General features: G+C 45.0%; 1 pseudogene; it reads right to left on the bottom strand.

Annotated features, from left to right (window-relative positions):
• Positions 1–13,980: 13,980 nt before the first annotated feature.
• Positions 13,981–43,463, bottom strand: LOC119975633 (annotated as a pseudogene).
• Positions 43,464–72,089: the final 28,626 nt, after the last annotated feature.

Raw genomic sequence — 72,089 nt, 5'->3', positions numbered from 1 at the left:
TGGTCTTCTTTCAGGTCAAACAGCCAGAGTATTCTCTGTAATAAGGATCCTTGGAAACTAGATGTAAATTTTGCACCGTGTACATTGCAAAGTGGCTCATGATTTAAAATATTCCTCAGTTGAATATTATAACACTTGTGCTTACTTGAAATTCCATCTGCATTGGCAGGAGAGCAATGTGCAGATGGTGTGCTGCCTTAATCCTTTTCAGATTGTAATTTATTGTGTTGAACTCTTAACAAGTGAGGAAGAGTGACAGAGATATAACCATAGACAGCACCGGACTGTAGTTTAACTGACTGCCTACTTTAATATTTCCATTTTGACATTTTCTTTTAATTATAAATTTATTGTGATGGTGAAAATGTCAGTATTTTTTTTGTACCTTTACAACTGTTCATCTTTTGTCTTGTTATAATGCATTGCGATTTGAAACATGAATACTTTCAGGTAAAACTGCAGCCTCTTTATTTATAGAATAGCAGCAGCATTTCAAACATAAACACCATCCAATTAATTGTGAGGTAAAGCATCCAAGATACTTGTGTTATTCAACAATGTGTTTGTCACTTTAAACATATAATCTGTTGCAGTGCAGTGGCAGACAAGTTGGTTGTGTACAATCATTATTCCGAGGAACCTTAGATCTTCCATTCTTCAAGGAGTGATGTATGACACAATACTTTCAGATTATGCCCAAATTTAGTTTTTAGCTGCGTGTAATACTTATGCATATGAAGTGAATAATTCTCTCAGTATCTAACTTATAATTGAACTGATCTTGGATTTCATTTGGGATAGTTAATGGATTACCCTCATATAAATGTGTATCAACCTTGCAGTCTGGGTTCATACAGAACAATACACAATACCATGATACCATGGCCCTCGGAGGGAATAGAATGTAGATGTTCCAAACGCAAATAAATTTCACACTTAAGGGGCCGTTTCTTCAAGTTGGGGATCAGAAATAAGGGGTCAGTAATATAAAATTGTCAATAAGAGTGTGTGGACAGCAGTTAGTAGAAATGTCTTCACATGAACAGTTGCTGGGGCATAGAATGCTTTGCTATAGAAAATAGTTGAGTCAATTGCATCTTTTAAGAGAATAACAGATAAATATTTGAAACAGATATGCAAAGGCTATAGATAGAGAGCAAGACAGTACAATTGGTTTTGAATTACTGTAATCTAAAAAAATAGTGGACCGAGACATGACTTGCTGAATGGTTCTGCTTTGATGCTGTCAACTCTATGGTTAGTAGAAATGTGAATGTAGCTTTAAATTTTAGTTAAACGGAACTAGCTTTGATCACCTCGGGGATTCAAAAAGGAATTTTCAGATATTTTTTCCCCTCATTGGCCTTTTTTCCCCATTTTACTTTTGTCTTTCCCAGGAGATCACATGACTTTCTGCTGGGGAGGAAGTGTAGATCCTGTGGTGCATGAGGCATCACAGCTCTCGGGACTGGGCTCAATGGGCCAGAGTGCCTTTGGAAACAGGAGCAAGAAATTTTTTGTCCATCATTGATCTTGTGTTAATAAAGAGCTCTTTAGCGGCAGAATATTCAACAATACATAAACACTTCTGATGGAGTTATTTTTGTTTAAACAAAAACATTTTGCAAATTTGCAACATTTGGTGATTTAAGGGGAAGTATTTTAGCAAAACATCAAATGACACAGAGTCAACATTGTAACGTATTGAGAGACTAAGATAATGAGCCATGAGACATGCTGCTATTTTTGAAGACAGTCCTGATTTATTCTGCACAGTACAGTGAACAGACACAGTTATTTGCTATTGTTTTCTATTTCACGTTTTTGCCAATGGGAGAGCAGTGACTGAAAGTATCGTCTATTGTTGACATATGATTTGACAAGCAATAATTATGTCTAATGAAATTTGACAAGCTGCGTTATGGGAGTTGATTTTACTGACTCCAAGATAATATAGATTCTATACTTTAATAAGGCATCTTGTCAAGTCTGAGTTAATTTACCTTTGCTCATTGGTTAAGTCTGTATTTTTCACATTTTTAATGATTTGTTTTCTAGCTTTCTTATTAAAGAATGATTTTACATAGAAGTTTTCTCCCCAACACAATCCAAAAAAAAAATTACATTTCAGTAAATAAAAGTCAGCTTCCTATATCATGGCAGTTCCCTATCCATCTCATCATGGACACTGACAAATACACATGCAAACCTCCCTACCCACCCTACAAACAGCACATGTTCTTCCATGCCTTTGAGCACTTTGCACTTTAGACTTTGATACGCTCTACTCTCCTACACTTTGTAATTCCTAATGGGTTATCTCATTTCCTGGCCCTAAAACTCCACAGAGGTCCCCCAGCCAAATTGGATGGAAGACCAGGGTCACTCCAGAAAAGTGTGCAAATGGCTGCTCTCAGCCATTTATATAATTCCCCATGGTTTCCATGGGAGAATGCTCTCATTAGTAATGGATATTTGGTTGTTCCCAATGTTGTCGCTCTTATTTTCTGTCAGATCGTGAATTTTGGAGCTGTCAAAATGCTACCCAAAACATTACAACTGGAAGGCAAGTTGTACAGCTATGATTTTTGTTTCATTACAGTTAGGAAATAGAGACCTGCAGACAGAAATTAATGAGCACATTCCAATCATCGAACATCCTTCTTAAAAAGTATTTGTGTGGGTTGTGCATAAGCTGGAGTTTTCAGTTTCAATTTTAAATTTAAGTTTCAGCTTAATTTATATTTCTATATTTGAGTGCTGAGGGAACTTGGGTTTTGGTGTCACTTTTTTAAAAGTTGCCTCGAAGCCTGAGGGTGAGTTTAGATGCCTGCACTGTAATGAGGTTTATGGCTGTAAAGCAAACACAGGGTATTAAAAGAATGGGCTGTTGGCTTGTAATAGAAAGGCCAAGGGTTACAGAAATCACTTTTCGCTCAGTTGAAAGATTGTAACCCAGAAGTAAGGAGCTTGTCACAGAATCGGCTGGAACAGGTATGAAGAGATAATGCAGAGACCAGGCCTAAAAACTAAAGCAAACAAAGTTCCCAAAACCAGGGAAGAGGGCTAGAAGGAAGTTCCAAGATGACCTTCTAGCCTGAGGAACAAGGAACAGGAATCTGGAAAACAGGTCCTGTTCAATGAAGTTACGAGTGAGGAGCAGCAGGAGTCTACAAAAAGATAAAGCTGCAGGAAACAGACGTAAAGCAAAGTGAGCTTGCAAAAAGTCAGAGATCCAAGGTGACCATAACGCTGGTGACACCTTATCACAGTCCTGTGAAACAGTAGTGTTGTGTTGGCACAGTTGGGTATATGAGTGAATGTGTGGAAGGCGAAGCTTGAATGCACATAGCTAACCTGGGAAGAGAGATTGAAACCCTGGAGGTGGATCCTTGGTGAGAACACTTGAGAGAAACCTGCAGAAAGGGTGGTGCTATTGTTGCCTGGCCTACTGACCTTTATCTCGCAGATGCTGAGCACCAACACTCAGACACTTCCTCCTACCTTCCCCTGGACCTCAACCCCACCACCGAACATCAATTCATTGTTTCCAGGACTGTCATTAACCACATCGCCTCTGGTCATCTTCCCCGCACAGCTTTCAATCTCATAGTTCCCCAACCCTATACAGTCCACTTCTATCTCCTTCCCAAAATCGACAATAAGGACTGCCTTGTAAAACCATCGTTCCAGCCTGTCCGTGCCCTATTGAACATATTTCCTCCTATCTTGACTCCATTCTCACTCCCCTTGTCCAGACCTTTCCAACTGACATTTGTGATTTCTCTGATGCCCTAAGTCACATCAACATTCTTTAGGACCACTACCTCCTTCACAACTGCCATCTACTCCTCCATCACCGCCAACCCTTCATCCCCTTCTCATGGTACCTTCCCATGCAATCGCAGAAGTTGCAGCACCTGCACCTTCACCTCCTCCCTCCTCACAATCCAAGGGCCCAAACACTTGTTTCAGGTGAAGCACCATTTCACTTGTATCTCATTCAATTTGGTATCTACTGTTTTCACTGCTTCCAATGCAGTCACCCCCACACTGGGGAAACTATCTGCTGACTGGGTGACTGCTTTGCGGAACACCATTGCTCCATCTGCAAGCATCAGCCCAACCTTCCTGTCACTTGCCATTTTAACTCAGCACCTTGCTTTTGTGCCCACATGTCCATCATTGGCTTGCTGTAATGTTCCAGTGAAACCCAACACAGACTTGAGGAACAACACCTCATCTTCCGATTAGGCATGTTACAACTTTCTGGACTCAACAGTGCAGACACCACCAGCTCTCCCAGAGGGCCACCTATCACTTGTTCTTCACTGTTGCTTTCACTCAGTACTGACCTTTGTCTCCTATTAACACATTCTGCTACCTTATCTTTATGACACTATCGGCACTTCTTTAGTCCTTAATGCTACCATTACCACCCCCTTTGCCTTGACATCTTTGCCAATCTCACTTTAGCTCCAACCCATCCCTGAACTTCTATTCTACCCCACCTCCTTCACGTCCCTTTCCAACTATACAACCCATTACGTTCCTATAACTCTCCAGTTCGGAGGAAGAGTCAGATGGACTTGAAATGTTAACTCTGTTTCTCTCTCCACAGATGCTGCCAGACCTGCTGTGTTTATCCAGAATTTTCTCTTTTTATTTCAGATTTCCAGCATTCACAGAATTTTGCATTTATTAGTGTGTGATGAAGTGTTGTTTGGGAGAAGGTTCCATTGTGTGTTCTTTGCAAGTGAAGATTGGAAACCCTTGTGTGAAAGTCAGAGTTCCAGTGAGACCAGCTGGGTGACAGCGTGACAAGCGCCATAAAACCCTGACCAGGAATATACATCCTTTGTCCAGACCAAGGGGAAGAAATCAGAGTTATGTCACATGATCCAGCCCCCATCACCCCACCTTCGCCCAACCATCTAGAACCTGCCTTGTTAAGGTAAAGGAGGCAATCTGCCATCTTCCACCAACAAAACAGCAGAACCCGAGCGCTGTCCAGCATTAATGTGCCTGGCCCTGATCTACATTTTTCTTTTTCTATTGGACCATCTGCCTATTGCAAGACTAATTCACCCCTTTGTGCTTCTCCCATCGTGGATGTCAGCATTACTGGAAACGTGGATCACTCTACACCAGCCTCAGCCTGCTAACCTCTCTGGTGGACTGTACCATTGGGTGTTTGATTCTGGACTTTGGACTCAATGTGAAATAATAGTTCTTAATTTGTTTCTGGTCTCTGCCTTGTACCTCTTTCTTTCCCGTATCCCTCTTTTATTGTATGAATGCAAAAAGGGGTGATGGGGTGGCGAGAGGTTTGCAAACCCTCTTCCTGCATTTTGAGTGTGTGTAAAATAAATGAAGCCTCTGATTTTATCTTGAGCTTATTACTAGAGGATTGGCTCACTCCCAAACTGACAGGTTGGGGAAAATATGCCACCATTTATAAAGTGGGAACTCAAAAATCTAAAATACCGTTCTTTTAAATTAAGTACCTTCCTGTCTGTAACAGTTTAATGTAGTTAAAACAATGCAGATTCTTTTCTGAACTCTGACCATTTCTGAACACCATTTTGCTTGCATAGTGACCTCATCAGCAACTTCATCCGCTTTGTAGATCAACTTCAATTTGAAGTGTGCCTCTCTGCAAAGCAGAGATCATTCTTGATTTTGAATGACGCAAAGGGGTTCCAAGATTTCCCTATCTTTATACTTTGTATACTTTATACTTTGGCCTTTCCCTTTCAAATGTAGTCCCAATTGGACCCTGCAATCTGATAAATGAGGGTTGCAATGTAATCTGCTTGGGCCATTTTACTTTGTCTGATAAAAAGACATTCCTCCCCCTGTGTCTAATTCAAAATCTGTGGGGTGCCCATTCATTTTGAGTTGAATACTCCAGTATTTGTTTACAGTATCATTGACATCTCTAAAAAAGTTACTTCCTTTTTCTGTGATTCTTCCACTTCTTGTATGTAGCTCTGTTTCAACCCTAACCCTCTTTTTACAGGTTGTCAGTGTTTTCGAGAGACAAACAGTTTCGAAGTGGCCTATTTTTCCCACAGTTCTGGCACTCTGTTCCTGCTTTTCACTTGTGCAGTTTGTTCCGACCACACCTGAGACATTTCACGATGGCGGTTGGTGTGCTTCACCACATTACGACGGGCTTTACCCTGTTTGGCAGGCCTAGGCTTTTGCACGCTTCCTGTCAAACTGAGTGGTCTTACTTGATCTTCTCCATGGGACCTCACCTTCTTGAACAAATGCTCAATTTTGTTTCCTCAGCTCAGTTTGCCTCATAACTTTTACAGCCTTGTTAAATCCTCTCTTGTCTTTAAGAGATTCTGACATGAATAAATTCATCCCTTAAGATTCCACAATTGCAGTTCCCTGCCTCCCTCTATAAATTGTTGATAAACCAGGGGCTGGTTTAGCACAGTGGGCTAAATAGCTGGCTTGCAATGCAGAACAATGCCAGCAGCGTGGGTTCAATTCCCGTACCAGCCTCCCCAAACAGCCGCCGGAGTGTGGCAACTTTTCACAGTAACTTCATTGAAGCCTACTTGTGACAATAAGCGACTATTATTATTGTTATTATTATGAAGAAACCCATTCTTTCACCCCGTGTTTGCTTTCCCTTGTTAAATATTGCCTTTTCTATAATTAAATTTTTGCGGATGCTGAAATATGAATTATAGTAATCACGAGGAGTCCCAAAAAGGTAATCCCATGAAGTTTATTTCTGGAAACAAAGTAAAGCTCCACAGCGGCGGAGAGCATAACTGGTCCCCGCCGGGACTGGTTCCCTTCTGGGCCAGCTATTATCGGGTGAAATTGATGAGCCCCGGTTTGGGCCTCCACCCTCAGCAGGGGAGTTCGTATTCCACGGGACCCACGGGGAAATTGCTTGGGTCTCATGGGAGTTACAACATGAATTGAATGCTTACACAACTTCTTCATAAGAGGTTGAAGTCTGAACAATGACCTGCCTTACCATTGTGGTGATATGCCTATGGGCTTTATCATAGATGGATGGTGTGCGACCTCCAACCAGCAGGTGGCGGTGCATACCCACCATGCGGTCCCTGGACCAAGGTCACGTGACCAGTGACTCCCATGTAAGGGGAGACAGATCTGGCCATCTTCAGAAGAAGATTGAGAGAGTAATAAGATATACAAGTGAATGGTCAGTGCTAGGTGCCGATTGCAGGTGGGCAACATTTGAAGGCCTGGCCACCTACATCCACATCATGCAAACAAATTTTAAAAGACTCTCATAGTGGGTATCACAAATGTTCAAATGCTTGTGAAAGGTGGATAAGATTAGGAGAATTGTCAAGCTGTAAAGGATTGGCTATCTTTGATGAGAAATTATAAAAAAAAATTCAAAAATCAAAATTCAAAAATTCTTTTCCCCTGGGATGGACTCCAAACAATCCAAACATCCATTTTCAGTGGGGACCACCCGATGTGCACTGCTCGCCCTCTACATGATCATGGCTCGGCACAACATTGAGGGCCGAAGGGCCTGTTCTGTGCTGTACTGTTCTATGTTCTACATTCATCCTGGATTCAGGCCTCGTCTCAGGCCAAGCTCCTCCTCCACTGCTCACTTCGGGCTTGATGCCCCCTGCTCCTCCGGCCATGGGGCTCCCCATCGGCTCCAAACTGGCCCGTACCGGCCACCGTCCCTCAGGCCCCAAAGGCCGAAGAAATCCCAACCGGCAAAACAACGGAGAAACCCCCGGAAAACATGATGTGAAATTATTAATAAAATAAGTTTGTTTTCATTAGCGGTTAGGTACTTGATGGGATTTATAAAACTTTGAATGGACTTTCATGAATGGTTGTCTTTTCATTTACTCAAGTAAAGGCTATAACATTTACTTTATTTCATCACAACATTGCCCTTGAGATGTGCCTCAGGTGGATACTGGCTGAGTTGGCAGTGAGGGTGCCAGGATCAAGATGGTGACATGGGTTGGAATGAGTTGGCATTAAGTTGGCATGGAGCTATTGGAGCTTCTGGGAGGGTATGGCTTGGCAAAGAATTTGCATGGGACATGGAGGTGGAATGGGAAGTAGATCTGATGGGGGGTGAGAGGGTTGAGAGTCTAAACTCCAAGAAGACAACTGGGACAAATTCCCAGAGAATCAAGATGGGCCTTTTAATCATTCCACCTCATCAATCAGCAGCCATGATGGCCACTTCTAATACACGAGAGCTGTGGCCCATAGTCCCAAGGAAATTACCTGACTCATGCTACCTATCTCAGGAGCAGACATTCTGCCCGTGGTGTTCAGTTCTGGACACTGCACCTTAACCAGAATGTGAAGGTTGAAGAGGATACAGAAAAAACATTAGGAGATGGTTTTAGGGATGAAGCAGTTGAGTTACTTGGATAGATCAAAAAAGCTATGGTAGTCCTCTTTTGAGTGGAGAGGTTTGAGAGCAGATTAACAGAGTACATAGGGAGAAACTGTTCCTGTTGGTGGCAACATTGAGAAACAGAGGGCACAAATTAGAGGTGAATGCCAATGGAAGCAAAAGGGACATGAGGAAGAACCTTATTATCACAGCCAGTGGTTTGGATCTGGAAGGCATTATCCAAGAGTATGGTAAAGGCAGATTCAATTGTGATCAAAGGGGAATAGCCAGATTATCTGAGAAAGTCTTTGCAGGACTACAGGGAAAAGGTGGGTAAGTGGGGCTAGCTTTATTGCTTTTGCAGAGAGCTAACATTGACACAAAAGGCAGATTTGTCTCCTTCTGTGTTATACCATTCTATAAACAATGGTTCAATGCAATAGGAGAGTCACTAAAATCATAACACAATGTTTGACAGGAAAATCATAACACTTGGACATCAGCTCAAAAATAGGAAACAGTGCTGTACTCGAGGGTAGGCATCAGAAATATCACTGCTAGAGGAGTATAACGGATGTGATGCATCCGGTAACCACATGGTCAAACAGAATATTCCACCTTTTTCTATTAAAGAAGGTTTGAATGGCAAGTTTGATTCTTTTGAGGTTGTTCATATGCTGTATTTCAATATTACATTTTCAAAACAATGATGCCGAATGTATAAATTGTGTAACAGATTGGGGGCTGAAAATATGCTGTAAATGTACTGCTGAGTCTTTTTATAGGCTTATTTTAATTAATAAAGTGTACATTTCATCAAGCTTCCTATTTTTCCTATTTATTTGTGTTATTCTGCTTGGTAGAGATGTACTTCAAGTTCAACAAGCAGATATTAAAAGTATAATAGATAATTGGGGAAAAAAAAATAATCAAAGCTGGGGCAGCACGATGGCACAGTGGTTAGCACTGTCGCCTCACAGCACTGAGGACCCAGGTTCGATCCCAATCCCGGAACACTGTCCGTGTGGAGTTTGCACATTCTCCCTGTATCTCTGTGGGTCTCATGCTCACAATCCAAAGATGTGCAGGGTAGGTGGATTGGCCATGCTAAATTGCCCCTTAATTGGAAGCGCTTTAAAAAAATCATAGCTTTAATATTATTCCAACAAAATCTGTATTGAAACTATCATTCTTTTATAGGGGCTGTTTAGCACAGGGGTAAATTGCTGGCTTTTAAAGCAGACCAAGGCAGGCCAGCAGCACGGTTCAATTCCCGTAACAGCCCCCCAGAACAGGTGCCGGAATGTGGTGACTAGGGGCTTTTCACAGTAACTTCATTTGAAGCCTACTTGTGACAATAAGCAAATTTTCATTTCATTTCATTTTCATTTTAAAGTAAGTTATCTGTAACTTCCATTACTTTATGTCACCATTCTCATCATCATTATTATTATTATTAAATATAGTTGTGACATGATGATCAAATTTGATTGATGTTAGTTTTGACATTATTTGCATGGAATTATTTGAATACCTGGCTCCAGATAATTGTGCCCTGGTAGGTAGAGTAAGGGATTTCAAGGACAAACTTCAGCGAGAGCAGAGCTGTATATTATTTGAGTTCTCTCTTTGCCTTACCAGATGGATACCAAAATAATAGAAATTTTGCTATGAAGACATTCTGGCAATAGCAGCAAGTGGTAGACTCTCTTATTGTGAAGCAACTGTCTATTAAATAATCAATTCTTTCTGTTAAGCTAGTCAATTTCCGCACTTTGCTGTCATTTGTTCGAAGTGGAATTGTGGTGATCATGAGCTTGGGTATTAAGTGAAAGGTGATGAGTTTCTACTTAGCCTGGATAATGACCTTGTTGGACTGTCAGAATAAATAAACACGAAGAATGGGAGAGCTGAGTGCACTCTCGTTCAAAATGCTCAACGCTAAATTAAAATGTGGCTTTATCGTCTTTTGTTTAGTTTTGCAAGAGCAGCTGAATGAAAAAGGGAAATATTGTCTCTATTATTTTATTTTTCTTGAAGGTAACAAATGTTTGAGGTTTGGAAACTGGAGCCCTGATTTTATCTACAGTTGGAAATTGAGTGGCAGCCAAGGCATGTGGAAAACATTTGTGATCTCGATAATCTAAGGCCCATTTTAGTTCCTGGGCCTCACCGTTAAGTAGCAGGAAGCAGCAGCTAGTCGGTAGGTGGGTGGCAGTGCAATGTTGGTCAGCAGAAGCTGCTGCCATGCAGAGCAACAATGGCCACAGACTTTTGGGTAAGTTCAGGGAAGCCTGTGGAGATGATGTCTAAGTTACCTCGTGGGGCTCATTGGAGTACTACTGATCCTCCTGACACTACAAGGTAAGTAAGAAAACAAGCAGAAAGACTGATTTTTGCATTTCTTCCTCTTCGCATTATATGCATTTGGTGACAAAGCAACAACTACTGACCCACTGTTAAAATCGTTGCTGGGCCCCAATGATATAATCACTAGTTTCCTGCAGGTGTTCTTCAGACATTGTAGCCACCTGGGGTGACCACTGCCCAAACACAAAATGGAAGATTGCAAGGAATGCAGGGAAAATTGGACATGTTGTAAAAAGCAAGCAGCTTGCAGAGTGCTTGTATATTTGGACTGCTGCAGAAACCAGTTTGGCTGTTGCTGAAACCAGACAACGCTGTGAAAAGAAACAGTTAGCATATTAATGAGGCGATACCGGGCGATCCCCAGGCACAAAAGACACAAATTAGCACTAACCGATACATTGAATGGAAGGCCAGACTTTTCGGCGCCAAAGAAACCCAAAACAATGAGTCCCAAGAACCACCCCAGTGATCGAGATACTGTCCCGTTATTGGGGAATTCAAATCAATCGATTAGGAAGAGACCCAATCGATTACAAGGGTATAGAGGGTCCGCCCAGGTGGGCACAAGACCCTGAGAGGAGTATAAAGCAGAGACCCCGACCCCAGTTCACACTCTCTGTCAGCCTCTCCTTGACCAACTAGCCCTCCCAGCAGAACGCCGTTGCAGCAGAAGAACCTTGTGCAGGAGAGGTCTGGACAGAAGCCGTTAGCATGTAAGTGTCACAACGCACGCTACGGGAATAGACATTCCTGACCCCTTTAGACCATAACCACTGGAAGCCTGCGGACCCAGGACAAAGCTAGAGGCCGTTGTTCCCTGATCCGGCAGTCCCATTATCCAGATAAGTATTTGGCCTAGTAGTGGTGGGATTAGCCTAGTCTTATAGTTTATATGCATGATTAGTAGATTACTGTAATATAATAAACATGTCTTGTTTGAACTTACTAATTGGTGTATGGTTTTATTGCTTTGAACTTGACCTTGAAACTTGTGGCGGTATCTTAACGATACTTGGCGACTCCAAAGCTAAGTAACGAAACAGAGCCAAATTGAGTGTTCAGCACACTCACCCAGAACGAGCAACAACATGCTCAGAAGAGTAGGTTGGAATCCTAACTTGAAGGATCAGTGAGGTTCTCAGGAGGTGTGACTTAATATCAACTGCTTGTCTGACCTACTTTCACCAGGCAGGTCTGGTTACAATTACCTCTTGTGTATTTTTTGAAGAATCCAAAAGTCAACCATCTGAAACAAAAACTCTTTTTCCTTTTACTTATAGTTTACACCCCCTCTACTCCCCTCTGTGTTTGTCTATCTTGTGTATAGAGAGTGGGGGCAAGTTAAAGTGGGGGATTTAGGAATTTGATATTTAACCAGTTTAATTTGCTACATATTTCATTATAGTTCTTATTATAAAGAAAATGTAATTGTGTTTAAATTTACAAACCTGGTGACTGTAATCATTGGGCAGCCAAGGGTCAAAGACTTTGGGTATTTTTCCAAGAATTATTGGTTCATTCAATTGTGTTGCGATTCTGGATCAAGTGGGACTGGAATTGACCTCGCACTAGCTCAGGGGGCCGTAACAATACCTAATAGTACATATGTGCCCACTACAATTCCAACTGAAATGTCTAACTGGAATAGGATTGCTCTGCTAAATACAAATAACAACTAACTAGAATTATAACATTTTGTCTTGTTTTTAATTTTAAAGTAGGAAGGGGATGCCCTTTAATACATATAACATCTCATTATTTCCTTGCAAAAAGCAAATGAAACTGGCAGAGGTGAACTAATGGTATTGATCTCATGATTTGTTTTGTGGTGGAAACTTGTTCCGAGAGCTGCCTTCGGCACATGTTTGTTCTGCTAAATGCAAATATAGTGTAACTGTGCAATTGTTTCTCATGATATATCTAAAGAATCGATGCAAATTATTTCAAAATTCTTTTCCCTTCAAAGTAGTCTTCTGAAAACAATTCATAAATGTTTGAAGAGTGCAGAGATTTATACAATGATTTGTTTCCTTGCTCACTGATTTGGAAATTATCTTTAAATACATCTTATAAATGTGAATTTAATGCTCTGCTTGACTTGAATTTGCTAAATATTCAGAGATTTATAACGCTGAAGTGTTTCACTGTGCTGCCTATATTAATGTACTTCAGTGTCAATAAAACATAATGGTCGCAAAATCCAGCATTTGAACCATTGGTGGTTTTGGTGCTTCAGCAGCTATTTGATAAAACTGATGGGGTCAGGTGCCGCTCCTGCCATACCGGTGGGGTGGTTGCCATGTTGTTGAGGGTGATAGCACAGGCACCTCCATCCATCCATCGGAAGCATGTAGCGTGGGTTGATCGTGATGTCAGCAACCTGCCAATTTTGGACCTTGCCATTCCTGTTAACGCCCTGTTGTAAACACTCACAGCTGAACATATGTTTAACAACATAAGGAGCCCACCCACCAGTGCTATTTAAAGGCATTGCCATCAAACTTGTGGGTGAGGTGCTTTAATTATCTACTTACTGTTACAGAGTCAATGGAAATAGTGTGTCATTGGGGGAGCTGTGAGAAGTTGTTTAAGTCAGAAGGGAGTGGCGCTGGACGTTTTGAAGGAGCTGTGTGTTTTTGAAACGTACCGGAGTACACCGGCCATGAGGGTTATGGTTGAAATTCTCCTTTGGCTGAAGTGTCAGAGGGAAATGAAGCAGAAATAGGAGGGAAAAAAGGTGTGGAATGGTGGACATGTGACAGATGGAATTTAATGCAAGGAAATGTTAAGTGCTTCATTTGGTCGAAAAAAATGGGAGAAGTAATATAAAATATATAATTCATAGCGGGATGTAGGGGCAGAGGTATCTTGGGGTATATGTACATAAACCATTAAAGATGGCAGGATAGGTTGCACAAGCGATTAATAACTAATATGGATCCTGGGTGTTATAAATAGGGGCAGAGAGTTAAAAAGCAAGGAAGTTATAACAAACCTGTATAAAGCACTAGTTCTGATTCAACTGGAGTATTGTGTTCAATTCTGGGCATCACACTTTAGGAAGGATGTGAAGGTATTAGAGCAGGAGCAGAAAAGGTTCACAAGAACGGTTCCAGAGATGAGAAACAATAGACATGATGCTTTCATCCTGTACCAGTCATATTTCCAGCTATGTTCAAGGCAGCAGACGGCAGCTGCTTGTAAATGCGGGTTATCAACTGTACATTCGGTTAATGACTCCTTTCCACAATCCCAACGTACACGGTCAGCATTCCTACAGTGACAGACAGGATGTCGTCATTCTCCTGGGGGAAGAGATGATTCGGAGATTTTAGTGAGATGCGTTCAGATTGATGATGGGTCTGAACAGAATAGTTAGGGAGAAACTATTCCCATTGGAGGAAGGATCGAGAACCAAAGGACACAGATTTATTATGACTAGCAAGACAAATAAAGAGAATAAAGAGCGACATGTGGAAAAACATTATTACACAGCTAGTGGTTAGGATCTGGCATGCACTGCCTGAAAGTGGTCCAGGCAGATTAATCAAGGTTTTCAAAAAGTTTTGGATAATTATCTGAATTGAAAATATTTTCAGGGCTACGGGAAAAAGGGAAAGGAATGGGACTAGTTGAGTTGATTTTCCAGAGAGCTGACAAAGGTGTATCAGGTTGAATAGCCTCCTTCTGTGCTGTAATCATTATATGATTCTATATTGCAGTTTGCCATCCAACGCTGCATCCAAGATGTCACAGAGTTCCTGTCCTGGAGAGAGGTATTCATTGCCGATGTAGAAACAGGTACTATGCTTTGCCAGGATATTGGGCTTCCCCATTACACAAAAAATCCTCCTCTGCACATAGGTGGCACTGCACTTCATCCATTGCCAAACTGCAAAGGATACCACTCACTCAAGGGTGGAGGGTGACCAAGCTGAGACCATCATGTTGGTGAAGACCTGCTATTCTGACATGATGCTTTCGTCCTGTGCCAGTCCACTGTTCCAGATATATTCATGACAACAGACGTTAGCTGCTTGGTGATGCTGGCTTTCAGCTGTACGTGTAGTTAATGCCTCCCCTCCACAGTCCTACCATACATGGTCAGCATGCTCATAATGAAAGACAAGTTGTCATCAGGAAACTTATTATGCTGGCCATTGGCATCATAGAACTGCTGCCTGGTGTGTCCTGGGTGACTTACCAATGCACACTGGAGTGTCCCTTCTGATCATGGTGATATGCTGCATCTTTTTAAAAATTAATTTACGGGATGTGGGTGTCGTTGGCTGGACCAGCATTTATTGCCTATCCCTAGTTACCCTGGAGAGGGTGGTGGTGAGCTGCTTTCTTGAACCACTGTAGTCCCTGAGGTGCAAGTGCTGTTAGGGAGGGAATTCCAGGATTTTCACCCAGTGATAGTGAAGGAACAGTGATATATTTCCAAGTCAGGATGGTGGGTGACTCCAGGTGGTGGTGTTCCCAGGTATCTGCTGCCCTTGTCCTTCGAGATAGTAGCGGCCATGGGTTTGGAAGGAGCCTTGGCGAGTTCCTGCAGTGCATCTTGTAGATGGTACACATGGCTGCCACTGTTCACTGGCAGTCGAATTATTGAATGTTTGTAGAAGGGGTATCGATCAAGTGGGCTGCTTTGTCCTGGATGGTGTTGAGATTCTTGAATGTTGTTGGAGCCGCACTCATCCAGAAATGTGGAGAGTATTCCATCATACTTCTGCCTTGGAGATGGTGGACAGTCTTTGGAGTGTCAGAGGGTGAACCAAGGTAATGAGGTCAGGAGCTGAGTGACCCTGGAGGAACCTAAACTGTGCGACAATGATCAGGTTATTGCTGCGTAAGTGCCGTTTGATAGCGCTATTTATGACCCCTTCTGTCACTTTACTGATGGTGGAGAGTGGACTCATGAGTAGTAATTAACTGGGTTGGATTTGTCCTGTTTCTTGTGTGCAGGACACACCTGGGCAATTTTCCACATTGCTGAGTAGATGCCAGTGTTGTAGCTGTACTGGAACAACTTGGCTAAGGGTGCAGCAACTTCTGAAGCACAGGTTTTAAGTACTATTGCTGGAATATTGTCAAGGCCTTTGCAATATCCAGTGCCTTCAGCCATTTCTTGATATCACGTGGAGTGAATCAAATTGGATAAAGCCTGACATCTGTGATGCTGGAGACCTCCGGAGGAGGCTGAGATGGATCACGCTCTTCTAGTTGAATATGATTGCGAATTTCAGCCTTTTCTTTTGCACTGATGTGTTGGGCTTCTGGACCCTCTAAATTGGTACATTAGAGCATTGGAGGGGGAGGGGGGGTCTGGAGGCTGTGGTGTGGGGGGCAAGAGATTAGGGCGGCATTTAAAAATGGCACCCAAATCTGTTCCTGCACTGATGAGCTGAGTTTGTCAGTGCAGAAAGTGAGGTAGGTGCGACCTCAGTGGGGTGTTCCTCAACTGTGGCCCCCCCAAAAATACAAAGTTCCGTTTGATAGCGGATTTGTTCATGGTGCTACAGGTTCTGAGAAACACCCTGCTATTCATGCCCAAAACAATACTTTTCTTTTTGTTAACTCGCTCCCTAGATATCTGTTGCTGGACACTTAACCGGCTTCTAATTCCTCTGTTGTAACTGAAATAAAAGATATCACAAGACAACCTTCCCTCATCAACTTTACCCAACAACATATCCAACTCAATGCAATATTAAAAAAAAATCACTCTTCGGCATTGATTTAGTGGGTCTGTCTTGTGGATAGCCTTGCCTGGCCTAGTGCTCCCCAGTAGTGCTACTCCCGAAACTGCAGCTTGACTGGTGGAAGTTGCTGTTGTTCACTGGGGGAGACTGCACATAGCCTTGCAGGATGTCCTCGAGCTGCTCTGGGCCATGAGGACCTGCCGCCTTATAGTATCACCTCAGCATGGCAGCACCTCTAGGCTGGCCAGCTGACTGGCCACAGCGAGGGAATCAAAGCAGTGGGAGATTGAATGCTGCAATTCTGAGAGAGGATAGCAGGTCTTGCTCCAAGAAGCCACTGTTATTTCCCCGGGGTGCCGCCTTAACAGTCGTAATAATGTGTTGGAGGACAGATTGCTAGACTGATGTGAAGCAGTGCTAATGCCTTTGAACACTGTTATCTATAGCCATAATGACAACAGACTGAACCTGCTGGGCAACAAGCTGGGTTTTCATTGCAACAGACAGAGTTCTCATGATGTCAGTCTGAGCTTGCACTTAAGAACTCAGATGATGGATGTCTTCTTCATGTGCTCTAATGGAAACTGAGACATCGATCAGCAGACGCTGCCGCATGGTTCAGTCCTCAAATGTTCCCCTGGAGTTGGCCACCATTTCCACACAGGAGAATAAGGACTTCAAACACTGCAAAGTTCTGTGCCAAGCCGGAAGAATACTCCTCCATGCTTTTTTAGAGTGACAACAGGTTCCCCACATTGCTTCCAGCAATGAGTATACCTACATCAAGAAGCTGGCTCACCATAACCTCCTCAAGGCAACTAACGATTGGTCATAATTGCTGGCCTAGCCAGTGATGCTTATAGCCCATGGGATAAAGAAAAAAAGGTCTGCCAGTGTAACAAACATTTCACTATTCATGCCAATCAGCCTTTATTTATATACCGCCTCATTGAGTACCCTCAGCGCCGCTCATCTCGACCGCACCCTCCAGGATCTGGCACGGTGCTATCCTTTCTAGGGCTGGTTCGACAGACTATGTGACTGGCTTGGGGCCAATTGTGCAGGAGCGCATGAACCTTGGCCAATAGGGTGTTTGCACGGGATCCTGGGGCCAGGACCCCAAGCAGTGTGGACTCTGGAGCCAAAATGATCAGACCCGTTGGCTGGGATTCTCTGATCAAGTTTGCCCCACCACCACTGCCAATGAGAACAGAGAATTTGGGCCTCATCCAAAACTCCACTCACTGCAGCCGGACTGGAGTATCGTGCTGGTGTGAACGGACAAAAAATTCTGGCCTTAATACTGAATTTGTTGCCTGTTATTTATCTGCTTTTGCCTTTCTTCAATAAACCCTTTCTTAACTACCAGAGGGCTCCAAGTATATGTCTCGAGCCACCATATTGGTGACGAGGTCAAGTGTTTGATCGCAGCCGACTGTCATTGTGAATTGAAGGAGGAAAGAAGGAACAGTTGGAAAAGAAAAGAAGCACCAATGAGAGTGAGAATGCCTATCATCATTAATTAGTGGGGTCATGTGGCCCCTTTAAGGGTGATCACATCGCTCCTTTAAGGGGAGGGGTCCATTGACCATGTGACCAGCTCAAGACCAATTCCACGAGAGTGCGCGAATCCCGGCATATCAGGGGCGGGATTCTCCGACCCCCCGCCGGGCCGGAGAATCGCTGGGGGAGGGGGGGGGGGGGCGTGAATCCTACCCCGGCGTCCCGCGGCGCTGGTTTTCCGGCGGGGGCAGGAATCGCATCGCGCCGGTCGGAGGCCGTTGGCAGTGGCCCCCCCGGCGATCCTCCCTCCGCGATGGGGCAATTGGCCACCCGTTTTTGGCCAGTCGCACTGGCGTAAATGAAACAAGGTCCGTACCGGGGGGACCTGGCTCTGCGGGTGGCCTGCGGAGTCCTCGGCGGGGCATGGGGGGATCTGGCACCATGGGGGTGCCCCCACGGTGGCCTGGCCCGCTATCAGGGCCCACCGATCTGCGGGCGGGTCTGTGCCGTGGGGGCACTTGTTTGCTCTGCGCCGGCCACTGTAAACATCCACCATAGCCGGTGCGGAGAAGAACCCCCCTGCGCATCACGCCAGCACATGCTGGCACTCCCACATGCGCGCCAACTCACGCCGGACGGCGGAGGCCCTTCGCCGCCGGTTGGCGCGGCGCCAACCCTGCCGGAGCTGGCCTAGCCCCTGAAGGTCCAGAGGATTCTACACCTTCTGGCCGGCCTGACGCCGGAGTGAGTGATTCACGCCACTGCTTGGTGCCGGTACAGCCCCCCCCCAGCTGGTTAGGAGAGAATCCCGCCCAGGGAGTATGTGTGGAGCCTTGGGAGCAGGATGACGGGCAGTGTGGATCCTGGAGCTGAAGTGTAAACATCCTGTATTGTGTTCTGTCCCTGTTACTTAACTTTCATCAATAAACACCTTTGTTAACTACTAGAAGCCTCCAGTGTATGTCTTAAACTACCACAAATAGATTTGTTTCACCAAGGGACTGAGTATTGGAGTTTGTACAACGAATGGATCTGCTATTTTTTTTACCGGAAATGAGATCACACGCAAGGACAAACCGAAGGTGATACTTCTCACAGTTGCAGGCCCCAAACATGTAATTTGATTAGGAACCTCATGTCCCTGGAGACACCCAGATAGTTAAGTTGGTCAAAGAACATGTCAACCTGAGGCCCTCGCGTAACCTCGACTAGGGCGCAACGTTGGGCCTTTCTGCTTGCGGCCTACAATCACGCTTTCCAGCACCGGCCTAGCATGCAGATTGCCAATGCAGATGTGTTGAGATGACTGCTCCTTTCAAAGATCATTCTGCTGCCATCAATACCGCAGGAATTGAATTGGCTTTGAACTTCCTAGTCCAGTGTCGGCTGGACACATTTGTAACTGGACCTAAGAGACCCCATGCCATCAAAGGTGAAGATAATGATGCAGACCAGGTGGCACCATGATAAATCTGAGCAACTGAGGCCATATTTTACCCATCAGGATGAGTTGACTTGCAAGGATGAGGTGATTCTATGGGGATCACGAGTAGTTGTCACCTCCAGCCAGGGAACCTTTCCTGCAGGAGCTGCATAGCGCCTATCCAGGGCAAACAAAGATGGAGATGCTGGCATGCAGCTACACCTGGTGGCCAGGTATAGATAAAGCCATTGAAGAATTGGTGTAACAGTGCCACCCTTGTCAAGCACAGCAGTCCCTGCCTCCATTCTCCACCCTTGGGAATGGACAGTTTGTCCGTGGACTGTGGTCCACATTGACTACACAGGCCCTTTTATGGGCAATATGTTTTTAGTTCTGGTGGATGTCCACTTGAAGTGGCTGCCTATCAGGACGATGGGGACTATAACCTCAGCTACCACGATGGATGCCTCACGATGATCATTCACTATTCATCGACTTTCGAAGTCCATTGTATAGGACAATGGTACCCCTTTCCCAGGGGGTGACTTCCAGGTTTTTGTACGAGCCAATGGCATATGTCATACGTGGACAGCCCGATACCATCCAACATCTCACGGTTTGACTGAGAGTGCCATTCAGACTTTAATGTGGAAACAATCAGACAAACCACTTTGTCAGTGTTTGGCCAATTCAACCCCCACACTATCACTGGGTCCCCTCAGCTGCTTATGGGCCTTCACCTGAAAACCCAGTTGGATCTCATGTTTCTTAATTTGGTGGGGAGTGTGGAGGCACGTGTGCAGAGGTGGGGGGGATTTCTACAGATGTCTGAGCAGGTTTCACACCTGAGTTTATTTTTTCGTGACTGACTGTAGACCAGACTGGCTGCAGTGGCACAATCATTTCACATTTCACTAGAAATGTGGATCCTGCATTCATTATAATTCTTACATCTGAAAAGCAAGTCCTGTATCATCGTTCATTGTCAAAGGTTGCAAGCTGAATGACTACATCTTTGCCCGACTGTGCAATCTTCATATATTTTTATTCCAAAGTCATTCATGTTGGCGTGCTTGGATTTGTTATTTACTGCAATGGATTCTGCCATGTTTGTTTATTGCAGTGACTGTTTTTCAACTTGAAAGCAGTACTCTTTAGTTGTGCTCAGTGTTGTACATTCTAGGTTTATTCTGGAGTCACTTGAAACTATAATGATGGTTTAGAAGAGATGAAGATCAGACAACATTGAATAAAAATGTCTGAAGATGTTTTCGTAGCACACATACTTGAATTCTTTTCATAAGCCCTCACAGTTATCATGGAATTAGTGCATTCTGCATCTTTTGTTTAATAAAGCAGAATATCTTTCATTTATTTCCTTGGCATCAGTGCATCCACAATCCAATTGAAGTCAAGTTTCAAGTCCTTTTCAAGAAGGAATTTTCCATTTTGATGTTGAAACATTTTGTAACTCGCATTTTTATTAATGCATGAGGAAAACCGAGTAAAGTTTGGATTGATTAATTGTTTGGGGGTGAATAAAATGAGAACCAAATTAATTTCACCACCATGGCCTGAGGCTTCACTCGTTTCTGTGAATTAATCAAGAAGTACAAATATGACTGATGCGACCATAATTTCACACGAGATGGAGAGTTGAAGTGAACAGTGGTTTTAATCATCTAGAACTGTGCCTGCCTGCGACTGCTGTGTACTGAGTGTCGCCAACAGGGTGCAGATCTATATACCCCTCCCCCGAAGGGGGCTGAGCCATAGGCAGAGCTCACAAGGGCACCAGCATAATACGATGTAATGTTATGCAGGCGCTGTCTGACGTAGTTGGTCCGGACTCCAGCCACATAGGTGTCCCAGATGGTGGGTTCATATGCTGTGAGGCCATGACATCTTTGTAGTTGCAGTTTCGCGTGAGTACTTTCATGTCACGTAGGTATTCCTCCAATGATTCACCGGGGCATCAACGATGAGAGGTGAGGAGATACCGCGCGAACACTTTGTTCACCGGCCTCACGATCTGCCTTTTCAGGATCGCGACCGCATCTGCGTACGTGGTCGCTTCCTCGATCTGCACGGAGATTCTGTAGCTCACCCGGGCGTCGAGGAGACTCAGTTTCTGTTCCTCGGTGATGGTGGGCAAGGAGGAGGCGGCGCAGTAGGCCTCAAAACAGCGGAGACAGTGCAAAAAAATTCCTTTGGCTTCAGCGGCCTGTGGGTCGGGTTCCAGTCGATCAGGTTTGAGGGCTCCTTCCATAGCGATGTTGTAGCTGATTAAGTTGATGCGACCATCAATTCACACGAGACGGAGAGTTGAAGTGAACAGTGGTTTTAATCAGCTGGAACTATGCCTGCCTGCAACTGCTCTGTACTGAGTGCCGCCTACGGGCTGCAGATCTATATAACTCCCCTGAGGGGGCGGAGCCATAGGCAGAGCCCACAAGGGCACCAGCATAATACAATGTAATGTAATGTAATACAATGGTGAATGGTCGCAGTAATACACTCACCACAATGACTAATAGATCTGACTCGGCTATTTAGTTGAGTCAATTCTCCTGTGTCGGACTTTAGACCAAAGAAACACATCTTGACCAATGTGTTGATATGTCTTTTGAAGCACCTTTTGTGGCCCTTTTATTATTAAAGTAACATTTGATGCAATATCAGAATGTGGATTGCCATCACACCTTATCACTTCCCACTTGTTGCTATTTTGTTCAGTTAAGCGGGGTTTGCTGTTTTATGCAGAAGGTTTCTCAGTTTGCAGCTGAGAGACCCTGTGGATTATTCATTAGTCTTAAAAATATGAGCTGAGAGATGTGAATGAACACTCAGAATTCAAGGATGCTGAGACATTTTGCAAGATTTTCAGGAAGGTCAGTATTTTGAAACTAGCGTTAAAATTCATTTTAGATTAAATATATTGTGGTAGGATATGAAAAATTTCCAAAAACTAGACATGTTGGGGTGAAATTTGTGTGAAATGGTAGAGTAAGACCATAGTCAATCAGCAACACGTTTTTCAACCTTATAGAACAGTACAGCACAGAACAGGCCCTTCGGCCCTCAATGTTGTGCCGAGCAATGATCACCCTACTCAAACCCACGTATCCACCCTATACCCGTAACCCAACAACCCCTCCCCCCCCAACCTTACTTTTTAGAACACTACGGGCAATTTAACATGGCCAATCCACCTAACCCGCACATCTTTGGACTGTGGGAGGAAACCGGAGCACCCGGAGGAAACCCACGCACACACGGGGAGGACGTGCAGACTCCGCACAGACAGTGACCCAGCCGGCAACCGAACCTGGGACCCTGGAGCTGTGAAGCATTTATGCTAACCACCATGCTACCGTGCTGCCCACTTTCATTTTCATGAACAGTAAGAAGTCTTACCACACCAGGTTGAAGTCCAACAGGTTGGTTTCAAACACGAGCTTTCGGAGCACAGCTCCTTCCTCAGGTGAATGGTAAGGAGTTGCGCTCCGAAAGCTCGTGTTTGAAACAAACCTGTTGGACTTTAACCATATGTTGTAAGACTTCTTACTGTGCTCACACCAGTCCAACGCCGGCATCTCCACATCATTTTCATGAAGGTTAATATAAATAAATCAGACAATGCGTAACATTGGTTGCTAATTCTCTTTTACCTGTTTTACCCATCACCCTCAACCAATTTCATCCTTTAATGTATAATGGTTGCATTCAACAAAGTTTAAAAGCAATTACAATAGTGCCTTGTTTATTAATCATTCATTAAAACATCCTGATGACCTGAAGGATACTTTAGACAACAGTTCCATACTTTTACTGCACTGATTACACTGAATGTTTGGCCATATTCTGGATTGAAGTGAATGATGATGGTCAGGTGGAAAAGCAGGGATAAGCTACTTCTGAACTCCATCCAATATCCAATAAAGATGGTGCAGCTAAAGAAGAGGAAGCCTGCTGTGCGAGCTTTTAGCTATTGGATCTTATACAGGGTCTGCTGGCCAGTCAGTTGCATAGTGGTACTGTCACTGGACTAGCAAATCAGATACCCAGGGTAATGCTCTGGGGACCCAGATTCAAATCCTGCCACTGCAGATGGTGAAATTTGAATACAATATAAATCTGGAAATAACTCTAATGATGACCATGAAACAATTGCCAAGTGTCGTAAAAGCCCATCTGGTTCACTAATGTCCTTTAGGGAAGGAAATCTGCCATCCTTACCTGGTCTGGCCTACATGTGACTCCAGACCCACAGCAAGTGGGTGACTCTTAACTGACCCTTCAAGGGCTATTAGGGGTGGGCAATAAATGCTGGCCCAGCCAGTCCCATGAAAGAATAACAAAAAGCTCACAAACTGTTCAGAGCCTTTACACTTGAATCTGGGGGAACAGAATGAAGCGATATATTAGTCATCTACCACAGTTGGGGAAGGTTCAGGCCATAGAAAACATACTTGATACACTGAAGATTGGTTTCTCACAGCTGGATGGTGACAGTAAATCCATACAGTAAAGTATGAAAATGGTCCTGTGCAGCTGGATGAGAACATCAGCACTCCGTCAAAACAGAACACTGAAAAGTTTACAACAAGCAGTCTTCCTCCTTGTTGACCAGCAATGACATTGAATGCAATCTACAAATTAGGACTCCAATGATATCAATTCCAGATGTATCCCTCTCTCTCCCACACATTTCATGAATGATGTTTCTCTAAATGCTGTTTGATGTTCCTCCCTGCTCTTTCTTGGAGGGTTATATTTGTCGATCTAATTATTTTCTCTGCACCTTCCTTTACCTAGCACAATTTATGATGACTCTTTTTCTTTCTCATTTGTTTAGATCCAAAATTTCCACTACCGTAGCTACGTCTTAGGTTGAGACTGGCAATTAACCAACCTGTGTGAGCCCTCAATTGCCCCCCTCCCTCCCTTTCATGCCATGTGCTGTCACCAGTCAGCAATCTTTCATTTCAAGAAACTTTGGTACAGTCTGCCACTTGAAAAACCACCAGGTAATTTTGATGTTCAGGTTAAATGAGAAAACATGGTATACGTTATAGCTCAAAGAAATTAATAAAATGATGTGACTAAGCACATTTTCACTGTAAATATTGAATTACATTCAATGTAAGGAGTGCCCTTGCTTTGAAACCACCTAGTACTTTAAATTACTTTCAAAAGTTACTTTCTTCTTGGCCTTTCCAACTAAATGTACTTTAATGTTATTTTCTTGTTACATCAAGTAGCTGAGAAGGTATTCGGGCAACATCAAAACCCATCAGATACCACAAGTGACACTTGACTTGTAGTAATTTTATTTGAAAATGGCATTGCAAATGTGCTTCTGAGGTAAACGACATTTACTCGAATGTAAAGCACTGTTACTGTCACTTCACTTTGTTGTCACGATGTTCTGTCAAATGGTTAATGGACAACATTTCCATTAAGTGACCTCTTGACATTTTGAAATGACTACTGAGGGTTTTGATTTCATGTGGTTTGTAACTGGCCATCATATCCATGGTCTGGAAACTGTGGAAGTAAGGATTCAAACTCCACCTCAGTATTTACAAAATCAGCAATTTTATCTTTAAAATGCAAGCTTTGGTGTCAACAAAAATTGAAGAGGATTCTGCTGTAATCGGCGGGGCGGGCAACTCCGGCGGGAAGGAGTGGCGTGAACCACTCTGGCGTTGGGCCGCCCCAAAGGAAGGAATCAGGATTCAGGAATCCTCCGCACCTTCAGGGGCTAGGCCGGCCCCGGAGTGGTTTGCACCGCGCTGGCAGGCGGGGAAGGGGCTTGGCGCCATGCCAACCGGCGCCGAAGGGCCTCCGCTGGCCGGCGCGAGTTGGCGCATATGCGGGGCACTAACGTGTGTTGCCGCGTCCCGGGGCCAGATCCCCTGCGCGCCCCCCCCCCCCGGGAACCCCGGAGGCCGCCCGCGCCGCCAGGTCCCGCCAGTAAGGACTTACTCGAATTTACGCCGGCGGGACTAGCAAAAAACCGGCACCCACTTGACCCAACGCGGGCTGGAGAATCGCCGGGGAAGGCACTGCCAGCGACCACCAACCGGCGCAAATCCCGCCCCGCCAAATCTCCAGCACCGAAGAATTCGGCAGCCGGCAGGGGCGGGATTCACACTGCCCCCCCCCCCCCCGCCGATTCTCCGACCCGGTGGGAGGTCAGAGAATCCCGCTCATGATGACCTCAGCCACTCTTACTCTTCGTTAAAATATACTAACTACCCACATTGATGCTCAGACAATTTATGCTCCTGCTATTGTATGCAGACGTTAGCTCGCTTTCCAATATTTTGGTACAATCCTGAATCATTAAATGCCTCAAGTCGTTCCCAACCAATTACATTGCGCACATTCCACCACAATGCTGTAAACAGTGTACTCTCTGATAGATCACTTTATTTTGAACAATAACAGCTTATATTAAGGTCTTTCATTAGAACATTAATAAAAAAACTTAACATTCAACCACAAAGATTGAATATTTTGGTACAATCCTGAATCATTAAATGCCTCAAGTCGTTCCCAACCAATTACATTGCGCACATTCCACCACAATGCTGTAAACAGTGTACTCTCTGATAGATCACTTTATTTTGAACAATAACAGCTTATATTAAGGTCTTTCATAAGAACATTAATAAAAAAACTTAACATTCAACCACAAAGATTGAATACATGGTTGAAGTAAGTGAGATGACCAAAATCCTGTCTGAAGAGGTAGATTTTAAGCAGCATCTTAATAGAGAAAGAGAGATAGTGAAATAGAAAGTTTTGAGGGGCGAATTCCAGAGCTTAAGGCATAGGTGGTGGAAGGCACAGTCACCAATAGTATATGGATTAATATCAGGCATTCTCAATAGACTTGAATTAAAGAAGTACTGTTGTCGCAGATGGCTGTGGAGCTGGAGTAGATTGGAGAGATAGGGAGGGGCAAGATCATGGAGGCATTTGAAAGTAAAATTGAGGTGTGGTTTTACTTGAAGCCAATGCAAAGAAGGGGTGATGGGTGAAGGGGATTTGCCGTGAGTTCGGGGAGGCGATGGCATACTGGTATTGTCACTGGACGAGTAATCCAGAGACCCAGGCAATGCTTTGGGAGCACTGTCAGGCAGGTCGGGTCCACGCATGGCTGGCTCTGTGGCGCATGCGCAGCCAGGTACCCGGCAATTCTCCAGCTGTTTATTTCATGAAGGCCGTGTGTTTTACGTGGCGCGGCTGCTAGCCCCTCACCGGTCGGAGGGTCAGTGCTGGGACATCGCCGATTTTTGAATCGTAAAACTCAAAACTTCCTCTGGACATAGCCTCAAAATCGGAGAATCCAGCCCATGACCTCTCAGCTTAGATTCCCCACAAGAGGCAACACCCACTCTATGTCCACTTTGTCAGTACTTTTTATAATCTTATATACCTCAATGAGATCACCTCTCAATCTTCTAAACCCGAGAGACTATAGACCTAAACTGCTCAACCTCTCTTCATAATGGAGTCCCAGACATTGTTTGTCGGAAGTGCTAACTGCTTTTTACCTGCTTTGAAAGTTGGAAGAACAAAATTCCAACAGCTTATCCTGTCATTGGAAACTGATTTATTGCTTCCCACCAAATTAAGTGCCTCTGTCCATCATGATTCCTGCTCGGAGCGGAGAATTCTGCCCGCTGAGTAATAATTACACCTTCAAAGGACTTGAACAAAAAATCACTCTGATGCAATCAAGTTTCAAGCCACAAGGTCACTTTACTGTTGCAAATACAGAGTTAAAGGTTGGGCAAATGTTTCTCTCTGTCCTTGCGCTCCTCCAACTTATCATAAGTCAGGACTGCTTGATTGTTTGTATGAAAAGGTGGCAGAAAAAAAAGAATGGTTAGTGATTTAAAATCCTTTAGTTCTTTGGAGCAGGTTACCTTGGGCATTTGTGCATCCATGGCTATATGAACACAGGGGATGTGATTCTCCGTCAGCTGACGCTGGATTTGGGAAACGTGATTGGGCGGAGAATCAGTTTTGATGCCGAATTCGTGGCCGGCGCCGGTTTCACTCCAAATTGCAATTCTCTGGTGGCTTGACAACAGCGTCAATGCTTTCCAGAATGCACTTGCAGTAAACACCGTTGGCATATCATTAGCAGGCCTGACCGGTATTCTCCAGGGCCTCCGCGATTCTCCGCCTTCACCAGGGCAAATTCCCAATGGCAAGGTTCACTTGAGCTTTTAAAAATCGTGAAACAGGCACTGGGGCTGCTGAGGGAGAGAGAGGGGTTACAGAAATTGTCCAACATCGCCAAAGTTTACTGACCGTCATGTAATTGGCCGGGCTCTTCTACCAGGACCGGGGGGAGTAGCCGGGGTGGGCTGTGGGATTGGGGTGGACGGGCATGGAACATCATTGCTGCGGCCTGCAAGGCAGCCATGCAGCTGCACATGCCACTGACTGTCCACTATGAACTCAGTGCTCGTATGGGTGCCCCCCCAGGCCACCCCATCGAGGTGCCCTCTGGCCCCAGCTGACCCATCAGCGGCATGGGTGCACTCCAGCATCACCAGTACCATCTTGTTGGCTGTGATGAGTGTGTGTGGGGAGTGAAATGTGTATATGCGGCTGCAGCTTGTCAAGAGTGTCAATCGCGAATCCGGTAAATCCCACACAGTTTCTCATCAGAATCGATTGTGTTCCACGTGGCGCTGGTGCTAGCCCCTCAACGATTGTTGAATCGGTCCAGGTGTGGCGCTAGTGTTGCTGTTGTGGAACATCCACAAATCCTGCCCCAGAGTCAACACTTAGTCACAAGAACGGAGAATCCCGCCCAGAGTCTGTCAGGGAGGTCAGACGTTTCAGGTTTCTCCCAACCTTGCGGCTTGTGTCATCTCTTTCTTGGGCCTTAATCCCCTTCTCACTAACTCATATAAAAGCTAGACATGATATTTAACTCAATCTTTTTGTAAAGTTATCGAAGCCACTCACACATGAAAAGATCTGAGGGGAATGTTGCAAGAATGAACAAACCAATCAGATTGCATTTCCACAGCTATAAGCATGGAACATTATTGCTGGCTGATACGTTTTGAGATTTGATGGTAAATGTCAACACACCTTTTGCAGCACCTAATCTGTGACACGACATTAAAGACTGATAAATAAACTAGACAATCAGCTTATCGTTAAATTTATCGGGTTGGCAAAAATAAAATCGCAATTATACATATCATGTTTGTGGAGCCATTGTGTACCCCTTGTTCATATATTTAGACAGTTAAAGTAATAGATTGAACATGCAAATCATTATACAACTGGCTTAGCATCTCAACTGAAAGGATCTTTACAAAAAGCAGTTCATTATGACCTCATCCATTTCTTTTATTGATGTAGTGACATTGACAACAGCCTGGTTTAGACTCAGCAATTAACTTAGCTAATTAAAGAGAGTTTATTGAAAAACGACAGAAACCTGAAAGTATGCTCCCTCTGGATTTCGGAGTGCAGGTTTTTTCAAAAGGTATACTTTTGATTTGTATTCAGTGACTGATGTCATTTGTTATTCGTTTTCATGCTAATTATATTGCAATAATAGGTGTCCCTGAGGGTTAACCTGTACATCAGTGAGTAATATAAAAATGCTCAGACAATTAGTAATTTTAAAAATAAATTCATTAAATCCCAATAGATCAGATCAGATAGCATCATGAAGAGCTGACTACAATAATTCATTATGCAGACAAGCTAATTAATTCGCTACCTGGCACTTTGGATTTCCATTAATTGGGTTTAAAGCAACTAAATTCTTGTTATAATTTTTCATGTTGATCAAAATACAATAATTTATTTATAAAAAGGGTTCAGGGAACTTTGTCTAGTTCTGAATGAACAATTTTCACTAATTGTGCCAAAACTGTTCACTTGCTAGTTAGTCAGAGCTTTGAATTTACAATTGGGAGCTATGTGCCCTTTTGAAATCACACTTATGCTTTCATAGATCATAGAATTTACAGTACAGAAGGAGGCCATTTGGCCCATCGAGTCTGCATCGGCTCCTGGAAAGAGCACCCTACCAGTACCAATTATATAATTAATTGAAAGTCAGAGAATAGTGAAAATGTGGAATTTGCATGGAGTTGGTGAGGTGATTTGCATAGATGCATTGAAAAGGAAGCTGGATAAGTACATGAGTTTCTGTGTTGGGGCAATCAATAAACAGGCATAAAATGTGATCAACATTGCATCCTTTAATTGGAAAAGGGTTTCTTCCCCTTGAGTTTCAAGCACATTTGCATATTACCACCATATTCTCCACCATGAACCTGTGCAATCAGGCAGTATTTTAAACAGAATTTTTAAAAAAGATTTTTTTGTTTTAAATATAGCCCTTGATTATAATTAAGCGTTAACTTAGTGTAGTTTAATTAACACAGCGTTTGAATAATAATATTTGATTCTAAGAATTTTTAATCACAGTGTGAACCCACCACCTATTAATAATACAATTATAAATAGTTGAAAATTGCTTCTATGAACGATATAACCTGCACCAATATAGTGAGGAAATGGTTCTGTAACCAGTTTCTCAGTAAATGAAAAAAAATCAAAAGCATTTAAACTTCATGTATTAGAGTCTTTGTACCCAAAAGAACCAACTTATTTTTTGTAGCGTTTTTGAATATCTGTAAATGTGAGCATTTGCCAATGTTGATTATTTCATTTAGGGCTTTGTGCCAAGGCCACCTTCTAACTAAAAAGTGTGGGCAAGAAATCAAATTTGAAGGATGATATCAACGTGAAGAGACAAGGCAAGAGAGGAAATAATGAACAGCCTGTGACAGGAATTGACAGGAAGTACAAATCTAAGAGTCACTCAGCGGATAAGGCTAGATGCTACAAAAATAATGGACAAAAAGGATCTGTATCTGAATGCACGTTGCGTTCGAAACAAAATGAACTGATAGCGCAAATAAAAATTAATAAGTGTGATCTGATAGCTATCATAGGGCATAGCTACAGGATGACATAGCTTGCGACCTAAATATTGAAAGGTATGTGGCCTTTAGGAAGCACAGTCCAATGCCGGAATCTCCACATCATCACATTTAGGAAGGACAGGAAGTTAAGAACAGGTAGAGGGATGAACATAGACCACAGAACATAGCGTGCAGAAAGAGGCCATTCGGCCCATCGGATCTGCACCGACCCACTTAAACCGTCACTTCCACCCTATCCCCGAAACCCAGTTTTGTGAGGACCACGAAGAATCCAGCACGAGTTTTCAGGATACAAAGAAATAACATTTATTTACAATAACACTATGCAACAGCAGCAGCAACTTCCCTTGCTGCCAACTCCACTCTCCTCTAGTTCCAAACTGGCCAGCTTTATTTATGCTGGGAGTCTGCTAATGATTTCTCCGCCCCCCCTCATTGGGGAAGCTCATACTCCCACAGGATTGTGGGATTGCCATTAGTCCCCAGCCAATGGTAAGCAGGCAGGTTATAACATCCCTCCCCCCCAAAGTCCAAGGAATCCACCAAAGACCCTGTCAAAGAAGGACGTCGGACTCGTTTTGCTGCAGGCACCATTTGCACAAGGTGCTGGATCAGGCGGCGTGTAACGAGACGGAGACCGGCGCTTCCATGATGAACGGCGCAACGGTTGTATATCCACGGCCCGTGGGCCCGAGGATTCCCCCTCTGAAGTGTCTTGTGTCTCCATCTCGGAGTCAGAGTCTGCTGCCTCCGTCATCTCGGCGTCTTTATCTCCACGCGGCTCTGTCACGACCTGCGCAGGCTTTGAGTGAGGCACTAGAGGAAGATTGTGAGGAATACTTTCCATTGTGTCTGGTCTCTGCGGCTGTAAAATGAGCTCCTGGGGCGGGGAATCTTTGGAAGGGATGGTCTTCTGGACCGAACATGGTCTACATGTTTGCGCAGGAGACGCCCCTGGGCTTGTACCTGGTAAGAGATAGGGCCCGTTTGGCGAAAGATAATGCCAGGGACCCATTGGGCACCACCAACAAAATTTTGAACGAACACTGGGTCACCGGGCGTAAACTGCCGAATCGGCCGATGCCGAGAAAAACCATGTCCCTGCCGTTCTTGTGTGCGGCGTACTTTTGCGCCAATGTCCGTGAAAACCATGGTAAGGCAGGTGCGAAGTCTCCGGCCCATTAGGAGTTCTGCGGGAGCTACCCCAGTCACCGCATGGGGGGTGGTCCTATATGAAAACAAAAACCGAGCCAGTCTCGTGTCCATCGACCCGGAAGACAGCTTCTTTAGGCCTCGTTTGAATGTCTGCACTGTGCGCTCCGCCAACCCATTTGAAGCCGGGTGGTATGGGGCAGTGTGGATATAGCGTATGCCGTTCATCTTCATGAACCTCGCAAACTCCTCACTTGTGAACGGAGTGCCATTGTCCGTGACCAGCACCTCGGGGAGGCCATGCATACTGAAAGACAAACGCATCTTCTCGATTGTTGCGCAGGACGTTGTGCCTCCCATCTTATGCACCTCTAGCCATTTAGACTGGGCGTCGATTAATAGCAGGAACATGGATCCTTGAAAAGGGCCGGCGAAATCCGCATGCAAGCGCGCCCAAGGCCGCCCTGGCCATTCCCAGTGATGTAGGGGCGCGGCCGGCGGAAGCTTCTGATGCTCCTGGCAAATGGAGCAGTTTTGGGCCAACTTCTCAATGTCGGTGTCGAGGCCTGGCCACCAGAGAACTCCGGGACAACATTTTCATTTTGGTCACACCTGGATGCCCATTGTGCAAGTCTCTCAGTATCAGCTCCTGTCCTTTTTCCGGGACAATCACACGCGTCCCCCACAAAAGGATGCCGTCTTCCACGTTGAATTTGGACAGCTTGGAGGAAAATGCCCGCAACTCGGCTGGTAGCTGTCTATGCTGCCCACTATACAGGACTATGTGCCAAACCTTTGACAGGACTGGCTCCGTCTGGGTCCACTCACGGATCTGTGATGCCGTGACAGGCAAGGCGTCCAGAAAATTTAGGGTTGCATCCACCTCACCGGTCGTGGGGGTCGACATGGGGCCGGTCGATAAAGGCAATCGGCTCAGTGCGTCGGCATTCCGTATCTGGGTTCCTGGTTTGTGTTCCAGAGAATACTCGTATGCAGCGAGCAACAAAGCACAGCGCTGGATCCGTGCGGAAGCAATGGGCGGTATTGGCTTATCCTCTCTGAAAAGTCCCAGCAGAGGCTTCTGATCAGTCACGATAGTGAAGTGGCGGCCATATACGTACTGGTGGAAACGTTTCACCGCAAAGACCACTGCCAGGCCCTCCTTCTCGATCTGCGTGTTACTTTTTTCCGCTGCAGTCAATGTGCGGGAGGCGAAAGCTATCGGCCGCTCGGCCCCGTTCTCCATCTTGTGAGACAGGACGGCCCCAATACCATACGGGGATGCATCACATGTGACGAGCAAAGGCTTTCCAGGATCATAGTGGGTTAGTAACCCAGACGACGACAATTGTTGTTTTACCCGCCGGAAAGCGGTTTCTTGCGGCTGACCCCAAACCCAGGTGTAGTTCTTCTTTAGCAGAAGGTGCAACGGGGCCAGCGTGGTTGCCAGATTCGGGAGGAACTTTCCGTAATAGTTTACGAGGCCGAGAAACGAACGAAGATGCAAAGTGTCAGTCGGAGCGGAGGCCTGTTGAATCGCGCGCACCTTCTCTGCGACGGGGTGCAAACCTTCGCGGTCCACCCAATAACCCAGGTAGACTACTTCTTTACCTGAAAAACGCACTTTGTGCGACGAAAACTGACTCCAGCCTCCAAAGCGCGTCTAAAGACAGCCTCCAAATTTTCCATATGTTCCTGCTCCAACGTCCCTGTGATCAAAACGTCATCTAAGTAGACAGCAACACACGGTAAACCACTCAAAATGTCCTCCATAATGTGTTGAAAAATAGCGCAGGCAGAGGATACTCGAAAGGGCAAACGTGTATATTCATACAGGCCCCGGTGTGTATTAATCGTTACATATGGCTGGGAGGCAGGGTCCAGCTCAACTGTAGGTAGGCGTGACTCATATCTAATTTTGTGAACGAGAGTCCGCCTGCCAGCTTCGCGTAGAGATCCTCTATGCGAGGCATTGGGTATCGGTCGAGTCGGGAAGCCGTATTCACTGCAAGTTTATAGACGCCGCACAAGCGAACTGTGGCATCTAGCTTCATTACAGGTACAATTGGTGCTGCCCAGTCAGCGAAACGGACGGGCCTGATGATACCCAAAGTCTCCAAACGAGTGAGCTCCCCTTCTACCTTCTCGAGCAAGGTGTAAGGCACCGGGCGCACCCAGAATTAGCGCGGCGTGGCTCCTGGTTCGACTTGGATATGGGCTACAGCCCCTTTTATTTTCCTCAAACCGGGATGGAATACATCTGGGTATCGTCCTAGCACCTCAGTCAACCCTCCAGAAACTGTTTGGAGGATGTGCTGCTACTGCAACCGCAAATGGCGCAACCAGTCCCGACCCAACAGGCTGGGCCCATGGCCGCGCACCACGATAAGTAGGAAACGCCCCTCCTGGCGTCCATAAACAACAGGGGTCATCGTAGTTCCTGCAATGTCCAATGGTTCCCCCGTATAGGTGGCCAACTTTGCCTGTGTGTCGGTTAATGTAAGGGTCTTTATACCCTGCTTGATGCGGTCGAATGTCCTCTGGGCGATCATGGAGACTGCTGTGCCAGTGTCCAACTCCATCTCAAGCGGGTGACCATTGACCCGTACTGTCACCTTAATGGGGGCCACCCAGGGAGCTGCCACACAATGCAGCTGCAGGCAGTCATCCTCAGTCTCCACGTCCTCGGGAGTAGTCGCCGCAGGTTCATCCAAATGAAAGGAACGGCCCCTGGGCTGGCACCAGTTTTGGTCAGAACGACGGCGCCTCTGGCGCCCCCAGAACCGGCGTCCACGACGGGGTCGGCGCCTACAAGTCTGACGTGGACATGGCTCCTCATCCATTGGTTCTGGAGAAGGCTCCCTTCGGGGAGGAATGTCTGACGGCCACTGGCGTTGATCCGGATGTCGCCTCGCCCAAGGTACCGCAGGGGTGCGGGGGGATGCTTTCGGACGGAAGGGGTTGCGCCCCAAGGCATGTACCTCCATTCCCTGTAGCTCCTGCACTCCTCGTTCTGCGCTCTCTCGGGACAATACTATTTGAATGGCCTGTTGAAAAGTCAATGCTGGCTCGGCTAACAACTTTCTCTGGGTGGCTGCATTGTTAATACCGCAAACCAAACGGTCGCGTAACATTTCTGACAAGGTCTCACCATAGTCACAGTACTCCGCAATCCTGCGTAGCCTGGATAGAAAGTCAGCAAGGGATTCTCCTGGGGTCCTCTCAGTGGTATTAAACCGGTAACGTTAGACTATCGTGGATGGGGTTGAGTTAAAATGTTGCCCCACTAAGTTCACAAGTTCATCAAACGTTTTGGTGTCTGGCGCAGCTGGGTACGTAAGGCTCCTAATCACCCCAAACGTATGCGGGCCGCAGGCGGTGAGCAATATGACCACCTGGCGCTCATTTGCGGTGATGTTGTTTGCCCGGAAATAGTAGCGCATCCTTTGTGCGTTCTGGTTCCAGCTTTCCAGCGCAGCATCAAAAACATCCAAACGTCCATACAGAGGCATGGTATAATAGAAAACAACTTCCAACCTGTATCCAACAAAAATCCAGGGAGGTGGCTTCAGCAGTGTAGACAACTATTCACTTTGACCCTCGTCGCCAGTTTTGTGAGGGCCACGAAGAATCCAGCACGAGTTTTCAGGATACAAAGAAATAACATGTATTTACAATAACATATATTATATACAACAGCAGCAGCAACTTCCCTTGCTGCCAACTCCTCTCTCCTCTGGTTCCATACTGGCCAGCTTTATTTATGCAGGGAGTCTGCTAATGATTTCTCCGCCCCCCTCATTGGGGAACCTCATACTCCCACAGGACTGTGGGGTTGTCATTAGTCCCCAGCCAATGGTAAACAGGCAGGTTATAACACCCAGTAAACCTTCTGGACTCTAAGGGCAATTTAGCATGGCCAATCCACCTAACCTGCACGTCTTTGAACTGTGGGAGGAAACTGGAGCACCCGGAGGAAGCTGACACGGGGAGAACATGCAGACTTTGCACAGACAGTGACCCAGTGGGGAATGAAACCTGGGACCCTGGCGCTGTGAAGCCACAATGCTATCCACGTGCTACCATGCTGCCCAAATGGCTTTGATAATTAATGATGGTGTCACCATATTAGAGAGGGATGGTCTAAGTTCAGGAAACTAGGATGTAGAAGCAGTTTAGGTTAAGATGTTGACTCAGCTCCACTTTCCTGCCCGAACACCATAACCCTTTATTCCTTTATTAATCAAAAACTATTTATCTTTATCTTGAAAACATTTAATGAAGGAGCCTTAACTGCTTCACTGGGGAGGGAATTCCATAGATTCACAACCTTTTGGGTGAAGAAGTTCCTCCTAAACTCAGTCCTAAATCTACTTCCCCTTATTTTGAGGCTATGCGCCCCTAGTTCTGCTTTCACCCGCCAGTGGAAACAACCTGCCCACATCTATCCTATCTATTCCCTTCATAATTTTATATGTTTCTATAACCCCCCCCCCCCCCCCCCCCCCCCCCCATCCTTCTAAATTCCAACGAGTATAGTCCCAGTCTACTCAACCGCTCCTCGTAATCCAACCCCTTCAGCTCTGGGATTAACCTAGTGAGTCTCCTTTGCACACCCTCCAGCGCCAGTACATCCTTTCTCTGGTAAGGAGACCAAAACTGAACACAACATTCCAGGTGTGGCCTCACTAACACTTTATACAGTTGCACCATAACCTCCCTAGTCTTAAATTCCATCCCTCTAGCAATGAAGGACAAAACTCTTTTCGCCTTCTTAATCACCTGTTGCACCTGTAAACCAACTTTTTGCGACTCATGCACTAGGACACCCAGGTCCTCTGCACAGCAGCATGTTTTAATATTTTATCATTTAAATAATAATCCCTTTTGCTGTTATTCCTACCAAAATGGATAATCTCACATTTGTCAACATTGTATTCCATCTACCAGACCCCAGCCCATTCACTTAACCTATCCAAATCCCTCTGTAGACTTCCAGCATTCTCTGCACTTTTTGCTTTACCACTCACCTTAGTGTTGTCTGCAAACTTGAACACATTGCACTTGGTCCCCAACTCCAAATCATCTATGTAAATTATGAACAATTGTAGGCCCAACACGGATCCCTGAGGGACACACCTATCTACCGATTGCCAACCAGAGAAACACCCATTAATCCCCACTCTTTACTTTCGATTAATTAACCAATCTTCTATCTATGCTGGTTTAGCACAGTGGGCTAAACAGCTGGCTTGTAACAAGGCCAGCAGCGCGGGTTCAATTCCTGTACCGGCCTCCCCGAACAAGCGCCGGAATGTGGCAACTAGGGGCTTTTCACAGTAACTTCATTGAAGTCTACTTGTGACAATAAGCGATTATTATTATTATTATTTACCCTTAATGCCATGCATCTTTATCTTATGCAACAACCGTTTGTGTGGCACCTTGTCAAAAGCTTTCTGGAAATCCAGATATACCACAGCCATTGACTCCCCGTTATCTACTGCACTGGTAATGTCCTCAAAATATTCCACTCAATTAATTAGGCTCGACCTGCCCTTTATGAACCCATGCTGTGTCTGTCCAATGGGACAATTTCCATCCAGATGCCTCCCTATTTCTCCCTTGATGATAGATTCCAGCATCTTCCCTACTACCAAAGTTAAGCTCACTGGCCTATAATTACCTGCTTTCTGCCTTCCTCCTTTTTTAAACAGTGGTGTCACGTTTGCTAATTTCCAATCCACCGGGACCACCCCAGAGCCAGCGAATTTTGGTGAATTATCACTAGTGCATCTGCAATTTCCCTAGCCATCTCTTTTAGCACTCTGGGATGCATTCCATCAGGGCCAGGAGACTTGTCTACCTTTAGCCCCATTAGCTTGCCCATCACTACCTCCTTCGTGATAACAATCATATAGACCAGTCAAGATAAGGATGACAGATTTCCTCCCCTAAAGGACATTAGTGAAGCCGTTGCATTTTTATGACAATCAACAGTAGTTTCATGGTCATCATTCAGACTTTTAATTCCAGATATTTATTGAATTCAAATGTTACCATCTGCCATGGTGGGATTCGAACTTGGATCCCCAGAGGATCCTGAAGGGTATTGACAGGGTGGATGTGGAGAGGATGTTTCCTCTTGCCAGAGTATCTAAAAGTAGGGGTCACTGTTTAAAAATAAGGGGTGATTCATTTAACAGCCTCTCCAAAGGAGCAATGTTTTCTCTCAGAGGGTCGTGAGTCTCTGGAACTCTCTTCCTCGAAATGCAGTGAAATAGAGTCTTTGAATATTTTTAAGACAGAGTGAGATAGATTCTTGATCAACACGGGGGGTGAAAGGTTATTGAGGTAGGCAGGAGTGTGGGGTTGAGATTATAATCAGATCCAGCCTTGAGCTTTGACAAAGAGTCATCCAGACTCGAAACATTAGCTCCCTTCTCTCTCTACACAGATGCTGTAAGACCTGCTGAGATTGTCAAGTACTTTCTGTTTTTGTTTCAGATTCCAACATCAACAGTAATTTCCTTTTATCAGCCATAATCTTATTGGATGGCGGAGCAGGCTCGAGGGGCTGAGTGGCTCTTAATTCACATGTTCATACATTGGTAACTTTGTATGTTCGTAACACAAAAAAAACAAAGTTGGCTGTTTTAAATGCAAATCGTGCTTAAAATTCCAGAATCTTTTATAAGGGTTACTGTGATTTCGAGCAAATGGTACCGGGGCAACCAATGCAGAACTTAGATTAGTAGAGAATAAAAAGTGATAGAAGGATAAAGCTAAGGAAGATTAAAATCAAATCTTTCTTTCCATCTCTTTTTTTCTCCTTCTGTACCCAATGTGACATTGAATTCACATACTCAAGTATACACTTCACCACAATTCCTGCAAAGTTAATTTTCCAATTCTTCAATCTGGTTAAGGTGCTGCACAGTTTCTTGCCCTGTTCATTCAGGTTCCAATTGCCCAGGTTCCGTTAAAGTGTCGTCATCCGATCTCACTTTCAGCAACTTGCAATGTAACGCACCTTAAAGCCTAAATGCATAAGTCTAACCAATAGTAGACACATGTTCGGCTGCAGCAAAATCTGTCCCGTTTCATCTGATCTTGCTTCCTCTGACTCCTTTTGTCCACACTCATCTCCCTGTGGCATCTGTTGTTTTCCAAGTGAGGACTTTCGTCTTCTGGCCACTTCCAGTCCTGGAGTTTATACTTATAGAACATACAGTGCAGAAGGAAGCCATGCGGCCCATTGAGTCTGCACTGACCCACTTAAGCCCTCACTTCCACCCTTTCCCCATAACCCAATACTCTTCCTAACCTTTTGGGTCACTCAGGGCAATTTATCATGGGCAATCCACCTAATCTGCATATCTTTGGACTGTGGAAGGAAACCAGAGAACCCATAAAAACCCACGCAGACAAGGGGAGAACGTGCAGACTCCGCACAGATAGTGGCCCAGCGGGGAATCGAACCAGGGACCCTGGCGCTGTGAAGCCACAGTGCTAGCCACTTGTGCTACCGTGCTGCCTGCGGTATCTAGATGCTGCCCATCTCCTCTAGATTACATCTGTATACAAATGGTATATCAGTGTCAGTAGGATGTAACAGGACATTGACAAAATCATTTGGCCCATCAACTTATGAATCACCTATGCTCCTTTTAAATTCAGGAAGCAGCTACATTCCGATGTGCATTTTGCTGCAATTCCACTTTACTCACAAAGAAAAACAGGAGGTTAGTGTTGGTTTATTTTCCTGACTGCTCCATTGTTAAAAAATCTGAATCTATTTACAGCACAAAGCAATTGCTGATCTGGGGCGGCATTCTTCCCTACCCGGCGTGACGGAGGGTCCCGGAGTAGGGGAGTGGCGCCACCCACTCAGGGGTCGCGCCTCCCCAAAGGTGGGGAATTCTCCCCACCTTTGGGGGCCAGCCCCGCGCCGGAGCGGTTGCCACCAGAAGACCGGCGCAAAAAACCGGCGCCCCCGGCAGCTGGGCTGGCCGAAAGGCTTTCACCGGTCCGCGCATGCGGCGGCAGTGACGTCAGCGGCAGTTGGCCGCTGACGTCACTGCCGGCGCATGCGCGATGTGGGGTTCTCTTCCGCTTCCGCCATGGCGGAGGCCGTGGCGGCCGTGGAAGAAAATAGAGCAGCCAGGGCACTGGCCCGGACTCTGAGGGGGGGGGGGCCCGATCGCGGGCCAGGCCACCGTGGGGGCACCCCCCCGGGGTTCGTTCGCCCCCCCATCCCCCCCCAGCAACCCGGGGCCCGCTCGCGCCGCTGAGCCCGCCGTTCCAGAGGTGGTTTAAACCTCGGCGGCCGGAGAGGCCTCCCTGTGGTGGGACTTCGGCCCATCCGGGCCGGAGAATCGCCGCAGGGGCCTCTCCGATCGGCGGGGCGAGATTCCTGCCCCCGCCACTTCCCGGGTGGCGGAGAATCTCTGCCACGGCGGGGGCGGGATTTTAGGCGCCCCCAGGCAATTCTCCGACCCTGCTGGGGGTCGGAGAATTTCGCCCCACAGCAGAAATCCTAATGTTGCACTGTTGTTATTCCTTTCAGAACCATGAGGGGGCACCGATTGCCTTTGGCACTATCATTCTGGCATTGTGTCCGGATGCAAACAGCATAGTCATGGCCTTTCTAGCCACTTCACGTTTATGCAAAATGAGCCAATGTTGAATCCTGAATCCTGTTGCTGCATATTCTTATGATTGAATTCTTATGAATACTGCTTACAATGAAAAGGGTTATAAAGGACATTTCTCTTTTGCATGAAACTGTTTATTCATAAGTGTGGACGTTAAGCCTAAAATTTCAATGCACAATTATCGCAAGGTTGTTTCGTTAAATCCTGTTGCTGCATATTCTTATGATTGAGAATACTGCTTAGAATGAAAAGGGTTATAAAGAACATTTCTCTTTTGAATGAAACTGTTTATTAATAAGTGTGAACGTAAAGCCTAAAATTTCAATGCGCGATTATTGAAAGGTTGTTTTGTTAAATCACACCAATGTCTGAAGAAAAATGAAATGAAAGTTGTTTGTCACGAGTAGGCTTCAAATGAATTTACTGTGAAAAGCCCCTAGTCACCACATTCCGGCGCCTGTTCGGGGATTGAACCGTGTTGCTGGGCTGCTTTGTATGCTTTCAAAGCCAGCGATTTAGCCCCGTGCTAAACAGCCCCTTGAAGGCAGTATAATGTGATCAAACAAATTAATAATTTCTAGTTTAGTCTAGGTATTATACTGATCAGATTACATCAGTGTATTTTTAAAATATTATCAATTTATTCTTCCAACATTTGAGCAGCAACGTGGCTCAGATTTAAGCAGTTGTGTGGGCATTGACAGCATTGTTTATTGAAGGATAGTTAAACACAAGTATGGAGTACCATTTCGTGGTTTATCACTCTTTATCAATCTTGTGCTGATGGGTTCACATGATATTTTCCATATGTAGAAATGAAGACATAATTGTGCTTACACAAACAGGAAGTAAACCTGCAGGTACCAGTTTTAATGTTAATATAATGCAATACAATGCAGCATTACCTTTTGGATGTAGTGTCACACTGGTATAGGGTAATACTTGCTGCAGTAAATACTGCACTCATACTCCTGATGTATATTATATGTCGTTTTATGTGAATATAACTCATAGCTGCCAAATTATAAAGTGACAAGTAACATTTGCTCCACATAAGTGCTGGACAATGACCATCTCCAACAAGAGAGAATCTAACCATCTCCAGGTTGAGTGTGTCAACCTGCAAATTATTCCGAACGCATCCAACAGCTGGTGGTAAGAGCGGCTGAGACTCCTAGTCACCCAAGTTTAATGCGGAGTGGCACCCCTCAAGCCATAAGCCGCTAGCAACAGACAAGCAACCTGTTCCAGGAATTGCTAGCTGTGGAAACAGACATAAATCTGCCTGAGTCCACCATGAGAGGTGGGAAGAGAATTGGTATTGGAATACCTTAACAGGACTGAATGCCTCACTTTCTTATATAACGTACAGCATGCTTTCCACAGAATTGCAGCTTTTGACAAACAGCCTAAGGTCACTACCAGCTTCCAATGGGTTCACTGCTCACTGCTTCTCCAAGTTGTATTGTCTGGTAAATGTTGAAGTTCTTTTCCTTCAGTTCTCTAAGCATTCCTGAACCAACTGCCAGCAGAAAAATCCATCCGAGTGATTTCTTCTCCCAGCCTCTCCTTGGTGCATGCAATCTGTGGGGGAGCCTATCTACCTCGCGGACCCCCGACCGGAACTGCAGAGCCCCGTATCGGCAGCCGGAGCTGTGAGGAGCACTCCAGGGCCCTGCTAGCCCCCTCCAGGAGAATCATTCTGGACTTTCTTCAGGTAAGTCCAGAGTGATTCGCACAAGTTTTTTCACAGGCGTGGGACATAGTCCCATTATTGGAGAATCCCGTCCAGGAAGTCTGCAATAAGAAAAATAGCAACTGCTCTTTTGTTTTCAGTTGTTAAACTTGGCACATTTATTTCAATTTCATATAAACTGGAACCCCAGTCTCCATGGGAACCAAGCCACACAAGTTTCCTGTTGAGCAGAATGCTTAGCAGATCACATGACTGACTATTTTCAGTACTCCATTCTACCTTAACTTAAAGTGATAGCCCAAAACAGTCACCTTATAAAACATTGCATTTGTAACACCTCCCTGCAAAAGATGAAAAATTATTCAATTAATATTTTTTCAACCACACCATCAAAACAGACATTGTAAATACTCTAACTTACTACATATAGTACAAATAAAATGTCTTACATTGATGTCATGCGATAATTGGGATTTAAAGTTCTGTTTACGTGAGTTTTTGGAATTCCACTTTTCTTCAGAACTCCAGTTTATTTTCCAGCTGGTGACTTCACTCTCCATCATTCACCTTAACAAATATCCTTCTCATATTTAGTTGGTTTACAGCGTTTCCATCTACTGGGTTAGAGAATTACTCACCTGGTTTGTTCTGGATAAGCTTACAAAAACAATGGGTTGAATTCTCCGCCGTCAGGATTCTCCATTTTGCCGGCAGCCTGGAGGTTTCCCGAGGGTATGGGGTTGCCCCACAATGGGAAACCCCATCGACCAGCTGGAAAAACGGAGAATCTGGTGCGGCAGGATGGAGAAATTTGCCCTAAATCACTCGTCTCTGAAACTCCCTCTGGATTTATTAATCCCCTTTCTTCTCCTTTTACACCAAAAACTTCATTGTCACCAGGGTTGCTTACCTTTTAAGTTTTTGAACTACTCAATTCAGGTTTTTACCTCCAGACCACAAGTCTTTTTCATAGTTGCGGGTCTTCTAATGTCCAAGTCTGGAAAGAAAGTGTCAACTAGCTAGACAGCTGAATTGCCTCTTCCTGTTTAAATGCAGTTCATTTCCATGATTTAAACTTCTGTTTTTTCTTCATGAAGATGTAACACTTCCTTCTTTCTGTTTAAGATGTTCATTTTTTTTGCCAAATATAATCCTCCTTAGCTGGTTGAAGAACCCCATTAATGTTTTGTCAATGATCAGTTAAAAGAAAACTGATATTCTTTTCTAGTCAGTTAACAAATTATTTCAATTTTTTTTCATTTCCCCACACAGCAGAAACTTTCTCCAACTGAAAATGAAATTGCAATGTCATTTTGAAATTTTAATTTATGTTCAAGAAAACAAATTCTTCCTCATAATTTCATGGTATCAGTATTACCTACAATAAGGTTATTTGGTTTTAAAACAGTGCTGTGCATTGTTACATCTTCAACTTTTGACACCTCCAACTTAATGTGTGACTGGAAGCTCAATTCACCTTCAGCTACTATTAACTCTTTGTTGTCAATCTGATGGTCAACTGTTCCTTTATTATCTGCCGTCGGAGATTTTGACTTTTTTGGATACATCTTTAGTTGAAACTGTAATTTCTACAACTGGAGATTCATGTGTTTTTGTACGTCATTTTATTTATCTTATTAATTTTCACTTTCATCCATTTCATTGATTTATCTGTCAACATTGGGGACAGCCATAATGAATTTCCAGAAATAGAACATAGAACATAGAACAGTACAGCACAGAACAAGCCCTTCGGCCCTCGATGTTGTGCCGAGCCATGATCACCCTACTCAAACCCACGTATCCACCCTATACCCGTAACCCAACAACCCCCCCCCCCCTTAACCTTACTTTTTTAGGACACTACGGGCAATTTGAGCAGAGGGCAGCAGAGCAGAGCTACTGATCAGCTGTTCTGGGGAAATTTGCATACGTGCAGTGCGGTCAGCCTAAGTTGAAGATGAATCTGCGAAGGAGACCCGAGGAGTTTGAGTGAAGGCAATCATCCAGCAGAGGGCAGCAGAGCAGAGCTACTGATCAGCTGTTCTGGGGAAATTTGCATACGTGCAGTGCGGTCAGCCTAAGTGGAAGGTGAATCTGCGAAGGAGACCCGAGGAGTTTGAGTGAAGGCAATCATCCAGCAGAGGGCAGCAGAGCAGAGCTACTGATCAGCTGTTCTGGGGAAATTTGCAGACGTGCAGTGCGGTCAGCCTAAGTTGAAGGTGAATCTGCGAAGGAGACCCGAGGAGTTTGAGTGAAGGCAATCATCCAGCAGAGGGCAGCAGAGCAGAGCTACTGATCAGCTGTTCTGGGGAAATTTGCATACGTGCAGTGCGGTCAGCCTAAGTTGAAGGTGAATCTGCGAAGGAGACCCGAGGAGTTTGAGTGAAGGCAATCATCCAGCAGAGGGCAGCAGAGCAGAGCTACTGATCAGCTGTTCTGGGGAAATTTGCATACGTGCAGTGCGGTCAGCCTAAGTTGAAGGTGAATCTGCGAAGGAGACCCGAGGAGTTTGAGTGAAGGCAATCATCCAGCAGAGGGCAGCAGAGCAGAGCTACTGATCAGGTGTTCTGGGGAAATTTGCATACGTGCAGTGCGGTCAGCCTAAGTTGAAGGTGAATCTGCGAAGGAGACCCGAGGAGTTTGAGTGAAGGCAATCATCCAGCAGAGGGCAGCAGAGCAGAGCTACTGATCAGCTGTTCTGGGGAAATTTGCAGACGTGCAGTGCGGTCAGCCTAAGTTGAAGGTGAATCTGCGAAGGAGACCCGAGGAGTTTGAGTGAAGGCAATCATCCAGCAGAGGGCAGCAGAGCAGAGCTACTGATCAGCTGTTCTGGGGAAATTTGCATACGAGCAGTGCGGTCAGCCTAAGTTGAAGGTGAATCTGCGAAGGAGACCCGAGGAGTTTGAGTGAAGGCAATCATCCAGCAGAGGGCAGCAGAGCAGAGCTACTGATCAGCTGTTCTGGGGAAATTTGCATACGTGCAGTGCGGTCAGCCTAAGTTGAAGGTGAATCTGCGAAGGAGACCCGAGGAGTTTGAGTGAAGGCAATCATCCAGCAGAGGGCAGCAGAGCAGAGCTACTGATCAGCTGTTCTGGGGAAATTTGCATACGTGCAGTGCGGTCAGCCTAAGTTGAAGGTGAATCTGCGAAGGAGACCCGAGGAGTTTGAGTGAAGGCAATCATCCAGCAGAGGGCAGCAGAGCAGAGCTACTGATCAGCTGTTCTGGGGAAATTTGCATACGTGCAGTGCGGTCAGCCTAAGTTGAAGGTGAATCTGCGAAGGAGACCCGAGGAGTTTGAGTGAAGGCAATCATCCAGCAGAGGGCAGCAGAGCAGAGCTACTGATCAGCTGTTCTGGGGAAATTTGCATACGTGCAGTGCGGTCAGCCTAAGTTGAAGGTGAATCTGCGAAGGAGACCCGAGGAGTTTGAGTGAAGGCAATCATCCAGCAGAGGGCAGCAGAGCAGAGCTACTGATCAGCTGTTCTGGGGAAATTTGCATACGTGCAGTGCGGTCAGCCTAAGTTGAAGGTGAATCTGCGAAGGAGACCCGAGGAGTTTGAGTGAAGGCAATCATCCAGCAGAGGGCAGCAGAGCAGAGCTACTGATCAGCTGTTCTGGGGAAATTTGCATACGTGCAGTGCGGTCAGCCTAAGTTGAAGGTGAATCTGCGAAGGAGACCCGAGGAGTTTGAGTGAAGGCAATCATCCAGCAGAGGGCAGCAGAGCAGAGCTACTGATCAGCTGTTCTGGGGAAATTTGCATACGTGCAGTGCGGTCAGCCTAAGTTGAAGGTGAATCTGCGAAGGAGACCCGAGGAGTTTGAGTGAAGGCAATCATCCAGCAGAGGGCAGCAGAGCAGAGCTACTGATCAGCTGTTCTGGGGAAATTTGCATACGTGCAGTGCGGTCAGCCTAAGTTGAAGGTGGTTTGTGGAGAGGCTGTTGGCAAGTGACAGTTATACCCGAAACACTTTGTGAGTGTTTCCCACCCTACCTCCTCCTCTAACCAACCCCCCCACCCCACGGTGGTTGGGAAGCGGGAGCAGGGGCCTGTCGTGAAGGTGAGTGAGTGCCTTTAAATTTGCTTACCTTTCAGCGGGAGCAGGGTTTGAGGTAATATCAGGTAAGCTCTTCCTTTCTTTTTCTTTTTCTTGTTTTTTTTTTTTTAATCTAGAGGTGATGTCAGGGAAGGCAGTACAATGCTCCTCCTGCAGAATGTTTGAGGTGAGGGACGCCGTCAGTGTCCCTGCTGATTTCATCTGTGGGAAGTGCACCCAACTCCAGCTCCTCAAAAACCGTGTTAGGGACCTGGAGCTTGAGCTGGGTGAACTTCGGATCATTCGGGAGGCAGAGGGGGTCATAGATAGGAGCTTCAGGGAAGTAGTTACACCAAAGACTGGAGATAGATGGGTAACTGTAAGAGGGACTGGGAAGAAGCAGTCAGTGCAGGGACCCCCTGCGGTCGTTCCCCTGAGTAACAAGTATACCGTTTTGGATACTTGTGGGGGGGACGACTTACCAGGGGTAAGCCATGGGGTACGGGCCTCTGGCACGGAGTCTGTCCCTGTTGCTCAGAAGGGAAGGGGGGAAAGGAGTAGAACATTAGTAATTGGGGACTCAATAGTCAGGGGCACAGATAGGAGATTTTGTGGGAGCGAGAGAGACTCACGTTTGGTATGTTGCCTCCCAGGTGCAAGGGTACGTGATGTCTCGGATCGTGTTTTCCGGGTCCTTAAGGGGGAGGGGGAGCAGCCCCAAGTCGTAGTCCACATTGGCACTAACGACATAGGTAGGAAAGGGGACAAGGATGTCAGGCAGGCCTTTAGGGAGCTAGGATGGAAGCTCAGAGCGAGAACAAACAGAGTTGTTATCTCTGGGTTGTTGCCCGTGCCACGTGATAGTGAGATGAGGAATAGGGAGAGAGAGCAATTAAACACGTGGCTACAGGGATGGTGCAGGCGGGAGGGATTCAGATTTCTGGATAACTGGGGCTCTTTCTGGGGAAGGTGGGACCTCTATAGACAGGATGGTCTACATCTGAACCTGAGGGGCACCAATATCCTGGGGGGGGGAGATTTGTTAGTGCCCTTTGGGGGGGTTTAAACTAATTCAGCAGGGGCATGGGAACCTGGATTGTAGTTTTGGGGTACGGGAGATTGAGAGTATAGAGGTCAGGAGCACAGATTTGACTTCGCAGGAGGGTGCCAGTGTTCAGGTAGGTGGTTTGAAGTGTGTCTACTTCAATGCCAGGAGTATACGAAATAAGGTAGGGGAACTGGCAGCATGGGTTGGTACCTGGGACTTCGATGTTGTGGCCATTTCAGAGACATGGATAGAGCAGGGACAGGAATGGTTGTTGCAGGTTCCGGGGTTTAGGTGTTTTAGTAAGCTTAGAGAAGGGGGCAAAAGAGGGGGAGGTGTGGCGCTGCTAGTCAAGGACAGTATTACGGTGGCGGAAAGGATGCTAGATGGGGACTCTTCTTCTGAGGTAGTATGGGCTGAGGTTAGAAACAGGAAAGGAGAGGTCACCCTGTTGGGAGTTTTCTATAGGCCACCTAATAGTTCTAGGGATGTAGAGGAAAGGATGGCGAAGATGATTCTGGAAAAGAGCGAAAGTAACAGGGTAGTTGTTATGGGAGACTTTAACTTTCCAAATATTGACTGGAAAAGATATAGTTCGAGTACATTAGATGGGTCATTCTTTGTACAATGTGTGCAGGAGGGTTTCCTGACACAATATGTTGACAGGCCAACAAGAGGCGAGGCCACATTGGATTTGGTTTTGGGTAATGAACCAGGCCAGGTGTTAGATCTGGAGGTAGGTGAGCACTTTGGAAACAGTGACCACAATTTGGTGACCTTTACGTTAGTGATGGAAAGGGATAAGTATACCCCGCAGGGCAAGAGTTATAGCTGGGGGAAGGGCAATTATGATGCCATTAGACATGACTTAGGATGTGTTGGTTGGAGAAGTAGGCTGCAAGGGTTGGGCACACGGGATATGTGGAGCTTGTTCAAGGAACAGCTATTGCATGTTCTTGATAAGTACGTACCAGTCAGGCAGGGAGGAAGGGGTCGAGCGAGGGAACCGTGGTTTACCAAAGAAGTGGAATCTCTTGTTAAGAGGAAGAAGGAGGCCTATGTGAAGATGAGGCGTGAAGTTTCAGTTGGGGCGCTTGATAGTTACAAGGAAGCGAGGAAGGATCTAAAGAGAGAGCTGAGACGAGCAAGGAGGGGACATGAGAAGTCTTTGGCAGGTAGGATCAAGGAAAACCCAAAAGCTTTCTATAGGTATGTCAGGAATAAAAGAATGACTAGGGTAAGAGTAGGGCCAGTCAAGGACAGTGGTGGGAAGTTGTGTGTGGAGGCTGAGGAGATAAGCGAGATACTAAATGAATACTTTTCGTCAGTATTCACTCAAGAAAAAGATAATATTGTGGAGGAGAATGCTGAGACCCAGGCTATTAGAATAGATGGCATTGAGGTGCGTAGGGAAGAAGTGTTGGCAATTCTGGACAAGGTGAAAATAGATAAGTCCCCGGGGCCGGATGGGATTTATCCTAGGATTCTCTGGGAAGCCAGGGAAGAGATTGCTGAGCCTTTGGCTTTGATTTTTAGGTCATCATTGGCTACAGGAATAGTGCCAGAGGACTGGAGGATAGCAAATGTGGTCCCTTTGTTCAAGAAGGGGAGTAGAGATAACCCCGGTAACTATAGGCCGGTGAGCCTAACGTCTGTGGTGGGTAAAGTCTTGGAGAGGATTATAAAAGATACGATTTATAATCATCTAGATAGGAATAATATGATTAGGGACAGTCAGCATGGTTTTGTGAAGGGTAGGTCATGCCTCACAAACCTTATCGAGTTCTTTGAGAAGGTGACTGAACAGGTAGACGAGGGTAGAGCAGTTGATGTGGTGTATATGGATTTCAGTAAAGCGTTTGATAAGGTTCCCCACGGTCGGCTATTGCAGAAAATACGGAGGCTGGGGATTGAGGGTGATTTAGAGATGTGGATCAGAAATTGGCTAGTTGAAAGAAGACAGAGAGTGGTAGTTGATGGGAAATGTTCAGAATGGAGTTCAGTTATGAGTGGCGTACCACAAGGATCTGTTCTGGGGCCGTTGCTGTTTGTCATTTTTATAAATGACCTAGAGGAGGGCGCTGAAGGATGGGTGAGTAAATTTGCAGACGACACTAAAGTCGGTGGAGTTGTAGACAGTGCGGAAGGATGTTGCAGGTTACAGAGGGACATAGATAAGCTGCAGAGCTGGGCTGAGAGGTGGAAAATGGAGTTTAATGTGGAGAAGTGTGAGGTGATTCACTTTGGAAAGAATAACGGAAATGCGGAATATTTGGCTAATGGTAAAATTCTTGGTAGTGTGGATGAGCAGAGGGATCTCGGTGTCCATGTACATAGATCCCTGAAAGTTGCCACCCAGGTTGATAGGGTTGTGAAGAAGGCCTATGGTGTGTTGGCCTTTATTGGTAGAGGGATTGAGTTCCGGAGCCATGAGGTCATGTTGCAGTTGTACAAAACTCTAGTACGGCCGCATTTGGAGTATTGCGTACAGTTCTGGTCGCCTCATTATAGGAAGGACGTGGAAGCTTTGGAACGGGTGCAGAGGAGATTTACCAGGATGTTGCCTGGTATGGAGGGAAAATCTTATGAGGAAAGGCTGATGGACTTGAGGTTGTTTTCGTTAGAGAGAAGAAGGTTAAGAGGTGACTTAATAGAGGCATACAAAATGATCAGAGGGTTAGATAGGGTGGACAGCGAGAGCCTTCTCCCGCGGATGGAGGTGGCTAGCACGAGGGGACATAGCCTTAAATTGAGGGGTAATAGATATAGGACAGAGGTCAGAGGTGGGTTCTTTACGCAAAGAGTGGTGAGGCCGTGGAATGCCCTACCTGCAACAGTAGTGAACACGCCAACATTGAGGGCATTTAAAAATTTATTGGATAAGCATATGGATGATAAGGGCATAGTGTAGGTTAGATGGCCTTTAGATTTTTTCCATGTCGGTGCAACATCGAGGGCCGAAGGGCCTGTACTGCGCTGTATCGTTCTAATTTAGCATGGCCAATCCACCTAACCCGCACATCTTTGGACTGTGGGAGGAAACCGGAGCACCCGGAGGAAACCCACGCACACACGGGGAGGACGTGCAGACTCCGCACAGACAGCGACCCAGCCGGGAATCGAACCTGGGACCCTGGAGCTGTGAAGCATTTATGCTAACCACCATGCTACCATGCTGCCCCAAATGTTATTTCCACATTAAATTGACATAATTAATAGGCAACTTCAACACAGTTCCCACAACTACAATACCAGAAGTTGCAAGTAATGGTTAATTAACCTCCATTCATCCTCTTAATTGATACATTCTTAAATTACATACCTCCTAGAGGGAGTTTCCCTACACCTACCCACCTACAATCATCAGCGATTTAATTGATCCGGTATCCATAAGAATATTAATTTATTTCCCTGCTTTACCAGAAAATAATATGGAGACTTCAGCTTTGAATGAAACATTTTTATAATCCTCCATGCTATGATCTTTTCCAATGGCAAATACATTGTCACGAGCACCAGCTGCCTGCGCAACATTTTCACAGTCACACTATGCATGGCCACAAAAACTACAAGTTTGGCTTTTAATTTCCAAATCTTTGCCTTGACATGTTTTCTATTGTGATAAAAACAACTTTTTGCTCCCGTTGAATCATACTTATCCTCCACTCCTTTTTTTTACTACTCTGAGGAGTATCTTATCCTTATCTTGTCCTCTTGAACTTTCATGCATGTTTCCACATTTCATTTCTTTCTTTCCTTTTTTTTGTTCTTCTGTTTGGAATTCAAGCCTTTTTTTTCAAATTCCAATTGTTCATTTACAGCTATATCTTAGCTAACTCAACCTGTGGGCTATTGGGGTTAGTTTTCTCTTCCTCAAGGTTTGGTGGACAATTCAGGTGGGAGCTACAAAAAAAAAATGGCAGAACCATCAGGAGCATAGAGATACAGAGAGATCTGGGTGTGCAGGTCTACAGATCCTTAAAAGTGGCAGCACAGTTGGAAATGGTGGTAAAGAAAGCATATGGCATGCTAACCTTCATAGGACGGGGTATCGAGTATAAAAGCTCAAAAATTATGTTACAATTATATAGAACGTTGGTTAGGCCATATTTGGAATTCTGTGTCCAATTCTGGTCACCGCAACAGAAGGATGTGGAGGCTTTGGAGAGAGTATAGAAAAGGTTTACCAGAATGTTGCCTGGTATGGAGGATATTAGCTATGAGGAGAGATTGAATAAACTGGGATTGTTCTCCCTTGAGAGACGAAGACTGAGGGGTGACCTGATAGAAGTTTACAAAATTATTAGGGGTATAGATAGGGTGAACAGTTAGAGGCTTTTTCCCAAGGAAGTGACAATTATCAGGGGCTGCAAGTTCAAGGTAAGGGGGGAAAGGTTCAGTGGAGAAATGCAAGCGAAGTTTTTTTACACAGAGGGTGGTGGTGGCCTGGAATGCACTGCCAAGTGAGGTGGTTGAGGCAGATACGTAGTGACCTTTAAGACTTATCTGGATAGGCACATCAACAGTCGGGGTATAGAAGGATACAGGTGGTTAGTCTAGTAGACACATGATCAGCGCGGGCTTGGAGGGCCAAAGGCCTGTTCGGCTGTGAAGCCTATACTTCTTTTGGTTCTGCAAGTTTTTAATATATTTCCAATTTCTTTCTACCACCTTCAAATTATCCTTTGTTAACTGTTGCAAGGCATTCATGAATAGATCGTCCTTTCAATAAATACTTCAGCAATGGAAGTAACCATGCTAACATTTCACTGACAACAATAACAGTACCTGCTCGTTTAAATTTGAGCAAATGCCAATGCATTCATCCCAGTCTCTGCATTAAATTTCCATAAGAGCCTCCAATTTGTCATAGCCATAGTACAAATAACTTTTGAAAAGATATTTGAATGGCCAATGACCAACTTACATGATTCACATGAGAAGACTTTAAGTTTTAATACTTTTACTGTAATAAACAAACTAAAACCAACATTGATTGATGGCAGGCAGCATCTGTGGAGAGAGAAACAAAGTTAATGGTTTGAGTTGAAAACAACTAATCTTGAGAACTGAAAGGAAGTAAAAGTTTGATGGGTATTATGCCATTGAAGGCGAGGGGCCCAGGTAGAACCAAAAGAAATGCCTGGCATGGGTAAATGACAGAAGAGATTAAATAACAAAGGTTTAATGGGAGAAAATTCAACAAGTGTGATAAAAGTTGCAGTGAAGAAACAGGGTGTTATTTTCAAGGGGAATTTCAATTTCTGCATTCTGTTTCACAGTTTGATGAGCTTCTCAGAGTGACATTTTTTTCAACCAAATGGTTGTTTAAAAAAACAAATTTGAGCATTTCTAAGAATTATTATATGGTGAGTACTGTATATGGTGGATACTTTGTGAAGGGACTTGGAGGATGCATGGGGAATATGGAGGGCACATAGCGGGTGAGTGAGGTGAGGGCTGGGGGTCTAAGAAATATATAGAGAACTAATCCGGTGTCCCAGCGAATGGAGACAGACCTTCTAACATGGCGACGACGACTCTCTCTGGCCTCCAACTCTAGAGGATGAAAATCCCAGGTGAATGGGCTGCCTTCCAGAAGTCAGGAATGCTACATTACGAAATGGCCCAACTCAGGCTTGCTGACTCGAAGGAGAAAACCTTGCCTATCTTTCTCCTTAAGTGAAGAGGTAATGTTTCAGTCATGGATGAGCCAAACAATGGAAGCATTAATCAACTGGTTGGAAAAACGGAATAAAATTTCCACGCTTATAAAGTAAAAGAGCCGCAATGTATAATGGCTCTTAGTGGCTTTGTTTAGTAGCTTCTCATTTTCCAGTCTGATATTTGTTTTCTTTGAGCACATCAATGAGTCAGAAATTACATTTTCAAACAGTCCCATTCCAGCTCTAGTTTAGAAGCAGATGGTTGCAATTTATACTTGTTGTTTAGCCAAATATTTTGGGAATTACATGTTGTGGCTAAACAGAAAGACACTATTCAACCTTTACTTAGATCTGTCCAGTTTATTCATTCCCCTATGCTGTTATTCCTGTGTGTTTATGATTCAGCAGCAAGGTTGACCATCTGAACTAGCCCTTTAGAAATTTACAGCAGAATAGTGAACCCATTAGAACATAGAACTTAGAAAAATACAGCACAGAACAGGCCCTTCGGCCCACGATGTTGCGCCGAACTTTTGTCCTAGATTAAGAACAAATTAATCTACACCCCATCATTCTACCATAATCCATGTACCTATCCAATAGCCGCTTGAAGGTCCCTAATGTTTCCGACTCAACTACTTCCACAGACAGTGCATTCCATGCCCCCACTACTCTTTGGATAAAGAACCTACCTCTGACATCCCCCCTATATCTTCCACCATTCACCTTAAATTTATGTCCCCTTGTAATTGTTTGTTCCCACCCGGGGAAAAAGTCTCTGACTGTCTACTCTATTTATTCCCCTGATCATCTTATAAACCTCTATCAAGTCGCCCCTCATCCTTCTCCATTCTAATGAGAAAAGGCAGAGCACCCTCAACCTTTCCTCGTAAGATCTACTCTCCATTCCAGGCAACATCCTGGTAAATCTCATTTGCACCCTTTCCAAAGCTTCCACATCCATCCTAAAATGAGGCGACCAGAACTGCACACAGTACTCCAAATGTGGCCTTACCAAGGTTTTTTACAGCTGAATCATCACCTCACGGCTCTTAAATTCAATCCCTCTGCTAATGAATGCTAGCACACCATAGGCCTTCTTCACAGCTCTATCCACTTGAGTGACAACTTTCAAAGATCTATGAACATAGACCCCAAGATCTCTCTGCTCCTCCACATTGCCAAGAACCCTACCGTTAGCCCTGTATTCTACATTTATATTTGTCCTTCCAAAATGGACAACCTCACATTTTTGAGGGTAAAACTACATCTGCCACTTCTCAGCCCAGTTCTGCATCTTACCTATGTCTCTTTGCAGCTAACAACAGCCCTCCTCACTATCCACAACTCCACCAAATTCCGTCTTCATCTGCAAATTTACTGACCCACCCTTCAACTCCCTCATCCAAGTCATTAATGAAAATCACAAACAGCAGAGGACCCAGAACTGATCCCTGCGGTACGCCACTGGTAACTGGGCTCCAGGCTGAATATTTGCCATCCATCACCACTCTCTGACTTCCATCGGTTAGCCAGTTCGTTATCCAACTGGCCAAATTTCCCACTATCCCATGCCTCCTTACTTTCTGCATAAGCCTACCATGGGGAACCTTATCAAATGCCTTACTAAAATCCATGTACACCACATCCATTGCTTTACCTGCATCCATGTGCTTGGTCACCTCGTCAAAGAATTCAATAAGACTTGTGAGGCAAGACCTACCTCTCACAAATCCGTGCTGACTATCCCTAATCAAGCAGTGTCTTTCTAGATGCTCAGAAATCCTATCCCTCAGTACCCTTTCCATTACTTTGCGTACCACCGAAGTAAGACTAACTAGCCTATAATTCCCAGGGTTATCCCTATTCCCTTTTTTGAAGAGGGGCACGACATTTGCCACTCTCCAATCCCCTGGTACCACCCCTGTTGACAGTGAGGACAAAAAAATTATTGCCAACGACTCTGCAATTTCATCTCTTGCTTCCCATAGAATCCTTGGATATATCCCATCAGGCCTGGGGAACTTCTCTATTCTCAAGTTTTCCAAAATGCCCAACACATTTTCCTTCCTAACATGCATCAAATCGAGCTTACCAGTCTGTTTCAGACTGTCCTCTCCAACAATATGGCCCCTCTCATTCGTAAATACTGAAGAAAAGTACTCGTTCAAGACCTCTCCTATCTCTTCTGATTCAATACACAATCTCCCTTTACAGTCCCTGATCAGACCCACCCTTGCTCTAGTCATTCTCATATTTCATACATATGTGTAAAAGGCCTTGGGGTTTTCCTTGCTTCTACCCGCCAAAGATTTTTCATGCCCTCTCTTAGCTCTCCTAATCCCTTTCTTCAGTTCTCTCCTGGCTATCTTGTATCCCTCAAGCACCCTGTCTGAACCTTGTTTCCTCAGCCTCACATAAGTATCCTTCTTCCTCTTAACAAGACATTCAACCTCTCTTGTCAATCATGGTTCCCTCACTCAACCTACTCTTCCCTGCCTGACAGCGACATACATATCAAGAACACGTAGTATCTGTTCCTTGAACAAATTTCACATTTCAATTGTGTCCTTCCCTGACAGCCTGTGTTCCCAACTTATGCACTTCAGTTCTTGTCTGACAGCATCATATTTACCCTTCCACCAATTGTAAACCTTGCCCTGTTGCACACACCTATCCCTCTCCATTACTAAAGTGAAAGTCACAGAATTGTGGTCACTCTCTCCAAAATGCTCTCCCACTAACAAATCTATCACCTGCCCTGGTTCATTACCAAGTACCAAATCAAATATGACCTCCTCTCTGGTCGGACAATCTACATACTGTGTTAGAAAAGCTTCCTGGACACACTGCACAAACACCACCCGATCCAAACTATTTGATCTAAAGAGTTTCCACTCAATGTTTGGGAAGTTGAAGTCACCCATGACTACTACCCTGTGACTTCTGCACCTTTCCAAAATCTGTTTCCCAATCTGTTCCTCCACATCTCTGCTGCTATTGGGGGGCCTATAGAAAACTGCCAACAAGGTGACTGCTCCTTTCCTATTTCTGACTTCAACCCATACTACCTCAGTAGGCAGATCCTCCTCGAACTGCCTTTCTGCAGCTGTTATACTATCTCTAATTAATAATGCAACCCCACCACCTCTTTTACAGCCTTCCCTAACCTTATTGAAACATCTATAACCAGGAACCTCACATTAACATTAATTTATTGCTTCCACCATATATAAGTTTAAAATGACCAACAACAGTCATGAAATGATTTTCTTCCAATCACTAATGTTTCCCTCCATTAGCAATCAGCAAGATGGCTTTAAGTGGATGAATGTATTCTTCTAGCTTTTACTTATTGAGTGCATAACTGAAAATCACTTTAATCAATTTTCTTGAGCGCACGACTACCTGCAACATTCTGATGAAAAGTTATTGACCTGGAACATGTACTCAGTTTCTTTCCTCACAGGCGCTTTCAGACCTGCTGAATACTTGCAGAACTTGCTGTTTTTATTTCAGATATGCAGCATCCAGAGCATTTTGCTTGCGTGTGCAGTGTAGTTTCTTATATAAGTCAAATGCAATATTTTCTACAATAATAGCTAAGTCTATTTATGTAACTCCTTTAAACATGTGGGCTGGATTTTCTGCTCCCTTGGTTCCTGCTGGGTGATGTTTCTGAGAGAACTTCCCAGAAGTGATCAGGCCTCAGAAGTGAAGGTAGCTGTTTCTCTTTATACTGCCTGTTGTCTGTTGGTGGAAGCTGAAGATCTTTTAAGTGTATAAAAAATAGCAGCTTGTTGATTTTCTGAGGGCGAAGTGAAAGACTGACCAATTGTTTTGAAAGCAGTGAGTGTTTAGTAGGTCCTCTGCTGTGAACCTGAAATGATGCTGAATCTGCAGGGAAGGCAGGCAATCTTGCCTGAGAAGATCATAGCAAGCCTGGAAGAAAATAAATATCAAACCGGAAGCCTGAATTTCAGAAAGGCATTGACCGAAAGTCATCCCTGTGAATTAAAGATCCCTATCCTTTTATTTTATTAATATTTTTGTTCCCTTTCCACCACCTTTTTGGTTGTCTGTGTAGGGGGGCGAGTTAGAGAAATTGGGTGCAGGGCGGCACGTTGGGTAGTGGATAGCCAGCTACATTTTCTCTCTGTTAATTAAAGATAATGTTCACAATAAAAGGTTACTCATGTTTTGAAGTTACAAACCCGGTGACTGTAGCTTATTGGATTCAACCAAAGGGCTTGGGTTTGTAATAAATCAAATATCACTGGTATAGCAACTCTGGGTCAAGTGGGGTTGGAATTGACTGCTCATTCGCCGAGGATGTTGTAACAATCTTCTTCAATATCAGAAGGAAAACACTGCCTCAACTCAACAGGAAGTATTTTGATGAATACATTGATGGGGGCACGGAAGCACAGTGGTTAGCACAGTTGCTTCACATCTCCAGGGTCCCTGGTTAGATTCCCGGCTTGGGTCACTGTCCGTGCGTTGTCTGCATGTTCTCCCCATGTTTGCGTGGGTTTCCTCCGGGTGCTCTGGTTTCCTCCCACAGTCCAAAGATGTGCAGGCTAGGTGGACTGGCCAAGCTACATTGCCCTTGGTGTCTAAAAAAAGGTTGGGAGGGGATACTGGGTTAAGGGCAGGTGTGTGCTTCGGTAGGGTGCTCCACGAGCCAGTCACAGACTCGATGGGCTGAATGGCCTCCTTCTGCAGTGTAAATTCTATGATTCGAAAGAGATTTCTGATGGGAGTTTAATTTGTGTCGACCATGTCAGTAAACTACTAAGTGCATTTTTCAATGGAGAGCTTTTGTAAAGGTAACATTGGACCAGCACAATTCATTCCAGACCATATGGATATTTGTGTGTTTAAATGCATATTTGCCCCACGTGAAATTGTTGCAGTAATAGGTCAATTTTCAAGATTACATGAATATATTCGGTGTTCAATCTAAAGCAATCTTAGTTGTAATGATTCTAACTGCACAACAATCATGCTAATATAGAGCAACAGTAGCATTGTATTTGTAGAGACGCTTTCTAAGAGAGATTGTGCAGTGATTAAGGTCCTTGGGATGGGGGAGGCTGAAATTGTGTTATTTGACTATTATGCAGCAGTAAAAATATCCAGTTGACTGTCAGCCAAGCACACTTCACATGACTTTTTTCTTGAAAACTGGATGAACAATATATTTGTTTGATATTCTTTGCTGAATTTAACGCAAATCACCATTAGTAACATTAAATGAGCAGGAAAGCAACTGCAACTGATACATTTTCAATTTATAATACAATATTTTCCCACGTTCATTTTTTATTATATTAATTTCAATATGATGAATACGATTTTGGAAATTGTAAGTGCGATATAGCTGTAAAGGAATAAACACATTTTTGATATTAGCACTTTCTTTTATATTTATATTCTCTTATATTTTAGCTCTCAATATATTCTTAATGAGAGGAACAAAAGGTAGAAAAGACTACACGGACCATTCATTGACTCACTAATTTAATCCAATGACTCTCTAATTTAATCCAATAACTAGCTGACACATTCAGATAAGGAAGCTCCCAGTTAGCCTGTTTGGATTGGAAGATGGAAATAGCTATAATTCCTTTTTGGGTGTGATCCAGTTCTCCTTACTTGAATTACAGCTTTGTGGTTGTGGTTGAGGAAAGGTAATGCTTGGATGTCATGTGCACTTGGATGAAATAGTTTGCTGATATTCACTCTGTAGACTCATGCATAAGTAATATACTTTTGGGCAATACATCTGACGGTGGCCAACAAGCCTACATCCTATATCATCCACCTATATTTCTACAAGAAATCATCACACATTCAGGAGTGGCGAGAAGACAACCCTTGAGAAGGAAAAAAGGTAATGGCCGTGATTCAGCAGCCTTGCCGCGTCCAACCTCTTGTCAAGTGAGGCCCTGGAATCTTGCGAGAGGCCTGTCGCGAGATTAGCGATGCTTGAAACTCCTTGCACGATTTAACGGAGTCTCATAAAACATCATGATCTGGATCTCGCTCTTGCTGGGCATAATCAAAATATGCAGATTTAAACATTCCATCAGGAGCATTTGCCAGATTCTCTCAGGGCCTGGGATTCACAGGCTGCGCCTGGGAGACCTTGGCAGGGCGCCGTTTTTAAAAAATTTGTTCTTGGGCATCTCTGGCTGGGCCAGCATTTGTTGCCCATACCTAATTGCCCTCGAACTGAGTGGCATGTGAGGCAATTTGAACATCAACTTTAAAGGCATGTGAGGCCATCAGAACATCAACTTTAAAGGCATGCTCAAACTTTTGACTCCCTTCAGTGGTCCCACTGCAGGTAAGATTCAACTACATTGCTGTGTGGGTTTGGAGTCACATGTAGGCCAGACCAAGTAAGGACGGCAGATTTCCTTCCCTGAAGGACATTAGTGAACCAGATGGGTTTTTACGACTGTCGACAATGGTTTCATGGTCACCATTAGACTTTTGAATCCATATTTTTGTTGCATTCAAATTTCATCATCTGCTATGGTGGGATTCAAACCCAGGTCCCCAGAGTATTAGCCTGGATCTCTGGATTACTAGTCCAGTGACAATATCACTATGCCACTGCCTCCCCTATAGTACTGGTCCACACAAAAATGGACCAGTCATGACGGCAACGAGTGGTTCTCCTACGACATTAAAGACCTCTAGGCAGGAGGTACCATGGCACTCACGCTGGCCTCTGGGCATCTTGGCACTGCCAACCTGGCACCTGGGCACTGCCACATTGGAACCCTTGTAGTTGGCAGCGGAACTTCATTGTGCCAGGCTCGCAATGCCAAGGTGCCCTGGTGCCAGGTTTTCCTTGTCAGGCGTTGGACCTGAAGGTGTGTCCATAAAGGGAGTGGGGGGGGGGGGGGTGGCTAGAGGACCCCAGAAGAGGCAGGTTGGCTGAAGTGGGGGGGTTTGAAGGCTGCAGTGGGACCACTGATGGGAGTCAAAAGTTTGAGCATGCCTTTAAAGTTGATGTTCTGATCCGCGAGTATTCAGAAAATGTCACAAGTGCGGCCTTGATGGGGCGAAACTCGCCTAGACCCTTTTTAGGCATTTAACCCTGTGATACATATGTTGTCTGAATAGCATATTGTTCGTGGCAAATTGTCCAGTTATTCTACATCCCTAATTCTTCATTTAGTGAAGGCTCTGGGATTTTTTTCCAAGTGTAGATGAATCAATAGCAACTCCATTTTGAAAGATATATTTCTGGTTTATTAAGTAAATTGAAAAGATATAACCTTGTTGAAGGATCAGAACCTTTTATCTCAAATTCAAGCAAGGGTGATTCAACATTAGAACACATGGTGATATATGTCCCAGTAAATAGCCCACAGATTAAAATAGGTACAGTGGGCTTCACACAGTAGAAGGGATAACATTAATGATGGTTTTGAATGCACCATTTGTTAGACTATTATTTGTGCTTCTCAAACAAACTCATGGCACCAATTTGTGGGAGAACTGATTAGAGCATGTCACAGAGTAGCAGATCTGAACTGTCACAGGCAATATATTGAACCAGTCACCCTTTTACATTCTATTAATGGTGCAGTGAAGTATAGCCATTCTGCTTTTTATAATATTTCTATTTTAAATCTGCACTTCAACGAACATGGCATACTAAGCATTCCATTAATCAGCTTTGTGAGCATTCGTAAAACGTATGTTTGCGGGTGTGTGTGTATGGAAGAGCAGCTTTCAAATCAATTCTCTTTCAAACATTTCACTTTTGTTATTAGCATTCTGAACACTAAAATGCTCTCATGGAAGGTTGGAAAAGCAATGAATCGCAGACACAGTCATGTCTCACGAACCTGCAAACAGCATTAAAATCAGCAGTGGTGAAAAGGTATCAAGCAATCAGGACTATAAATGATTAAAAGTCTATTAAAAGGGCGAAGCTCCATCTAGGACAGACGTTTTAATCGGGCAGTGCGACAAAATACTCATCACTTCTGATGTGGGTGAACAATCTCATTTATGGTAGCGATCACAAACTTACAAAATAACTGTTGTAATAACATTTGTTATTTTTTTTTGACCTCCGGAAAATCTTGGCTGGAACCGTGCCTCAATTGTTCATCAATGGAATTAATTTTTTCTTAGTGCAGCCTTTTTATTTCAGGTGTTCCTTCTACACATTCGATCATGTAATGCATCACTTTTTAAGAGTAGGATTTTCGAAGAATGTTCATGGATTCCATGCTGATCCCTGGCAGCAGTTATTGGTCTCGGTGGTGCTGATGGCAATAGAGAGCTGCTAGCCTCTGATTGACTGACAACGTTTGGGGTAAGGATTTCTGCCTGATGGGGGTGTGCAGCAATTAAATGCTTCCAGCCCTCCCCACCCCAACCCCTCCGGAGCAAGAAGCCCCAGTGGCTGGATTCCTGCTGCTAATTAGGGTCTTAATTCCCTCAGGGCTCCCAGACAGCAGGAGTATTGCCAGTTCTGAGGAAGACATTTGGCCCACCATTTCCCTCAATAAACCCCATTCAAGGGGCGGAATTCTCCGCAAGGCCCGACGCCGTCGTGAAACCCGGAGAGGTTCACGACAGCGTTGGAGGCCGCTCCTCGCCCCCTATTCCCCCCCCCCCCCCGGGGGCTAGGAGGGCCGCGCCGTAAATCTCGGCCGCGGGGCCTTGTCGCTGGCGTCAAGGCCCGGCGCGCCGAGAATGACGCGGCCGGCACGCCTCACGACGTCAGCCGCGCATGCGCAGTTGCCGTCTTCCCCTCCGCTGCCCCGCAAGACGTGTCGGCTTGATCTTGCGAGGCGGCGGAGGGGAAAGAGTGCATCCCTTTGAGACGCCTGCCCGATGATCGGTGGGCACCGATCGCGGGCCAGTCCCCTCCCGAGCATGGTCATGGTGCTCACTCCTCTCTCCGCCCCCCACAAGCCACAAACCAGCTTCTGGCGCAATGTTCACACCGGCAGTGACCAGGTGTGGTTGCCGCCAGCGTAACCGGTCGGGAACGGCAGGCCGCTCGGCCCATCTGGGTCGGAGAATCGCGGGTCGCTGTGATAAATGGCGGCTCGCGATTCTCTGAGCGGCGTGTCGCAAAAGCAGCACGCCGTTTTGGGGGGGGGGGTGGGAGAATCGTGGGGGGTGCCAGAGCAGCCCTCCCGCGATTCTCCTACCCGGCGTGGGAGCAGAGAATCGCGCCCCAGGTGTCAGAAGCTATGAATTACCCCAAAAAGCATCAGATAGATTCCGATGTGACAGCTTTGCACTGATTAAGGGAGAATTAGGTTATAAAGCAACAGAATTTGTTCTGGACTAATTTGAGTGGATGCCCAGGCGTTCCTGAATGACTCCTACTTAGCTCCATGAAGACCCCAAAAGAAGACTGATGTGAGATTTAATTGAGGTTTATAAAATAACAGGCACCTAGATGTAGTAAATGGGAAGGAGTATTTCCTTCACAGAGAGCACAACGTAGAGGGGGCATGGATGTAAAATAAATGGCAGAAAGAATAGGGGAGTGTTGAGAAGCATCTCCTCCTCACAAAGGGTGGTTGGAGTTTGGAGGGAGAAACCTTCATTGCATTTAAGAAATACTTGCATATGCGCCCTCTAGGCTTGGAACCACAAACTGGGTTAGGCTCGTTGGCTCTTTTTTGAGTGACACTGACACAACAACCTGGATTTTCATCCTCAAGGCAGGAACCAGGAGTCTGCAAAATTCCTGGCTCTACCCACCTGCCTTCGGAGAAAGTGCCCACAAAGACAGGATTTGCAGTCCCAGGGGACAGGTGCAGGCTGCTGTTGGGCCAGTCAGCTCGGGAGAAGGTCAGATGTAGCCTCAGGTGTTGCCTGGAGCAGGAGCAAGCAGTTTAAAAGTTCCACCTTAGTTCTAAGGGAATTTGTCCCAATTAAAATAAAACAGAAAGAACATCTCATCCACACCCCTCAGACCCCCTCAATCCCTAAATATTCCATATGCCCCATGGATGCCACCTCAAGCTGCCAGCCCCACCCAAAAAAAAACTAAGAACAATGGATGAACTTTCCCCCAAGTCAAACTATGTCACCAAAAACCCCCATGGTCCTTCAATGACCTCCAAACAAGCCCTATCACACCTCATGCCTCCGTGCCAAGCTATGCCACCAAAACAACCACAATGGCCCCTCTATGCCAACACTGGAACTTCCATTCCCATTCACCCACTATACACTGTACCGAAGCAATTAATCCTCTTTGTCTTGTGTAAATGAACATTGTAAAATTAACATAAAGAGATCAGAGAGACAGAGCTGACTATCAAGCAACATTTTCTCTCCAGCTCAGGATGTTTCAACAAGGCTCAAGGGTATTGTGGACTCTCAGCCAAGCCTCATTTTATATTCTTGGCTGAGTTCCCAGTCATCCATTATAGAATACTAAAATAACTGTGCCCCAGGAATCCCAACTTTGGGAATGAGATTGGGAATCCTTGAACCAGGTGCCATTTGTCATTTCTTTTCCGCTCCCAGGTCATCCCAATTTGGAGCAAATCTAGCCAAATAGATCAAGTGGACTTCTTCCGGGCTTTCCAATGCCATTACTGATCAGTTATATTGCATTATGAAGAAAGCTTAAATTAATAATGTTGCCTCACCATTTGAGGTTGTGATTTTAACCTGCTTTCATAGAATCCCTAAGGTGCAGAAGGAGGCCAGTCAGTCCATCGACACTGCACCAACCCTCTGAAAGGGCACCCTACCTCGGGTCAGGCTCCCACCCAATCCCCATAACCCCACCTTAACCTTTTGGACACTAAGAGGCAACTTAGCACGGCCAATCCCCCTAACCTGGACCTCAGTGTGGAATAATGAAAACAATACCTCAGAAAATGTTAACATCATGCACAGAACAAAAGAAGTTACTCAATCCGAAATTTCCTGGAATTTTTGCATCATCAAAATGGTATTCACTGGAGCTGCAGCATTACTATAGCTCAAGTTGGCAGAAAATTCAGACCCACAAGTATTGTCGAGCACGTCAGTCATTTGTTATCTGGTGTCTGAATATGTTTTTATGGCTAACTCACAGGAAAATAAGTTTATTTTACTTCTTGGAAATTGTCCTTCAAGTAGAGCGATTACCATACATTTTCATCATCATAGGATATAAACAAGTTGACAGCTCCAAGGGCATTGCAGTATTTGGTGCTTCTGCCTGAAATGAAACATCTTCTTTATTGATTGACAATATAACTTTGCACCAAAGTGGATAACATGCAATGTTGCAGATGGATTTTAAGGGCATGGATGGTGTTTTCCTGTACATGAGTTGCAATGAAATTGTAAATTTGTTCTTTAAACTTTTGGCCTTGAATTTCTTTCCAGCATAATAGTGGCCTAATAGCCAAGTAACACTGCTTTTTATTCAAGGACGTTCATGCATAACTGATTAATGTTGAACATCACAACGTGTAAATTTATCTGATTATTTGCGATGCTTCAAAGATGCAGCTACCAAAACCTTCCACTTCTTATTGATATGCTTCATGTGAATTCCCCACATTTATGCAAAGTGATGGCAGGTGTTTTCAACAGTGTTCGCAAGCAGCACTTACTCAGCAATAACCTGCTCACTGATAGTCAGTTGGTGGGTTCCACCAGAGCCACTCAGGACCTGAGCTCATTACAACCTTAGTCCGAACATGGACAAAAGAACTGAACTCAAGGTGGGGGAGGTGAGAGTGACTGCCCTTTAAATCAAGGCAGCATTGGACAGAGCAAAACTGAAGTCAATGGGAAGTCAGTAGAAACTCTCCATTGGTTGGAATAATACCGAGCACAAAAGGAAGGTGGTTGTGGTTGTTTGTCATCAATCTTCTCAGTTCCAGGATATTACTGCAGGAGTTACTCAGAGTAGTGTCCGAGATCCGACTGAGCAGTTTCATCAATAACCTTCCCTCCATCGTAAGGTCAGAAGAGGGGATGCTCACTGATGATTGCACAATGTTCAGCACCATTTGCGGCAACTCCGATTCTGCAGCATGACTTGGACAATTTTCAGGTTGGGGCTGACAAGTGGCAAGTAATATTCAAGCCACAGAAACATCAGACAATGACCATCTCCAACAAGTGAGAAACCAACCATCCTGTTTGACAGTCAATGGAGACCATCACAGATTCCCTACACAATCAATATTCTTTATGGAGTTCAATATGGGGTTACCATTGAATGGAAACGGAACTGGACTAGCTATACAAATACAGTGACTATAAAATCAATTTGGAAATTCTGTGGTACACAACTCACTTTCTGACTCTCCAAAGTGTGTCCACCATTTTACAAGGCACAAGTCAGGTGTGTGATGGAATACCCTCCACTTGCCTGGATGAGTGCATTTCCAACAACATAGAACATAGAACATACAGTGCAGAAGGAGGCCATTCGGCCCAATGAGTCTGCACCGATCCATTTAAGCCCTCACTCCCACCCTATCGCCGTAACTCAATAACCCCTTCTAACCTTTTTGGACGCCAATGGCAATGTAGCATGGCCAATCCACCTAACCTGCACGTCTTTGGACAGTGGGAGGAAACCAGAGCACCGAGAGGAAACCCACGCAGACACAGGGGGAACGTGCAGACTCTGCACAGACAGTGATCCAGCGGGGAATCGAACCTGGGACCCCGGTGCTGTGAAGCCACAGTACTATCCAGTTGTGCTACTGTGCTGCCCACTTGTGCTACAGTGCTGCCACATTCAAGAAGCCCAACTCCATCCAGGACAAATCAGCATGCTTGATTGGCATCCAATTCTATCTTCAATAGTCACTCCCTTCATCACCAATGCACAGTGGCAGCAGTCTGTACCATTTGCAAGATGCACTGCAGCAACTCACCAAGGCTCCTTCAACAGCACCTTCCAAACCTGTAACCGCTACCCTCTAGAAGGACAGGACAGCAATTGTATAGGAGCATCACTACATACAACATCCTCTCCAAGTCACACAAGGTGATGACTTAGAACTATACGCCATTCTTTTACTGCCGCTGGGTGAAAATCCTGGAACTCCCAAACAGCACACTGGGTGTGCCTACATCACATGGACCACAGCAGTTCAAGAAGGTGGCTCACCACCACTTTCTCATGGATAACAAGTGCTGGCTGAGCCAGCGAGACCCACATCTCTTAAAGAATTAAAAATAAATGTCAATAATTAATTGGTATAGATTCACCATTCAAATTAGAATTCCTCTGCCATTGGTGGCCAGTTGCCAAGACCTTTAGCTCTGGAGTTTTCTCCTTAAAGTTCTCCACCTCTTTGCAACTGTCTCCTCCTTTAAGAAACTCCTTAAAACCAAATTTTTGGTTATTTGACTTGCTCATTATCAATTTTGCTTGACAATACTTCTGCAAAGTGCCTTTGGATGCTTTTCCACGTTAAAGGACTATAGAATTCCAATTATTTTTAGATGCTGCAGCACCCAAAGCCAAGAGAAATGAGCATACCTGGATGACTAATTATATTTTCCAGGTCTGAAACTGGCTGGATTCTTCGCTGTCGGGATTTTCCGTTGCGCCAGCAGTGCACACACGCCTGGGGGTTTCCCGACGGCATGGGGCTGCCCACAATGAGAAATCCCATTGGCCGGCTGCCGGAACGGAGAATCCCTCCATCGACGGGTGCGCATCGCACCAGAAAACGGATGCGGCAGGTCGGAGAATCCTCGGGCTGGAACGTTCTGATACCTGGTAACAATTCCTTCTTGACAAGTGCAGATTCTGTATTTTTATAATGGGCGATCAGAATCTAAGCTGTTAATTCCACACGATTTCTAAGCGCAGAGGTTGTTTGCGTACCGAATAATAGTCACAGCTGAAAAGGGCTCGGTGATTTGGGATTTATTGTAGAATCTAGTAAAGAAACTGGGGAAGATGGAGCTATATAATGTTTCCATTCATCGAGCCATTTGAAAGCATTCCATTAGGATTCAATTAGGATGGGGTAATTCATGGGATTATAACAATAGTCAATACTCCAAAGTGCTTCTGTTACTGCTTTTATCTATCATCACAGTCTGATAGGTTATTGCCAGTTCACAACTGTCTACCCTGACTTATTCTTTATTTACAGATGCCACTTGCTCCCCTGAATTTTTTCCTTATTCTGCGCATAAATAACTTATCATGTTATTTGCTGCTATTCTTTGTTATCCTGCTTCACAAGACTGATCTACTTCCTTCAATCCTTTCACGTTTCCTCTAATCCTTTCTTCTTCAAAAATGAATTCATCATCATAGCAGTTACATGTCTTCCTATCTGTCAGCAGATATGCTTTTCTTTCCGCAACTTCAAAGTTAGTCAGAAGTTTGAAGATTTGCGGGGGAGGGGTAGGGGGTAAAAGTTTGACTTGCATCAAAAGTGAGTGTAAATTGGAGCGATATCGTCGTGTCTTGGGTTCCACAGAAAAGTAACTGAAAATATTTCAGGTTTGCTTTTTGAAAGGGTTCCACCGGTTTAATTAGAACAAGAACCAATATTTGTGTTGCAACTCTAACATGGTAAAACATCACAGGCCCGTTATTAAACACAAAACCTGTCCCTGAGCCGCAGAAGGCGATATTACGGCAGGTGACCGAAAACCTCGGCCAAAGAGGTAAGTTTTAAGGAGCATCTTAAAGGAAGTAAGAGAGGTAAAGAGGCAGAGGGTTTCAGGCAGAAATTCCACAACCTAGGCCTGGCAATTGAATGCTGGGGTGATTAAAATTGGGGAGGCTCAAGTGGCCAGAATTGAAGAGGTGCAGATATCCTTGAGAGTTATAAGTATGGAGCAGATTACAGAGATAGTGAGGGATGAGGTCACGGAACGATTTGAAAACAAAGAGGAGAATTTTAAAATCTAAGTGTTGCTAAACCCCCAGCCAATGCGGATTAACCAGCACAATGGTGATTGGTGTGAGAAATTGGTGTGAGCTAGGACACACAACCAGCCGACTTTGAACAGCCTTGAATTTTGGAGGGCAGAATGACAGGGACTAGTTGGGAGTCCATTGGGTCAAGTCTGGAGGAAGCAAAGACATGGATGAGGGTTGCAGCAGCAGATGGGCTAGGGTAGGGAGGGAGTTGGGCAATATTATGGAGGTGGAAAAAAGTAGTCTTTACAATGGCTAGCTTTGTGGCCACATATTCAGCTCAGATTCAAATATGACACCAAGGTTGTGAACGGTCTTCAGCCTCACACAGTTGCTAGGGGAGAGGGATGGAAACAATGACCAGGGAATGGAGTATGAGTTGGGAAACTGAAGACAATGGATTTGGTCTCCCCAATGTGTAGTTGGAATCCAGGACTGACTCTGGAACAAAATAATTTGCCCATTTGGAGGCAGTGGAGGGGTCGAGAGAAGCAGTGTTGAGGTAGAGTTGAGTGTCATTAGTGAACCTGTGGAAATGGACACTTTTTGGGATGATGTTGTGAACGGTAGCATGTAGATGAGAAATAGGAGGGGGCCAAACATTTTTGCCGGAAGGCAGAAACAAAAGTGCATGATCAAACAGAAGCCATGGTAGGCGATTTTCTGGCTATGATTAGATAGATAAGAATGGAAACATGTGAATGCAGTCCCACCTAGCTGGACTATAATGGGTAGTGTTGGTGGGGGATGGTGTGGGAAGGATGAAAGGACAAGGAGAGAAATTTTATCTTTGTTATAATCATATAGGATATCATTTGAGACTTTGACAAGTATATTTTCGTACTGCGGCAAGGGCATAAATAAGATTGCAGAATGCAAACAGGGACGCCTGGGAAGGATGGCCATGTATTTGGAGGTGACAATGTGTTCAAGGGCTTAAGAGGACGGAAGGTTGGAAATTGAACCATAGTTTGTAAGCGTTAGTGTTTTGAGAAGAGCGGTGATGATGGCAGATTTGAAGGAGAGGGGAAGTGTTAACACTATCAGCTAATATGGAAACCAGGAACAGGGGTAGGGTGGCGAGTCATTGAATGGGAATAGGATTGAGGAAGTAGGAGATTGGCATGAGGGATAAGATAAACCCAGAGATGGCATGAAGGGAGATGGGATATATTAAAGTAATATGCAAGTTCAGTGCGAGGGCAGAGGGGAATTTAAATGAATGTTGGCCTTGTGGGTTGGATGAAAGGAGGGAATCATCAGAAGCCCTTTCAGGTTAAGTCAATTAAGACCTGATATAATTGGACATAGTTTACACAGTGACTTTCAGCTCTTGCCCAGTTGTTTCTTGATGTGAAAAATGGATAGTTGTGAGTTAAATTTCTTCCCTTTGGTTTTAATATTAGATATTTAACATAAATTTACAAGTGAATAGATTATTTCGAACAGATAGACGGGAAACTGGGAGATAAAGTCTTTATATTTGAAAAGGATGATCTTATTGTAACTGTAATGGACAATGTAGGTTCAGGTATTGAAGATTTAGAAAACATTTGGGTGAAACTGAAATTATAGGCCTGCTGTTAGCCATAATGTTAGGTGTAACTATGAGGTACTTTGTACGTAAATCAGGGAACTGTGTAAGAAAACTATTATAATTGTGATATGAGTAATTTCAATTTGAATGTGGTGTGTGGGGAATAAATTACCATTTCTGGACATGATTAGAGTCTGCTCTATAACTCAAATGGTTCTGGAAACAATAAGAGAGAGACAATAAAAGAAAAATAGTGCAGATGCTGGAAATGTGAAACAATACATAAGATAAAATTCTCTTGGCCCTACGAATGGCCTTGTTGCACCCGACTCACATCGTGACGAGGCCGTTAAATCTCATGAGAGGCCTCTCGCAGGATTTGCAATGCTTGGAATGCCTTGAGAGTTCTAACGGCCTGGATCTCACCCTCACTGGACGGGATCCAGATTAGCATATTCAAACCAGCAGTTAACCTCACTTAAGCATGTTTGTGCCATAGTCTCCCAAGGCTCTGGATTGAGTGCCCATGTCTGGGAGACCTCACTGCACTGCCATTTTCTACTGGTCCACACAAAGGTGGACCAGGTGTAATGGCAACTAGAGGGTATCTCAGGCCACCAGAGGCCCCCAGGTGGTCAGGCTCTGGGCCGGGTGATACACTGGCACTTCTGCTGTCACCCAGGCACCTTGACACTGCCAGCCTAGCACCTTGGCAGTGCCACCCACGTACACTGATAGTTGCTCACAATGCCATAGAAAAAACAGAGTTCCGTTTGATAGAGGAATTGTTCTCGACACTACGCTGAGAACAACTTGGCTAAATGTGTCCAAAACGGAACTCTTGTTTTTTCTATGGCATTGTGAGCTACTGCCAGTGTGCCTGGGTGGCAGCAGGAGTGCCAGGTTACCACTCTGCCCAGAGCCTGACCACCTGGCAGACTCTGATAGCCTGAGATACCCTCCAGTTGCCTATGTCCTCCTGCCAGATCTGAATTGCACCTGGTTTGCGCTTCTGCTGGCTGTGTAAATCAGGAAGAAATTCCCAATTCTTACTCATGCAAATTTATGCATGGTGAGGATTGTAAGGGATTCCTGAGGGAATACCGCTATTGGGCTGCCATTTTGAGCGGGCAGCCTGATAGTGAGGTCCTGCGGCTGGCAACTCCTTCCCCACACAGTGCAATTCAACTCCCCGCCCTTGGATTTTATGAGTCCTCGCTTCACCTTTCCAATCACTTCCTTTCACAGTTGAGTGATTTTGAAGTGGTGATCTGGAAATTGACAGCATTTAATTCTGTTTGAAGTGGTCCAGGATCTATCAATCGAAGCTTGGTATTTATAAACATTGCAGTTAAAGCACTTAGAAGATATTCTACCGTGGAGGAATATGAATGGATCAATGTTGACAGCTGGGGAGTGTGGGAGCTATCAATCACAGCCTAGTAAAATCAATATCAAAAGTAAATGAATAAATGGCTTGCAGATCAAAGATCTGAGGGAATTAAACCTCTTTTCTCTTTTTAGGAATTGACAGGTGCTGCTTCCTATGTCTGGGCCAGCATGTGTATTACTCAGGAGAGTGTCAAAGCACCATTTCTTTTTACTGACTTTGTCTGGCATACCTCTAGCTTCCAGACAAAGGTACATCTTCTGGGGGGGGGGGGGGGGGGGGGGGTGTGTGTTCCTGACAGGGGTCTATTTTCTGTGGGGCTCCCTGACAGGGGTAACTTTTCTGGGGATATCAGTGGACGGGGGGTCCTGTTTATTTACGGGGTCTCTCTGGAGGGTCTCTTTATTTAGGAGGTCTTTGGGGAGTTCCGTATTTAGGGGGTCTCGGCGGGGTTTCTGCGAGGGGTGCCTTATTCAGGGAGTCTCTGGGGGAAATTCCTTGTTTGGGGGTCTGTTGAGGGGTTCCTTATTTCGGTGGTTTCTGGTGAAGGGGGCTGTGATAGTGTGGGGTGGGCAGGTCTTGAATTGTGGGGGAGAAGGTTGGCCCTCGAATGGACTTTGGGGACAACTCCCTCAAAGAGTTACCCCCTCGACCCACCGCACGGTCAGCTGCGTCAGGGACATATTTGTGAGGACCTGTAATAATTGTCGCCCACGTGATTCCTGACCCAGAGCAGGGTGGAGAATATGGTGTCCAGCCCGCTAAGTGGATGCAAATGAACCTCGATTCCACCACCAGAGGGGTGGTGGGTGGGTGGGGGTGTTGGGGGGGGGGGGGGGGGGAGGTGGCAGACCATGGGAAACGGATTGATGCCATTTTACTTCACAACGCTGGATTCGCCGCCTCATTGCGAACTCTGCTACTCGCAGCAAAAGGGGGAGAATTCCGCCATAAAGTGCTGCATACTCAGTTGGCCTCGCAGTTTTAGGCAAGATCAATATTCAACTTGAAATGTTAACTCTAGTTTTCTCTCTACAGACTCTGCCATACCTGCTCAATATTTATAACACTTGCTATTTTTACTGAAGAAGAGCAACAGTTAGCTTTGTTATACACTCACCAAGGGATGATGAGTGTGGTAGCCAAAGTTAGCAAATTCTAAGTAGTATTGACCAGAATGTGGTGGAACGAGAACTAAAAGATGACCTTAATGACTATCTTGCATCACTGTTTACAAATGATTCTGAAGACCCCATCCCAGCACAGGGTTAGAATTTAAAGGTTAAAAAGGACAGACTAAGGATAGGCCAAAGTGTAAATTATAGCAGAATTTAACATGCTGTTATAAGTCACAGATCTTAGTTGACAAATCTACTGTAGTATGTTCAGGGAATAATGGAGTAAATTGACAAGGGGAAGCAGTAGATTTAACATACCGAGATTTCAGCTAAGGCTTTGACACTGCACCATGTAGGAGACTGCAAAGTAGCAAGCCATGCAGCAGAGGGAAGCTGTTGTAGGGAATAACTAAATAGATCAGCCAAAGAATGCAAATAACAGTTGTTAAAGGAAGTAGCATTAAGATGCAAAAATATAACTCGATTTG

Source organism: Scyliorhinus canicula, chromosome 13 (assembly GCF_902713615.1).
Source record: "Scyliorhinus canicula chromosome 13, sScyCan1.1, whole genome shotgun sequence".
Classification (NCBI taxonomy): domain Eukaryota; kingdom Metazoa; phylum Chordata; class Chondrichthyes; order Carcharhiniformes; family Scyliorhinidae; genus Scyliorhinus; species Scyliorhinus canicula.
This window is presented reverse-complemented; position numbering and strand designations above follow the sequence as displayed.